The sequence below is a fragment of the Solanum verrucosum genome, unplaced genomic scaffold (assembly GCF_900185275.1).
Source record: "Solanum verrucosum unplaced genomic scaffold, falcon-dt-bn FXZP01000240.1, whole genome shotgun sequence".
Taxonomy (NCBI): Eukaryota; Viridiplantae; Streptophyta; class Magnoliopsida; order Solanales; family Solanaceae; genus Solanum; species Solanum verrucosum.
In genome coordinates, this window is record NW_026020448.1 from 1 (window position 1) to 72,089 (window position 72,089).

Here is a 72,089-nt window from a genome sequence, read left to right on the forward strand (position 1 = left end):
GATGTTGCCACTTGCTTGGGAAATAGTTGAAAAGGAGAACAGAAACTTATGGACCATGTTTGTCAAGTGCATAAGGGATGATCTAGGACTTGGAGATGGTTGAGGTCTCACCTTGATTACAAATATGCAGAAGGTATGTGAACTTATTGTTTAATTTACAATTTATATATGTAATTGTGACCTAATTATCATCTATTGCAGGGAATGTATGCAACAATTACAGAGGAATTACCTCAGTGTGAACATAGAATGTGTGTTAGGCACATATTAGCTAACTGGGCTAAGGATTGGATGGGTCTTCAAAGAAGACAACAATCTTGAGAGGTAGCAGGAGTACATTTTAGTCTCAATTAAGGAAAAATACAGAGAAAATGAAGTTGTTAGGTCCAGAAAAAATGATGGATGACTTAATATACTACAACATTAATTACTGGTGCAAAGTTTACTTCAATACTAAAGTGAAGTGTGAATTTGTAGACAACAACTCTGAGTGTTTTAATGCATGGATCTTGGCTGCTAGACACAAGACCATCATTACTATGCTTGAAGATATAAGAGTGAAGATGATGACAAGAATGACCAATTTAAGGGAGTTCCCAAGTACTTGGAAGTGTAATTTCTCTCCAATGGTTCTAAAGGTTTTAAAGGAGAACATTAGTAGGTCTATAGACTGTACCATCGAGTTTAATGGAGTTGTTGGATTTGAAGTGAAAGAAGGACTTTATCAACCCAAAGTGGATATTGCTAGGAGAACTTGTATTTGTAGAATGTGGCAGTTAAGGGGCATACAATATCCACATGATATGGCTGCATTATACTTTACGAAGTTTTCTCTTTATGACTATGTAGAAAACTGCTACAGTAAGGAAACTTACTTGAGGACTTATGCCAATGTTATTGAACCACTCACAAACATAGAGATGTGGCCCGTTTCTACAAACCCCACTATTTCACCACCAGAAATCACAAACATATATGGTAGGCTATCTAAGGCTAGAAGGAAAGAAGCTAGAGAAACTAAGAAATCTTGGAATCTTTCTAGGACTGGACTTGCAATGACCTGTAGTAAATGCCACGTCAGAAGCCATAACAAGAGAGGGTGTCCTCAAAGAGAAGGTGTTGAGTCATCAACAAGACTAAGTCTGGGCACCGGACCGGGATGTACCGGTACCAATCCGGTACCGTTCTGGTCCGATAGTCTATGGGACGGAACGGGACACCATGAACCGGTACTCGGGATGGGACGGAATCGAATATTCATTCCGGTAATCCCGGCACTGTTGATCCCGATAAATTTCGATTTCGGTCTGGTTCCGATACGATAATCCGGTTAATAATATTTTTTATTAATTAATTTATATTTTATAATTTATATATTAATAAATAAATAAATAAAAAGGCTGAAAAGCCTTTGAGTTTTGACTTTACTCCTTTGAAAGGAGACTTTCCCTCTGTCCCAGGCGGCCAGGTGGCAGTTTTTTCTGAAAAGATGTTTGCTGCCTGCCGACCTAGCCCCTTCCCACTGCCCCAAGTCCCTTTCCCTCCTAACGGCTCCATTTCAACGTCTCAATTCTCCAACTCCATTTCAACGACAATATTATTCAACACATAATTACAATTTCTAAAAACTATATATACTCCCTCTCTTTATATTTTTACAGTAACAATTAACAATTATTAATTTCTCTCAATTCTCAATCTTTCTCAAAGTTTTAAGTTTCAAGTTTCAAATTTCAATCATATTATTTTATAATTGTGAAGATTTGAATAGTCATTTGGTGAATTTTGGAGGAGGAATCATCTTCAAACTTCAAGTTTCGATATTAATTTTTCAATTTTCGGTTATAATCGTTTGTTCTTTACACAAACGCTTGGTAACTTCGTTCCACTCTCTAATCTTATATTTATTTTTTGTATTTATTATTTGTAAGTTTTTCTTATTATATTTTATTTGTTCTTGTTAAATTTCTTATTTTATAATTTATAATTTTATATCATGGAGTCTTCTAAAAAAAATGATAAAGGTAAAATAGGTGTTGTAGAAAAAGTAAAAAATATATGTATAAGAACTAATAAAGGCTCTAGTTCTTCTAAATTTAAAGTTCCTCTTGTTAGAATAAATATGAATGAATTTACGCATGTGAATGAAACTAGTTTTTCTCGTCCCGGTCCTATAGAATTTAATTTGGATAGTCCTATAATTCCCCATGAGCTTTATGAAAGACATTATGGTAATTATCAAGAAAATGAAGAAGTAGAAATTGATGAAGATGAAGATGAAGATGAAGAAGTAGATTTAGATGATACACCGACTAGTCTCGACCCCAATAGTACTGAAGTTCCACCTCAGGAGGACAATCCTCCGGTTGGAACTAATCGTCCTCCTATTATTCCAACTAGGGGTAAGACCAAGGTAGAACGTACTAGAAAATCACATGTGTGGAAATTTTGTTATTTGAATGATGAAAAAACTTTTAGTATATGTAATATTTATAAAAAACAATTTAAATATATATCTGGTGGGAGTGGAGGTTCAACGGGGGGATTAAAAAGACATTTGGTTCTAAAACATAAGAAAGAGTGGTTTGCATATTTATCTTCTCTTGGTGTTAATGAAGATTCTAGCGTTGGAGCATCGGTTAGAGGGTCAAATATGGTTCAAGGTGAATTAAATACTTCTAACCCAAGTGGTCCTCTTACACATCAAACCTATAATAAGGATCGTGATAGTGAAAATTTTGCTAAAATGGTTGTTGCTTGTGATTTACCTTTTAGTTTTGGAGAACATCCGAGTTTTATTGCATATATTCGTGATACATATAATCCTAGTTTTACTGGTTTATCAAGAGGCATGGTAAAAAGAGATATTTTTGAATTTCAAGAAAAACATTGTCAATTTTTGCGAGCCTATTTTGAAATAATGGATTGTAAAGTTGCTATTACCACTGATATGGGTCATAGTCCTAATGGTAATGATTATTAACTGTCACTGCGCATTGGATTGATTATAATTGAAATTTACAAAAAAGAATTATCGGTTATAAAATTTGTCAACAGAAAAAAACTGGGATGTATATTGCTATTACTGTGTTGGATATTTTAGATTTTTTTGGTCTTTGTAATAAAGTCATTAGTGTTACTTTAGATAATGCTTCTGCTCATTTAAATGCTATTAATATGCTAGAACCTAGACTTTGTCCTATTAGTAAATATGTTTTTCATGTTAGATGTGCTGCGCATATATTAAATTTGGTTGTTAGTGATGGTGTGAAATTATTTGAAAATAGTTGTGAAAAAATTGATAATGCTTGTTTTTTTATTTTTAATATGCATAGTAGTAGTAGAATTAATCGATTTAAAGAGTTTTGTAATGTATATCAACTTCCATTTAGAAAAGTTCCAAAGCATGTAAAAACTAGATGGAATTCCTTTTATGATATGCTTGAAGTTGCTTATGCATATAGAGAACCTATTACTATGCAATTTAATTCTCATAATGCTTATTCTGATTCAAAACTTAATGATAGTGATTGGGAAGAAGTAAATGAACTTAGAATACTTTTGAAATCATTTTATGATGCTACTAAATTTTTTTCTGGAATGTATTATCCTACTATTTCTGAAATTTTAATATATGTATGTGAGATTTCATCTCTCTTTGCTGAATATAAAACAAATGAATTATTTGCAAATGCTATTGAAGCTATGATTTCAAAATTTAAGAAATATTTTTTTCCTATCCCTCAAATTTATTTAACTGCAATTCTTTTCAACCCTAAATATAAAGAATATGGTGCAAAAGCTTTAGTTAAATGCATTTATCAAAAATTAGATATTCAGCCAGATGAAGAACCTGATTTGGAAACATGTCAAAATAGTATAAAATTACTTGCTAAAGAAATGTATGATAAATATTGTTCCTTAGACAATGTTGAAAATCTTCAAATGTCTATGTCTCAAGTAGGTGCCCATGGTAGAATGAAACATAAACTTGGTCTTGATTCTTCTAATAAATGTGAATTTGTTAAATATCTTGAACAAGGTTCAGATAATATTACAAACGAGGAAGGTATACCATAACTTCTGAACTGGTGGAGGGCTCATGGAACTCAATTTCCAAAACTTAGTAGGATGGTGAAGGACGTGCTTGCAATTCAAGGATCATCAGTAGCTTCGGAGGCCGCTTTCAGCGCAACAAGTTTTCAAATTGGAGACCACAGATAATTGTTAGCAGAAGACAGTTTGGAGATATCGGTGTTGTTTAGAGATTGGATAAATGCTGAGCGAAGAAATCTAGGACTTCCAAAGTTAAGTAGTCAATATGAACTTTTCATAGATTCAGTCATTGGATATGGTAGTTACGACGCTGGAACTTCAAGATCGTCAACGAGCTTTACCAAGACCAGTAGTTGATAACGGTCAATCTATAGCTGAGTTAGAAAATGGCTTTGTAGGACTATACCACTATTAGTATTGCATTCGAGGCTTAGTTGAAACAGAACCCTTCCTAGAAGGTGGCTGCGTAAATTAGGCACTCTACTAATAGTTGTAAATTGTAATACAAATTTGAATAAATTGGATTGATATCTTTTTTAATTTGTGTCATTGTTATATACTTTTTTTTATTTAATTTTTTAAAATTACAAACTTAAGTTATTTAAATTACAAGTTAATAAGTATAACTTATAACATATTAATATGTAATAACTTATAAACTTCAAAAGATTCAAATTCAAAACTTGAAAACTTAAGCTCAAATTTATTCTTTAAAAAAAACTTTATTAAACTTAAGTCTTAACTTACAAACTTAATAAGTAATAGTTAAAAAAAATATCTTTAAAATAAACTTTAGTAAAATTACATTATAAATTTCAAAACTATTAAAATTTAAACTTAGAAAACTAAAAAAGTATTCATATTTTCGTGTAAGTTGAAATTCAAAATAACTAAAAAAAATATTATTTTTTGAAATATGTGTCGTCCCGTCCTGTTCCGATTCCGTTCCAATCCGGTCCGGTTCGGTACCATCTCAATATATAGTGGGACGGGACGGGACGGGACGGGACGGGACCGAATATTCATCTCGGTAATCCCGGTCTGGTTCATCCCGGTACCGATCAACAAACCGGTCAACCGGTCCCGTTCCGGTCCGGTGGTTCCGGTCCGGTCCGGTGCCCAACCCTAAACAAGACATAGTGCACCATCACCTACTGCATCAGTTCAGGCAGGGGAAGAGGCAAACAAAAGGTAATATTTGAACTTGTTTTACTTTTTCTTAGTTTATAACTTACTTTTTTCTTTATATATATAGAAAACTCCATCAGCACCATCAGAAGGTGAACCTCCACTAAAAAGAGGAAGAGGAAGACAAAAAAAAACATCACCAGCAGCACCTAGTGCACCTCCCCTACCTACTACACCTATTGATTTTCCTGCATCCTCTTCTGCTACTCCTAATTATCATGCATAATCTTCAGTAACTGGTACTACTAAAAGAGAAAGAGGTAAGGGCAGGGAAAACACATTTCTAGAGAAAAGACCAAGAGTCATGGGAATGGGTGTGTTCCAACCTGCAAATGGCTTCAAAGTCACGAATGTGAGTCTTTGCTACATCTTAAACTATTTTGTTAATTTAAACATTTTAAATATTGAATTATATTCATAATTTTATTGTAGCCTGGCATGCCAAGTAGTAAGATCTACTCTACTAGTCAAGCAAAAGTGATAAGATCAACTGATATAACTGGTGACATTAGTTATACACCAAGTAATACAAGTAAGCTGAAATGGAATGGTAAAACAACAATCTCAACAAGCAAACTTCACGAGCTTAGAGAGAAGTAAAGAAAGAAGACAATGGGAAGTAGTTCAGATAATCCAAGTCAAAATAACTCTTCTTCACAGTCAAAATGTTGATATATTTAAGCACTTTTTAAGTTAGTCCAGTAGACATGTAAACTATTTTCATTAAGGGCCTACTATTTTGAGTTTTGTTTGTTGGTAAATTTTGCCTTATGTGAGTCCTTATGAATATGACTTTATCCTGGTATTTTCTGCCAAATTCTGCCTTATGTGAGGTCTTATGAATGAATGGTGATGTTGCATTATGCATGATGATGTTGTGTTCAAATGTGTTTAGAAATGTTGTTATGTTGTCTATTCAATTGTGTTGGCTATTCAGATGTGTTTATATATGGTGTTGTGTTGGTTCAATTGACTATTCATATGATGTTGTGTTGGTTATGTGTTTTAGAAATGGTGTTGTGTTGTCTATATTGAAGTATGAATGGATGACTAGGTTGTTGGTTGTTCAGTTTACAGATAAAGTGCAATTAATTTACACAAGCTTCAATTGACAACATAGATACACAATTTGTCACATACATTGACAATTCTGATGAACATAACAACAAGACACATCAAATACTACTTTGGAATAGATTGTTTGCTGATGAGCATAGCAACAACACAAATCAAAATACATAAAAAAATCTTCCTATCGAACCTATACCATTTCCACCTTCTATTGAGCCTCATCTCCAATAACAAATTAGAGTTACTCAAGTTGTCAATATGAACCTGTCTAATCCATAATTCTTGCTCCAACTCATTGATTTTGTTCACCAATCTTGAAAGGATAAAACTTGATCTTGGATCCACTTCTGCTTTGTCCCTTCGTCAATTTTTTTTACAATTTTTAGACAGAAAATAATCCAAAAATAGTACATTAGCATCAATTCAATATAAAGTGAAGCAAGAATACAAGGGAAAACACATACACCATAGCATGGGCAATACCAAAATCTTCTTCCCAGATTTAATTTCAACCAAGAAGTTTGCGAATTTAGCAAAATTCCATATTTGCATCTCACTACAGCGTTGAGCGTTGAGCGTTGAACATTGTGTCTGATTCATCCATACAAAGCTTATTCAAGTTTTCATTTGCCATTCTTAACGAATTTTGAGAAAATTCAAAATTCAAATTAGAGACCTTAAATAAGAAAGCAGAGAAGATTACAAACCCTAACTTCAAGATTTAAAGTAGACATGAACATAAATAACTAAACCCTACCTATTTTTGAAAGAAAATCATGAAATTTTTAGAAAAGAAACAAGGGTTAATGGTGGGGAAGAAGGAACAATTGTTTATTTAAGTTGGGGAAGATGACCGTTGGAGAAGTACAATCTTCTTACGCGCCTAGAGGAGGTGTTCACACCTCCTATGATAGATCAGCACTCAAGTGTGTAGTAAATAGAGAATAAAATGTTCAGGAGTGATAGGACACTCGTGAAATTGGAGTGTGTAGTTGGAATTTCGGGTATAGGTTGGGGGGGAGGGGCTTTAGACCATTTTCTCTATTAAAAATAATAAAATAATATATTTTTTCAAATTATAATATAATTTTAGAAAAATTATTCAATTGTAGACTCAAATCCAATTATCTTAGAAAAAATGGTGCTAGCTAATGAATGCACAACATAAAATAAAACACATGTTATAAAAAAATTGACTTTAGATTAATAAGAAAGCACAAACCAATTGGTGATCCCCTAAAGTTGGCATCAAATTTCACTTAGACACCTTAAATGGACGATATTTATTTTAGACACCTCATGTAGGCTTCTGCTGTGTCATTTGACACTTTTTGCTGACATGTCAAAGTCAGTGTGATACACTCAACAAAATCCCGTGAAAGACTTTATTTGGCCTTTTTATTTTATTTTCTCTTCTTCTTCATTTCTCAAGCCATCACCTCCCACAATTTTTTCAAGCTTAACTCCTTCAATGGAAGTCAAATTGTTTATTCAAATTCATTGTCAAGCCATTTTTTTTCATTGTATTGCTTTTCTAAATCTACCATCACCTCCCTCTACTTTTTTTTGCCGAAAAAAATGGACACCAACACCCAAATTTCATATTTCTTCTCTCTTTCTTTCTTCCTCTCCCTCTTTTCTTATCATAAAACAACACTAAAAAGAAAGAAAAATAATAAATATGAAAAATAAAAGAAAAGAATAAAGTTTTTAAAAAAGCACAAAAGAGATTTGTGTGTGTAATGAAAAAAGATGATGTTCGATCAAGTTACCATCACCGCTCTTCATCTTTTTTGCCGGAAATAATAAATATCAACACTCCTATTTATTTTTTCTTTCTTTTTCTCCTTCCCTCTTCCGGTCCTCCCTTCTCTTTTTCTCTCAAAACAAAATCAAAATAGAAAGATAAAAAAAAGTTGAAACAATTTTAAAAAGTAGATTAATAAAATAAAGAAAATTATTGGGTGTAGTGGAGAAGACAACTACCATCAGGGTGTGGGGGAGGGGGTTAAATTGATTTTTTTTTAGAATAACATTTTTATTTTATTTACTGAATAGTTTTTAAAATAATTTTAAACTTAAAATAACACGTGTAATCATTTAATTGATTGTTTGTCATGTCATCAACGAGTGTATTACATTCTCCTTCAGTTTATTGCTTATTATTAAAAACAATGTCAAAATGACACATCGGAACCCTACATGAGGTGTCTAAAATGAACATCGCCCAGTTAAGGTATCTAAATGATACGTGGTGCCAAATGATTAAGTTTCATTGCCCTTATTATTTGTTCTTTCAAAATCTTTTCTCATTCTTCACTGATTTATATAATGTCTCCAACAATATGCCTTTGTCTCATTAATCTATTTATCTTTTCTTTGCTTCAATCAAATACATCGGTGTCAAGTATTTTTATTTTCTTCTCTTTATCAAGAACCACTCTATTTTTCTTGTTTTATGTTTATTCTTTATCCAGATTATTTTGTTTTGTCCTCTTTATCCCGAGTCACTCTGTTTTTCATGTTAGTATTTGTGTTATTTTGGTAATTTTGTTTTCTTCTCTTTATCAAGAGTCAGATTGTTTTTCCTATTTTTTGTTTATTTCTTTATCCAAGTTATTTTGATTTGTTCCCTTTATCATGAGTCACTCTATTTTTCATGTTAATATTTTTATTATCTTTTGGTTGGTTTATTTCTTACTAATTGAGGTAGTGGAGGTTTCATGTGGATGGATATATCACTAAAGGTTTCTCGATATTGTTTTTTCCTGAAACAATCAAGGTCCCCTAAAGATCTCCAATAGTACTTAAATTTTCAATAATAATAGTATAGTGATATTTGTATTCCCTGCTGACTCTATCTATGACTTGATTTTAACAAGTTTGATTCATCAAAATTGTTCGTCCCTCGAACAACTTCATAGTAAGAGACCCCTTTATGAAATTGACCAATCAAATTTTGTATAGGAAGTCGCCTGCTTCTCTTTCAGTATTTCAGAAATCAAACCATGAAATAGTTGTGATTACTAATGCTACTACAACTGATGCAAGAACAAAAGTTAAAGCCCATATTTTGTTTCTTTTTCTTATGCTACAACATCTCGATTATATTTAGTATACTTCAGCTTCACTTCAAAGTTTCATATAAAATTGGATGGAGATGAGCTTAAATGGAGTCAAACAAGTTGGCTTTATCAAAATTGTTTGTGCACCCACCCATCTCAGTACTCAATTTGAAGGTCAACTTATTGGAAGGTGAACTCTCAGCTCTTACTTTCTCCAATCTCAATTGACTTGGTATAATCGACCTCTTGAGAATAAATTCTTCACTGAAAGCATTCCACAAAGCCTTTTTTATGCAGGCCATTAACTACAATCTGTCAGGCTTCTAACCATCTAAAAAGAAATATCTTGTCTAGACTAATGTCTTTACAAGCTCTGTCCGTCCTTTTAGTCTCCAATAACAGCCTAACCAATTTTTTAGGGACAATAAAAGTCCTTAAGGGTTGTAAGAAATTGTCACACTAATCCTCATCAAAAAAATTTATAATGAAACTTTGTCTGATAATAAAAACTTGATTTGGTCTAAATATTTTTAAAAAATCTCCAAATTTTAAGTCTGGGTGATTGTAATTCGCCGGACAGATTACCACATGGCTGATTAAACTTGGGAGGTAGATGTTCTAGACCTTTCTATGAATCAAATCACAAGCAAAATTTCAGGTTTGTTAGGGACTTTATAAAATTTATTTTAATAGGATATGTCTCATAATTTTATTTATAGAGGCTTTCCGGTCGAACTTACTTAACTGCGAAGACTTCCATCATAAGAGTCTATTGATCAGGTAGACATAAGTGCTTTAAAATTGCATGTGTTGGTTTAATGGCTGGTTAAACATGGGAAGGTAGATGTTCTAGACCTTTCTATGAATCAAATCACAAGCAAAAATTCAGGTTTGTTAGGGACTTTATAAAATTTATTTTAATAGGATTTGTCTCATAATTTTATTTATGGAGTCTTTCCGATCGAACTTACTTAACTGCGAAGACTTACATCATAAGAGTCTATTGATCAGGTAGACATAGTGCTTAAAAATTGCATGTGTTTGTTCAGTCAAATAATTCAACAGAAACGCTATCAGATTTATGAAAGAACTAATGAAAACTAAATTTTGAGTAGCTGTAGGATTATGAAGAATATCTTTAGAGCTTGGACCTAAGGTTGGTAATTTAGAGTCATTACCTAGAGTTAATTCCTCGATACTTTGATATTCATAGTGAATGCCAAAGTTATCTAGATCAGATGTTAACTGATGCGTGGTGCCACTATCTATCAACCTAATTTGAGTAGGTGAATGCTGGGTATTTTCTAGGTTGTCAGAAACTCGAGTGCTAGTAGATTTCTTGGGTGATGGGTAAACTCGTGCGATATAACCTTTACCTTCACACTTGTGATAATTATTGACATGCCAGAGGTTGAAGATAAAATGTAAATGGAACTTTGAGTATAGTGTGCTATGAGAGCTATGACATTAAGAGTCTCATCTCTTTAAAGACCTCTCTTCATTCAATAATAACCTATATAAAGCATCAAATCATATATCCTCTTGACACGATTCAAGTGATCTTGTAAAGACATGATAGGCTGGTCCCAATCTAGCAAGAACAAATTCAAATAAATCATCATTAGTAAACGGATGTTGCAATGTAGTCAACTTGTCCACAATTCCTTTTACCTTTTGCACTTAGGACTCAATACTAGTTTGTCTCTCTGCAATGTGTGTAGTGTTGTTTTCAACTCATGAATTTGAGGCTTCGAACCTGAAGCATAAGCAACAACTAGTTTGTTCCAAGCTATTTGAGCCGTCTCAAACCAGCTAGTTGGCGTAATATTCTTTCGAATATGGAAGCAATGATCCAACTTAGCACAAGTTGATCAACTCTTACCCAAATATGATAGTTTGAATTAGGTTGATATTAGACAGAAACTGCCCTGGAATCACCTGACTACCATCAATATAATGACCAAGTCCCTAACCTTGAACCATCGAAAGGAACTAAGTTTGCCACAATAAAAAAATTCGTAAGTTTAAGTGGTAACTAATGCGCAAGACTAGGGGACGGTAGAGTGGTGAGCATGGAGGTTTGTGTTCCAACGGTTATTTCCTGCAGGGAGGAACTTGGTGAGATGTTATCATCCACCATTGAAGTTGCTGCATAACTTCTATTTTCTTTCTGGTCGTGCGATTTAAAATAGGATTGTTTTAACCTCTTAAGACTCTGATATCATGAAATACTTTCTCTTTATGTGTATTATAAATATACTGCATAGTCATAGACCAAGCCATATACAGTTAATAACAATCCTACGCAAACTAAGCCACAAATAAACAAAATCTATTCGTATTACATAAGTAAGTGTTATCCTTGTTCAATTAGTATAGATATTTTTTAAGCTTCAATAAGATTTTAGTAGGATAAACATAGTCCCCCTTACATGTACTTTTTTCTTTTGAGTTGGATTTGGTTTTAAAAAAAAATTATAATCTCTTACATTTGTCCAACTCTAATGGGCAGGCATGGAAACTTTATAAATAGTTTCGTCTCACTCACCCTCTCTTTCTATTTAAAAAATTGCAAACACATCCACACTTTCACTGTGCGTGGTCAGTAAAACACATGACTAAAGCTAAACACAAAACCAAAAAAGAAGAGAAAGCAAAAGCGTCTGCACCTCCGTAGTCCTTTCCCCCTATATTTATGCAAATTGCAATGCCCCCTTCTAGAACGGCTATATTTACATTTTCATCTACTGCCATTAGGATTAACATTTTTGGCTTAGTAGCAAGCAATATATATGCTGCCATTTTTTTGAGCTTTAAGTTTAATTTCTTCTTTCACATTCTTTAAAAATGAGATTCCCAGTTGAAGAGATGGAGATCATTTTCAGATCGGGCTAAGCTACTACTAGTGGTATTATTTTGTTGCTTTCAATTTTTGAGTTCGTTTTCTTTCCTGCCACTAATTTGTTGATTTGTGTTCTACTATTTGTGTAGAATTCAATTAATTTTTGTGATTCTCTCTTCTGCACTAGTTCCTTTTGCTACTGACCTTAGAAAAATACAATGTAAGGTGAGAAGAAGGGAAATATGTATGTACCATTCTATATTATGGGGTTGAGAGTGGCAAAATTAGCTCATAAAATCATGATCCATCCACCCGTTTAGTTTTGGATGGGTTAATGACCTATTTATTTTATTAACTCACTTCATTTTGACTTGCTTAATTCAGCCCATTTAAAAATTTGAGTTCATATGTAGCCTAGATTGACCTATGGGAAACTTTGTGTAAACATTTTCAAAAACAACTTTTTATTTGAGTGTTATATATTGTCATTATAAGAAACAAGTTTTGTTAGGTACGCAACAAGTTATAAGAAAACAAACTAAAAAATTTAAAATTTAGTAAAAACTGGACGGATTAGGTTATGACCTTTTTTTTTTTTTAACCGTGGTTTTCGGGCATCGCTTTGCGAACCCGACTAGCTGTACCCACCGGGTCCCGCTGTTTCAAGGCGGGTCCACCACGGTTAGTTCCACGGGGCCCTGGAGACGCGGCTGGTTTGTAATGCCTCCAGTGGCCCTGCTGGGGCTCGAACCGGCGACCTGAAGGACTTTGTCCCAGGCCTTTACCAGCTGAGCTACCCCTCAGGGTTGATTAGGTTATGACCTGATCTTTTGCTCAACCTGTTTCACCCCAAGTAACTTCTGGGTGGGTCAGTTACTCAGTTATTTATTAACTCAGCCATTTTGACATCTGCTCAACTTGCCCATTTGACACTCCTAGTAGCGGTGTCCATTTTCTCTTAGTATTTGATTGTTAAATCACAAATGATTATAGCCATTTTCCTGCAGCTTCTTGAGTATTATCCCATTCTGTAGCGACTGGGGCTGTCGAAACTTTGTGAAATAATTAGGTGACTCAGGGTGATATGTTGGATGTATGTGATTCAATGGTTATTTTAACATTTCAACACGTACCTTCATGTGCAGTTCTAGTTTTCCTTGGTTGAGCACATGGAACTATTTTGTTGATGAGCGAAGATGATAATTGATTCTATGAACTGCCTACTTTGAAGGCATGTTGAATGATGTGAACCATCTCATTTAAAAGTTTTAATGATACAACATTTTGTTTATTTATTTGGGTCTGCAGCAGTTCATGTCCCCATTCTTGCTTTCTCTTTTGGTTGTTAAATTACATTATCACGTGGTGCAACTAAGAACTTAATTAATAATCTGAAATATGAAGATATTCCTAAATATATGTTATACATTTGTGTGTACATAAAGGATGAAAATGAACTTTTTTTTCCCGTAAAAGTACTCTTTTCTTATGTTGCCGTATTCAATGTGCTGGTTTTGTCAGTTACTGCTTAACAAGATACAACTTTTTGAAATGATGGCATGCTTCTAAGTAGAAACAATCCTAGTGGATTTTATTCACGTTTGTTAGTCATGTATGAATCAACTCTTATTGATATTTGCAGTTCTACGGAGCTTCTCATAGTGAGATACTTGTGATGATAAATAGCAATCAGAGATGAAAAGGACACCTGAATCAGGAAAACCACTAGCCGAGAACCGTATTGAGGCTGAGGTGACAAATATTCACCCAACCTTTAAAAAAGAGGTGGGAACTATATCCGATGTCCATGACTTTCTTGAGATGGACTTCACTGTTCCTCTTCAAACATGGAAAGGAAACCACTCATATCAGGAGCAAGAGGAACTTATGCCTAATGCTGGTACAATCAAGCGATGTGATGACTCACTTGAAGATAGTGGCTTTATGACATTCTATGGAGCAAGTCATCCTCCAGAACCTGTTGATACCGACCTAATGAAACCAGTCTATGTACCAATTGGTCCTAATAAAGTAGACGGTAAATGCCTATTGAAAAACATGTCTCTGAAGGGTTCTTCCCTGGATGATATTTCAATTGAGGTTCTTAACATGAAACCTAGTTCATTTCTTCTTTCACCTGCAGAGAGATGGGCTGAAAATCCAAATGATCTTGGTGTAGTATCCTCTCCATTTATGGTTCCTCGTCCATCTCAAAATATGTTAGCAAGGCTACCCCCTGATTCTGAAGAAAAAGAATGTCTTTGGGATGCATCATTATCACCAAGCAGCAATGTCAGTCCATATAGTAGCATTGATAGTGCTGGTATTGGCACAGCTATGAGCATTCCTAACAGCTGCACAAGAACATATAGGAGTGATCGGTTGCTGAGTGAAAGCTTGCTTATTATGGATGGAAACTGTGAGGGCACTAAACTGATTATTCAAGGGGATTCACTAGAAAGTGCTAAAACTAGCTTTAGCAGGGAAAGTGATAGCAGTGAACTTAGTGATGATAGTAACTGGAGTAACATTACCGGCAGTGCCAATAAGCCGCACAAAGGGAATGATCCCAGATGCAAGGCTATTCTTGCAATACGGGCACGTGATGGTATATTAGGCATGAGTCACTTTAGGTTAGTGAAAAGACTTGGCTGTGGTGACATTGGCACTGTTTATCTTTCAGAGCTAAATGGGACTTGCTGCGATTTTGCAATGAAAGTGATGGATAAGGCATCGCTTGCAAGTAGGAAAAAATTAACCCGTTCTCGGACAGAAAAAGAAATCCTTCAGCTGTTAGATCACCCATTCTTACCAACCTTGTATACTCATTTTGAAACTGACAGATTTTCATGTTTAGTCATGGAATATTGCCCAGGAGGAGATCTACATACTCTACGACAAAGACAGCCTGGGAAGCATTTTTCAGAGTACTCTGCAAGGTACAGTTCTTGTTCCATTCTTCTCTCTTATATGCAACAAAAGATAAAACCTCCTCTAAGCTTGTTTTTGATAAGCTCTTACACCTAAGTTCCAAACATAAGTGTAATCCTCCACTAGTTTGACATTCCTTGTATGGTATAAAGCCCATCTCTCTTGAAACAGAACTTGGTAATTTGTTAGGTATCTGCAATGGAAATAGTTATTCATCTTACTGGCTCATTGATTCACTCTTATCTATTGAAACTCCATAAGCTGGCAATACGCGTGCTTTACTGGGAAAGGACTGTTTTGACAGTTTGTTTCTCTAATTGCTTTGCGTGCTAGTACCGGTAGAGGAAGTTGATTGTTTCTTAATGATTATTACCCAATTTCTGTTTAGTGGCAAATGGTAAATGCTCATAATGTGTTAAGATCCTCAAGCTATGTATCATTTTGAGAAAATAGAGATTTTCTGAATATTTCATGATTTTAAGGCTCCTGCTTGTTCACAGCTCATGATGTCTTGTTCTCATAATAAGTACTTTTCTTTGTGTCTTCTGGTTCTTAGTTTTCATCCAAATATTATTCTTGGTTAGACATCCATATTTTTAATGAACAATTCAGAGATATTACCAAATATGAGAAAATTGTTCAGAAGTTTGCTAATTTCGTAGTGGTGCTTGACCAGTTGATATGTCTGATACTCAGACACTGTTGTGGCTTGGTTTCTATTTATGCCATGAAAATTGAGGCCTTAGTAAATAGTATATGCTGAGAGGGAATGCCTCATTTGGTTCAACTTTTCTCCTTGCTGGCAAAGAAAATATATCATTAAGTTAGATGTTTTATTATATTAGGATTTTTATAGTGAAGAAGTTCTTGATCCGTCTTTGCAATTTTTTGATCCTGTTCTTATTCATTTTTTTTTTGTTTTTCCTTAATAATTGTGGAGTCTGGGCCAGCTTGCAAGCACCTCGGCTAATTCCACGAGCTACCCGCTACCTTTCACTAATTCAAATATGGGTGATACAGAATACAAAGGCTTGGACTGATGTGAAGAAATCATCTTTTGTTTTTGATCTTATTATTTTTCATTTTCCTTTTTTCCTGTCACCAATTATTGACCAGAGAAGATGGATAATTATAACAACATATTATATGGGTAGGATCTGAAACTGGAACAATACCAAGAAAATTATAATGGATCCTATGCAAGAATGACACGTGTAAATCATTACATGATCTACATTTTATGAACTAGTTGGGATTGTTGGTGCACCTACATTTTTCTGATGTTTGCCTGGAGCATTTTGGTTTGTTCAGTATTTTTACATTAGGGTCAAAATTTAGAGAACCTCTTCAATTACAGAACTCCTAATTTGTCTTAAAAGACAAAATTCGTGAGTATTGGAAAGGTATGGGTCCAAATGGAGTGAAACAAATGTTGAGGAATTGTGTAGTCGACCTTAACTAGTTCTGTATAGATACATAGCTACTGTTGTATGGGCAGGATGTAAAGCTCAATCCAGGAATATGATTAGACGTTATATGCTAGCTGTGTTTTCCTTTTCTTTTGGTTTTAGTTGGGGCTTTGGAGAATCTTGGCCCTTTTGGTTTATCTTGAGCTGTGGAGTTCCTTAGTCAGAGTTTAATTAACCTGTTTATGCAACAGGTTTTATGCTGCAGAAGTTTTATTGGCTCTCGAATATCTTCACATGCTAGGTGTACTTTACCGAGACTTAAAGCCTGAAAATGTTCTAGTGCGTGATGATGGCCACATCATGCTTTCGGATTTTGATCTATCCCTGAAATGTTCAGTTTCACCTATGGTCATAAGGACATCATCTAATGATCCCTCTAAACGAGGAGCTGCATTATGTGTGCAGCCAGCCTGTATTGCTCCCACATCTACATGCATTCAGCCAACATGCTTCCTCCCCCGAATATTTTCTCAAAAGAGCAAAAAGATATCACAAAAGCCTCGAACTGAGCCTGGTTTTCCTGCTAATGCTATGCCTGAGCTAGTTGCAGAACCTACTGCAGCACGGTCAATGTCATTTGTTGGGACTCATGAATACTTAGCCCCTGAAATTATCAAGGGAGAAGGCCATGGCAATGCAGTTGATTGGTGGACATTTGGCATATTTCTGTATGAATTACTATATGGTAAAACCCCATTCAAGGGATCAGGAAACAGGGCAACTATTTTCAATGTAGTGGGACAACAGCTCAAGTTTCCAGATTCTCCTGCAACGAGTAATGCCAGCCGCAATCTCATTCAAGGATTGCTCATTAAAGAGCCTCAACACCGTCTCGGGGTGAAAAGAGGAGCAAGTGAGTTAAAGCAACACCCTTTCTTTGAAGGTGTTAATTGGGCACTGATTCGTTCCAGTACCCCACCTGAAGTGCCAAGACAGGTTAAAGTAGAGCTTCCACGCAAGTTTAAGCAAGTGAACCCTGTTGAAGTTTGCAGTAAAAGAAATGCAGGAACAAATGTGAACTCTGGGGGTAATAATTATCTTGACATTGAGTTCTTTTAGTCTAGGAATATATAATTATATAGGATTCTTGTCTACAATTTTATCAGCTTCCTTTAAGCAAACTCCATCCTAATAGTACTATAATATTCCCTTACCTTAATAGGACTACAATTTCTGTAGTTATTATATTTTACTATAAATACATAATTACCATAGTTATATTATCCCCTCAAGTTGGAGCATGAGAATCCCGAACACCCAACTTCTGAAATAAGTGTTCATACTGTGACTTGCCCAACACCTTCGTAAAAATATCAGCTAACTGGTTATGCATTGGAAAGTAGATCAGAGATACTACCAAATTGCAACTCAAACCCAACATAATTAAAATCCACTTCAATGTGTTCGGTTCGTTCATGAAAAGTCAAATTTTACGCAATATATAATTCCACTTAGCTGTCAGAATACATCCTAACTAGACGGTGCTACACGCCTAAACTAGTCAAAATACCCTTTAAGCATTTCATTTCCACATGGTCATCGCCGTCGCTGATATTCCACCTCTGCTGAAGAGCAGGACGCAATGAGTTGGTTTTTAGTATTCCAAGACACGAGTGTATTTTCAAGTGTAATGAACTACCTGATGAGAGATCTTCATGTTAGTAGGCATCGTGCCCGGTTTGAGTCGCATCATGCCTAGTTTGAGTCACATCATCCACAACTTCAACTCCTTTTCTCATTCTCCTTGCCAAGCTTTCTACGTGTGACATGAAGAAAATTATGATAATGTAACTGTCCTCCTAGTCGTGTTGTGAACTTTACCATTTTTAAACCTCTTCGATTGATAACTTGCGTGGATAGATGACACAATTTTTGAGGTGATCAAATGAGTTTAAGAGAAGATACTTAATTTTGTGAGTATAAGTGAGATATGCATAGCGATTCTTTATATCATGGCACCTTAGTTTTTTTTTAGACATGTTCAAGGATAAACGTTATTTTAACTGAGGGAGAATGTAATATTTCTATTTTTTAATGAAGAATTAGTTTGTGCTTAACCAAGATGTGCAGAATGAAAAAAAGAACAGAATGCAGATAAAGAAAAGAAAAGAAAGAGAGGAAAAGAGAAGAGAAAAATAAGAGTATTCATACACTATGAAGATAATGATTCTCACCTTTTCAATGAAATTTTTATGTAATTATGGGTAGATTTTTAGGATAGAAACATGAAGAAATTATGCTAAGTTAACAAAATATAGTCTTAGGGTTCTTAGAATAAAATCTTGATTTGGGGGGTCGAATATCGACCCATTTTAGCTGAAATTCGACATGCAAGTTTGTTATAAGGCTCATCCATATACCTTCTTGTAGCTATTTTTGCTTCAATTTAGCTCGAATTAGTTGGCTTTGCATTCCAGTCCATCCTATGAGTCTTTTCTTATTGTTTCGAGCCCAAAATGAAATTAATCATGTCTAATAGCTCATCACAACATATCATCAATAAACACAAGGATATTAATAAGATTATACTCAGAAAGTAGCTAAAATATTGTGTTTGAATCCGTAAATAAACCTAGATCAATATTCTATCCATCCGGATGCAACAAAGAGAATCGTAATTTGAGTTAGCACTACTGGTGGTGTAGAAGGAAGCTGTATATTGCAGAGTTTGTATCTATGTGCTTGAACTATCAACAGGTGGAGTATGAGGACCAGAGGCCAGGTGGTTTGACTTAGAAGTTATCCATTCCTGAGTAGAAATGAGAGCAAATAACAATGGACTTTAAGGTAGGCATTCCAAGTACTTTTTGAAGATTTGATATTGTTTGACTCATCATTGATAGATTGACAAAATCTTCTCACTTCATGCCAATTTAGACTACGTAAAGTTCAGAGAGATTGACTCAGATATACATTCGAGAGATTATCCATTTGGATGGGGTGTTGGTTCCCATCATTTCAGATAATGGTACTCAATTCACATCACATTTAAGTAGATTGATTTAAAAGAGTTGGGTACTTGAGTTGAGATTAGCATAAATTTTTGTCCGCATACTAATAGTCGGTCTGAGAGGACTATTTAGATTTTTGAGGGCATGCTTTAGGCATGTGTGATTGATTTCAGAGGTCAGTGGGACCGGTTTTTGGCTTTGGCAGAGTTTGCGTATAATGATTGCAACTATTCAATAATTTAGATGGCACCATTTGAAGCATTCTATGGTAGGAGGTATTAGTCTCTGATGGGTGAGTTTGATGATTTTGAGGTTCGACCTTGAGGCACCGACTTGCTATGTGATTTCATGGATAGAGTCATGGTAGAGTTTGGGTGATCTAGAAGAGCTTGGTACTACCCATAATAGGCATAAGAGTTGCGCCGATAGGCCAGTGTGTGCCTTAAAATTTATGGTTTGAGATCAAGTATTCATGCAGGTGTTTCCCATGAAGGGCATGATGAGGTTAGGGAGGAAAGGCAAGCTTAGACCTAGATTTATCAGACCTTTCGAGATTTTACGATGTATTGGAGAGGTGGTTTATGAGTTAGCCTTACCTTCAACTCTTTCGGATGTTCACCTTGTTTTCCATGATTTCATATTGAAACTGTATGAATTGAATGAGTCTCACTTGTTTCGATGGAATTCAGTTCATCTTGATAAGCCATATGCTTTTGAAGATGAGCCTTTGGCTATTCTAGACAAGAAGGTTAGGAAGTTGAAGTTATATTCCTTCGGTTAAGGTTCAATGGAGGCATCTTCCGATCGAGGAGGCTACTTGAGAGGCCGAGCTTGACATGCAGACTAAATGTCCTCACTTATTTAGCCTTCAGGTACTTCATTTTCTTTAGCTTTCGAGGACGAAAGTTCTTTTAGTTGTGGATTTTTTAATGACCCTCATGGTCATTTACTTGCTTTTGCATGTTTTTACTATTTTTTCCTTCCCATAACTTTTGTGATATATTTGTAGTTTTTTGGGATGGGTGGCTTGGTTCCCAAGGTGTTCGGGAGAGTTTTGGTTGAGTTTTCCCTAGTTTGGAGATGTTGTTTTGAAAGGGTTGACTTCAATCAATATTATCGGTAAATGGGCTTGGACGAGATTTCTTCATTGCCGTTGGCTCCAAAATATTTATTTTGGTCTAGTAGGACCTTTGGTTTGGGTCTTGAGGTCTGTAATTTGATTTTGCAGTGCTTGTTTTTTTGTTATTTTAGTTAAAGTGTTAGCTTTGGTCAATATTTCATCAAAAATAACTTAGGATGGTTGTTTCGTCAATTTTGTTGAGTTCAAAATATCGTTTGTAGTTGGGTCGCATGACAATTTGTGTTCCAGGACTCAAAATTAATCCTAAGGGTTTGTTCAAGGATTTCGTAAATTAGTTGAAGCTGTTCATGTAGATGGTCTTGTGGATCCACTCCAACGGAGATCTAGATTCACCAGTGAAAGCTGATGATGTCAGTGGCCGCTGCTGCTTCGGAGCTTAGGTGCTCAAGCGGGGGTGCACCTGCAGGATCGTGGCCGCTCTTGTAGATGGATGAAGTTAATGGCCCCCACTCCTGCGGGGACTTCTTCTCACCCGCGCCATTGCACCTGCGACGAATGTCCACCAAATAACAATTGCAAAGTGTTTTAAAGCTTCTTTATCTTTCATTTTCTAAGTCTTAGAAGACTTATTTCCTCCATTGTTGAAGCTCGGCTAGAGAGTATTTTCACCATTTCTTGATCATTTAAGTTTATTTTGAGGTAAAACTTCTCCCCATCTCATTTATTATTCGTCTAAGCTTTAAATTCACGTTTCATCTTTGAATTGGACCTTTCATTTCATGATTCTTTCATTCTTTAAATTGAGATTTTTGGACTATTTAAGGTTCAAAATTACTCTTGTCTTTGCTCAATTTTAAAGCATGGAATACTTAACCCGATGGGAGCATGATTGCGGATTAATCTGTTTCATCGATGGGTCTAAGGGTCAACTTTTGACATCTAAACTTCATTTTATCAATATGAGTATCGTTAGCCCCATATTGACTTGTAAAATGTGTTTTTGATAGAGTGACAATGATCCAAGGCTCTTCAAAATAAAAAATCTTCTGAGTGATGGTTCGTGTTTGGAGTTCGACTTTGAGATAGGTTACAACTTACCCTTTTTAGACTTATCTTGGTTATATTCTTTATTTTATAAATTCCATGATCATTAGGGTTGATTATAGGGTAAGATTAGGCTTCAATGATTCTTATATATGAATTGAACATTTTCGGGACTTTAGAATTGTGCTTTTCCCTTATGCCTTGATGAGTCGGGGATTTCAACTCATTTAGGGCTAAATATAAAGAGTTTTAGTGTCCTCAATGCCTATTTTATGCTGTAAACTGATGTTAAAGTGCTAATTTGCAGCTATGAAGGCAAAAGAGCAAGGCAAGGACATTACCGGGGGAAAATGAGCGGAAAAGCTAAAAAAGTAGAAGACAAGCAAGGCTGATGATCGCCAAGCCGAGTGTCAGCTCGCCAAAAGTTACAACAAGCCAGCCCAGGGACAAATTCAACTCGGCGATAGAAAGGACAATTTGGCAATTCACTGACTTGATCGGAGATGGAGACTTAGCTCGCCCAAAGTTACAAAATGATTAGTGAAAAGGCAAACTAAAAGGGCGATATGAAGGAAGACTTGGCGCATCGCCGAACAGGTCGGCGAGCCCGACCTGGATCACTTAAAGTCACAACAAAGGAGTGATGAAAAGTCAAGCCAAGAAGGCGATGGAAAGAGACATTTGGCGCATTGCCAACCTGGTCGACGATGCTCGACTTATTCCGCCAAATAGTCCTAAAGCTAAATATTTGGGAAAGTATAAATGCGATTTGTAAAATATGTAACAGAGTTTGGAGATCTCCCTTCCAATCTAATTCTGGGTTTTTGATCTAAGACACTCTAAACATTGTTTTTAGTCTTTGGAGTAGGAATTTAGAGTTGGGTTTTGATTTTGAACTGATTTTGAGCATTGTGAAGACCTGCAATTTGTTACCCAAACTGATGGAGAATATAATTGCTAACATTTTCTTGCCTTTTATAATGTTTGACTAAAACCCCCATTCTTGGGGGTGTGATTATGTGATTAAATGTTTCAATTAGCTTATGGGTGTTAATATTTACTGATTTAATTGTTGATTTGAATTGGGTTCAATTGATAGTTGAGTTTTAATTGATGAATTATAGTTGCAAATACAATTCTAGCTTAGTATTCTAGGCTTGCTTGAGAAGAGGTGTTAGAATTAAAATTATCAATTGATGATTGTAGTGATTGGGTTATTGTGGATTGAGCTTGAGAAAGTGGGTCTGAATTCGATCCTACCAATCTAGCTTGAGAGAGTTGATTAATTGAGGTTTTGGGATGTTTAGATTGTTGGGCTTGTCGAGGTTTGAGAGAACTCATTTGATTTGTAATAGTTGATTGAAAAATAGCTGTTACACTTAAAGCCTAGCCTACCCACTAAGATTCAACGACTTTTAGTAAATAATAATCACCCATATAGCGAAATTGGCATTGAATCGATCACATCCTCAAGGATCCCTCTCTACTTGATTACTCCCATGTTTTCGTAGCAGTTAATTGTTCACTCTAATCCCCCCAATTGACACTAGTTGTCAAACCCCTTCAATTTACTTTAATTGTTTCGATAATATCTGCTTCTACAAACGATTAGAACACTCCTTTCAATTTGTAATTGAATTCTCTATTGTATCACTCCTTGTGGGATTGACCCTAACTCTTCGTTGGGTTTATACTTGATTGCGACCACCTACACTTAGAATTGGATGAAGTGTAGTTGAGCGTTATCAAAAAATGGTGCCGCTGCTGGGGAGTGGTGTTTAGAATTCTTTTAGTGAAGTTTAGTTGTGAACTAATCTTGTTGTAGTTGAATCAACTTATTTTTGTTTGTCGTTGGCTGCTCTTGAACAAGTGATGGAATGAGTATTAACGAGAGCAATGCTAGACAACTTGGACACAATGATGACATCGATAACTTGCACGATGTCAATGAAGATCAGTTGGAAGTGCGGGTGCTATTCGGTTGCCTCCGGTTGTGGGTAATGTGGTATTTCATGTGACTAGCACTATGTTGCAACTGTTGCAAACGAAGGGTTTGCTTGGAGGTCTAGCTGAGGATCCTCATGACCACATTCGGAACTTTGTGGACGTGTATGGTCTGTTTTCTTTCAAGAACATCTCTCAGGAGTCAGTCGGACTTCGCTTGTTCCCTTTTTCTCTAATAGGGGAGGCAACAAAGTGGTTAGACGACCTACCAAGGGACTCAATCACTTCTTGGGAAGAGCTTATTGCTGCGTTCCCTCCCTTGAAGATGATGGCATTGAAAGATAATATTCAAAACTTCAAACGATTGGATGGTGAACCAATTCATGATACATGGTTGAGGTTCCAGAAGTTGTTGCTCCAATGTCTAACTCATGGACTCTTGGACAACGTGTTGTTACAACATTTCTACCGGAGTCTAGATTTAGTGAACAAAGGTGTGGCTGACCAGCTCGTTCAAAGAGGAATCATGCAACAATCGTTTGAAATAACATCTAATCTTCTTGATGGGATGACAAAGATTAACCATGCTTGGTACACTAGGGAAGATTAAGTGTCTCCTTTGAATTTCAGGATGACAAAGAAACAAATAGAAAAAAACCAAGAGCGGGATGAAAACATGGCAAAGATGATGTCCCTAATGGATTTATTGTCGAAGCATGTCATGGTAAGTGGTTCTAAGGCTGTGCATATCGTTGGAGTTAGTGTAGTGAACCTAGATGATGCACACTTTGAGGCTATGTATAGTGAGGAAGTGCATTTTCTGGCAAATCAAAGAGGAGGTTTCCGTTCGAACTATCCAAGGCCAGGCGGGAACCAAGGTTGGAATAGAGAGCGTGATGAAGGTTGGAGAGACCGTGATAGGAAATGACATGACCGTGGTACAAACTGGAGGGAGCGGGATGGCGACAAGGATCGCTATGTATCCCCCATGAGCGTCAAAAGCCAAAAGAGCAAATAGATGATCCTGGAAATTTCCGCATAGAAGATATGCTTGCGTGTATTCTCAACAAAGTGGAAGGATCAGACAAGGTTTTAAAGGAAATGAAAGATGACGTCTCTTCTCTGAACCAAACAGTTACTTCTCACTCGGTGTCCATTAAGCAGCTGGAAACACAGATGGGTCAAATCTTGTTCCATTTAAACCCAAGGTAAAAATGTGGTCTACCGAGTGATACCATGGTCAACCCAAAGAATGAACCTTGAAAGCGTGTCTTCGTCGTGCCACGACGTTAAATAAGGCACTTTTTGGGAGGCAACCCAAGTTTTTAGTTTTTACTATTTTTGTTTGAATAACGGGTGTTGGATGTGCAGGTTGAAAATTCGAAGTTTTGGGAAGATGAGCAATTAGCCGAGCCTAGGTTCTAGTCGGCAACTCGCCGAACAGGTTGGCGAGCCCAATCTAGACCACCATTTTGACCAATGTGTTGGATGGGATTCTGTAACATTCAGCGGACAAAAGAGTCACTCGGCGCATCGCCAAATGATCGGCGACATAAGTGGGTGTCGACGACTGACGTACGAATTGAAGGGTACTAAAGGCCTCAACCATTTTAAATTCAAAATCTTTGTTTTTAGTAGTTTCCAAATGCATGCTCGTATCCTTGTTGAATTAGCTGCGTCATCTTGATTGTTTGAATGATTTTTGTTAGAGTGTGCCATTATCGTATCTTGTTTATGCGGGTTTTAGCCTATAATTGTCGAATCTCGTGTGTTAACTCATTGAAATTATGGGTATATGTTGATTATATATTGGGTTTGGTGTGGGTGAAGTCTGAGTAACCCCAAATGCATCGATCGACTGATTTTGCCCAATGATAGAGTGGGTGACGTCATTCTTAAGGGCAAAAGACGTCGATTGGTCAATTTTGGAAAAATCGGGGGAAGTCTAAGTACCCCGAGGTAATTAGTGGTATGGGTCTAACCTTAATTGCATAGAATAGGTATTTAATTTAATTCTCGGGGGCTGTGGGTTAGAAATTGGAGGTCAGGGTCAAAACCTGGCACGAAGGACCTTAGCTCACCGAATGGTTCGACGGTTCACCCAATGACTCTTGGATCACCTTTTTATTCTCCAAATTTGATGAAATGTTTCTGTAACATTTAACGATATGCATGAACTCACCGAATTCACTCGCCGACTCGCCAAATGTTTGTTAAATCGTAACATTCAGTGAGCTACTTTTAGTTCACCGAATGGTGTTGGTGAATCTCCAAAAGGCCCTGGACTTCGCCGACTTGTGCTGAATTTTGAGCAATTTTATTCTGGAAAGTTCGCCAAACTACTCATCGAGTTTTCCTACACATTTTGAAATTTTGATAATTTTTAAAACTATTTCTAACGTATTGATTTATTCAACGTTGTTTTGTAGGTATGACCAGACCTAAGGTACCAGGAAGGAATCAACCACCCCGTAAGCAAGCACGGGGAATTGTGATAAATGAGGATGCTGTGCCCGCACGGGCTACTCAGGCTAGATTTCCTCCAACAGGGGGGAAAGGTACAAGAAAAGGCAAAGGGCCTGCTGAGCCAACTCTAGCGAAGACGAGTTCAGACAGTATGGGCATCTATGCCACCCACCTCGAGTAGTAAACAGGTACCCGGAGGTATGGAACACTATCAAGTTCCACAAATTTGAGATCTTTATCTGACCCCGAGGCTCATACATTCCTTCTTGGGTTCATGAATTCTATGTAGAGTACGGGAAGTTGGTGCCTAAGGGAAATAAGAAGGACAATTTGTTCGCACCGGTGGACCATGTAGTGGTGCGGGGAAGAAAGGTGAAGTGCAGCAACACCGATATAAATGAGGTGCTAGGGTGTACGATGAATGTAGTCCAATTCTTGGTGGATCGGATGCAGACGAATAACCTGGATGACTTGAAGGGTTGGTTTGCTCCTCTGATCATTGACATCACACCACCATGGATTGAGGCAAGAGTTCTGATAGAGAAGAAGGATTTGAATGTGGCTGCCAGGTTTTGGTTCGGGTTTATCAGCAGCTCTTTGATGCCCTCACAAAATGAGTCTATACTCAGGCAACCGAAGGCTGCATTGTTGGGAAGCATCATGGACTGGGATAGACTAAATCTCAGCCTGATTATCGAGCAGGAGATGGCCAAACAGAGTCAGACTTCTCTCCCGTTCCTGGTGTTGATCACAGAGATGTGCCGGCGTGGTCAGATGCCGTTAGTGGAGAAGACGGATGTGTAAGTAACTCCCACTTTCTCTACTGACATCCGGAGGATCGAGGCTGAGTACACTAGGGACGATGCTGAGAGGAAGAGAGCTGTGTTGGTGGACACTTCCCTGACTGTTGATGTAGAGACGCTTGATCCAGACATAGTCCCTTCTACTCAGGCCGGTATGCCTTCATAATCTCTGCCACTTCTAACTTTGTCCCTTATAGTTCTGCTGCTGCTCCTCCCTCTACTGCTGCTACTTCTCAGCCTCTATTGACCCAGGATATGGTGTTCAAGATGGGTCATCTCGCCCAATCTACTGATGTGCGTGCCTCCCGAGTAGAGGCTTCTGTTGCTGGGATGATTGAGACTTAAGAGGGCCATTGTTGTTGTATTAGCTCCTATCCGGGCTGATTTGAGAGAGAACCAGAACTGATTACTACCCATGGCTTCGTATTGGATGCCCTCACGGTGAGAGTGGAAGAATCTGAGCAGGGTAGAAGTCAATCTGATGATGTGATGGCCTTGAGAGATGATAATACTGGCCTGAGACGTGATGTGGATGAGCTCAAATCCACGGATTTGTCTATGTTCTTTGGCATGATGGACCTTCCCGAGGCCACGAACACATAGTTACAATCCATTTCTGAGATCCCTCCAGCTACTGTGACCGGATATGCTACTATGGCTGACGATGATGCCGAGTCAGATGCTCTCGAGACTGATGATGAGGATCTTGGTACATGAGATGTAGCAGTGTATGATGATATGGAGGACCTCGAGGGCGCGATGGTGCAGACAACTATGTGGGAGTCTCTTCGGGATACATATATGGTGGGCTCTAGTGGAGCAAATGATGGATCTGAGCCGGGCACTGATGCCCAGACCGAGGGAGTCACAGATATGCAGAGTTCACCTCAGGCTGAGCCTGACTGGGGGATTTTGACTCTCTTTCAACTTTATTTTTAGACTTTTTAGTTCATTCACATTTGAGGCAATTGCTAGTTTTGTTTGGCGGGATGAGGTATATTCATACCTGCCTCTTTTGGGCTGTTTTTATGGATAATTTTTTTTGTGAATACTTGTTGTGAATGCTTGATTTTGTTTGTGTCTATTGGTTTTTGATCCATTGGTTTTTAAGGTGAATGTTGGTTTTGACCCAAATTAAAAATTTGTCACCTCTTGATGTTTGTGAATGTGGCTGTTCTCTTGCAAATTTGAATGTCAGTTGTGATCAATACCGATGACTTGAATAGTGCTGTTGATTGAACGATATGTGTGTGCGATTCCAATGAGGCAAATTTGAGTTGCATAAATTATATGTGAACTCTTAGCATCTCACTGTGACTGGCCGGTTGTTGAAATGAAACTTGTGATAATCGTTGCACACGAGCTAAAATTTTACAGTCTTGTTTGATGATTATGTTTAATTCCATGTGTGGTGAGCTTATCTTGAAATGTGTGTGTGATAATACCTAGAACTTGCCCCGTTTGTCCAATCGACTAATGTAGGTGAATGATAGAGATGATCTTAGGCACAATTTGTGGAGAGTGAACCAAAATTGCTATTATACCACTTTGTGACCACCTTGTGAGAGTGTGAACCTTGCTTGGCACCGTTTGAGCCTATCCTTTCCTTTGGATGAAACTTAAGCACATTTGGCCTCTTTCCTTCCCACCTAAAATATTCATGAAGTATTGGTCCTTTTGAATAGCCAACTTAGGATAAAGGGTGTGGTAAAAAAGGGAGGAGAGTCTAGAAGTTTGAGAAATTTGCCCTTGAAGAATCATGTTGAAAAAAATGGAACCCCTCCATATAAAAAGAGAGAGAAGAAAAGCGAAAGAAGAAAAAAATATCAAAAAAGGAAAGAATTGTTGAAATAAAGTGTGTACAATGGATAAAAGAAATGGGGTATCCAATGAGTCATGCTTAAAAGAACATAGGGTGGATTGTGAAAATAAAAAAGAGTGAAAGAAAAGGAGAAAAAGTGAAATGCAGGCCATGCTTCATGAAGGTAGAAGTCACTAAGCCAAAATGATCATACCTTTACCCTCAGCCCCGTTACAAGCCTTGAAAGACCTTTGTGATCTTAATTGAGCTTAATGTCATGTTGATTGGAAAATACAGGCAAGCCTATGGGGAAAATCATACATGTGTTTATCTTTGAGAGTGTGAGAGTTGCTTTTATTTCCTAATTTTTGAAATTTTGATTATCTTTGTGTGAGCATGAAATCATTCTTGATGTGAGGGCATTCAAATGCTCTTGTTGAGCTTGAATTTGCATTTGAAGCAAGCATTGTGAGCTTGAGTTCTATTTGATGATGGATAATCAAAGTTTGAAACTTATAGTGCACAATTGAACATTGCATGGGTAGATTGAACCTCATGTTCATTCATGTTGAGTCTTGAGTAGCACTATTTGTAGACATCTTTGTTGAATTTATTGATCTTGTGTTTTACATTAGGACAAGCAAAAGTCTAAGTTGGGGGTGTTGATGAGTCGGGGATTTCGACTAATTTAGGGCTTCATATAGAGAGTTTTAGTGTCCTCAATTCCTATTTTATGCTCTAAACTGATGTTAAAGTGCTAATTTGCAGCTATGAAGGCAAAAGAGCAAGACAAGGACATTATTGGACAAAAAAGAGCGGAAAAGCTGAAAAAGTTGAAGACAAGCAAGGCTGATGATCGCCAAGACCACTCGGCGACTCGCCGAGTGGCTCTTTAGCTCACCAAAAGTTACAACAGGCCAGCCTAGGGACAAAGACAACTCGACGATAGAAAGGACAATTTGGCGATTCACCGACTGGATCGGCGATGGAGAATTAGCTCACCCAAAGGTCCAGAATGATTGGTGAAAAGGCAAACTAAAAAGGCAAGATGAAGGAAGACTTGGTACATCGGTGAACAGGTCGGCGAGCCTGACCTAGATCGCCTGAAGTCACATCAAGGGAGTGATGAAAAGTCAAGCCACGAATACGATGGAAAGGGACATTTTTACCAGGTTAGAGTGCCGAGGAAGTGTAGTATTGATTTTATTATGGAACTTGGGTTTTATGTAACAATGTGTTGTCACGCCCCAATCTAGGGGAGGCACGACTAACATTCGACACCTTATTCAAAAAAATTAGCCCATGAAACATACTAGCTGACTAAACTATGGGTCCAAAAATTTGGGAAACACAATATCTGAACTATTAAGACTGAACCATTAAGGTCACGACTTGAATAACAATAAGTCATAAATTAAGGTAGACAAGCCAAAGTAATGAAGTATTGGATGGTCGGCGAGGGCGTAATTGAAGAAATACATACATACATACACACACGTGCGCACGCACACACACACTCACAAACACAAACACACACACATATATGCACATACCAAACCTATGGTTTGGAGGCTATAAGCTGCAGAAAGAAACCCAAAATATTGTGTCCCCAATATCCTCTAAGAGTGTTATAAGCACTGGTCGGGACAAGGCCTCGACTATACCCAACATGTACAAAAAAATTAAACATCCTTTAATAGCTAAAGAAAAGGTGGATCTTACCAACTCATCGTTGAACCTTGAATACTAGTGGAGTGGTTGATCAGAATCCCTACCTGGACCTGCTCACATGAAACAAAAATGGAGCATCCCTATGCTTTGAGATGTCAGTACGAATAAAAATATACTAGTATGTAAGGAGAAAATTAGAATCGTAAATATCTATTATAAAAAAGGTACTAGAGATATCACCTAAAACTAAAACTCTTCATGGCGTACAATTGACCTCATAGTAATCAAATATATATGGTATGCTCGTGTAATCAAATGTCGTATATATATATATATATATATATATATATATGTAAAGTCATGTCATACCTAACTAAATGCTGGCAATGGTGGTCTGTTCTACTAGCTAACCGATATCATATTTGCCAACTTGTGGCCATATGTACCATATACATATTACATAGCTCGGAGTTAATGCATATAACATGCCATGATATGAACTCTGAATTCATTTAGTATGCCATAAGAACTTAGCCATTTTGGCTCTTTGGTACACTTATTCTCATAATCACTTTTGTGTAACTTGTAAAGGCGTAGTAGAACCTCACATGTTTTTTTATTAAACTTAAACACTTAAGATGAATTTAGAAAGGTAGCTTAAACCCGTAGATGTTCATAAATATCGTAAAGACGTTTAGTTAGTTTCTATACGTATTTCCGTAATAATTTGTAAAAGAGAGTATTTCAAAAAACCATGTTCTTTAGTAGTTTAAACATACAAGTTATATGTGAGTGTTTTGGAAATCGACGTGTTACTTTAAAGTTTATCAAAATATACTAGTGAAATGTGAAACACTGGATGCACTGCTGCTAGTTTAGTTGGCAACTCTAACTCATATGCCACTCTACCAATCCTTTTCAAGATCTTGTAAGGGCCTACATAACTCCTAAGATTACTGCTATAAAAAGAGTTACAAAGGTAAGAGTAGCCCTTGGATCTAACACTACAAAAGCATCTAAAGAAGGACTTGAAACGTACGAGTGATCAGATAAGGATAATCTTCCTGGTCCTGGTGAGCTTGGAGAGCATAAAGCCTGCCTTGGCGCTGACTGCCACCTGTACAAGATGACACACCCTGCTGAGTTGGGCGACCTGCCGGTACTGTTGGAGCTATAGATTGAGCCCTAGTATTGTTACCTTCTTGCCCCTTCTTGGAAGAAGGGCAATTCTTCACCCTATGACCAGACTGACCACAGCCAAAACATACTTCCTTGCCTGCAAGACACTTGCCTGTATGGTTCTTACCACACTTTGGACAAGTTGGGTAGGTCCTATTTTCTAACACACTTCCCTGACACTTAGAGCCTAGTGCCCTACTATTCTGATCTTGTCAAAACTGTGAGTGATTTTCACCACCCGATTTCTGCTGAGAGTAATCATAGTTCCTTGTTCTAGCTTTCTTGTTTACCTTAGCGATCTTCCTAAGCTTATCTCCTTCAACCTGCTGATTGTTCTGATTATTCATACTTTGAACCAAAAATTGAATAGCGTTCTGAAACTCTGCATTCGAAACTTCCTGATCTGGGACTAGAGGAACTGCGTTAGCATTCCTGGCATTTGCATTCCTAGCGTTAGCTCTACGGGGAGGCATGATTTCTGAAACGTAGAACGTCGAGTTAGAATAGAATTAGATCATACCTTACGCACAATAAGAGTAACGAGAAAATGAAGATTCTTCCTAAAACATTTCATAGCCTCCTTCTCATTAGATGTGGTGCACTTCACACCCATGAAAAAGACTCTACTTAATGCGGGTTTTCAGACATCCTAGGACTCTTAAACCTAGTGTTCTGATACCAAGTTTGTCACGCCCCGAGACTACCCTCGAGACGCCGACACGGGACCTAAGACCACAAGTAATCCCAAGATAACCCTACTGGCATGATCATGAGCATACTAAAGACAAGTTGAATAATAAACTAATGCGGAAGCTATAATCATAAATAAAATGAAAAAAAAGGGGAATACCCATATACTATAACTGAGATGAATGAAAACTGATGAGTTTAATACAAAGAAAATATTAACTCAATACTAAGTTGAATCTAACTATGTCTGAAAATAGCCTTTAACTGACTAGAAAGGCTGGGACATTCCCCTTCTAAGTCTAGCAAAACTGAAACTAAAGGACTAAAAATATTGAAAAGATAAACATGTCACTGGTCCTCGAAGAATAAGGACTCACTACTGATTCCGCTGAACTGGAGATCGAGAACCGATCTAAGCGTGATTTGGATGCTGAGAACTTGAACCTACATCACGAGAAGATGTAGCGCACGTATGCGTTAGTACATGAAAGGTACTGAGCATGCAAGATAGAATAAAGCTGAAATAAATATATAACTGAACGAGCAGTAAAGCGAGAGCATAATCTGAACATGATATAGTTACTGAATACTAAGCTAACTGAATTTAATGACCAAATTTATAACATGCTAAAACTGAATACTGACTGTACTGTAAATGAGGCCAATGCAATAGAATCTGAGTGAACTGTGGGAGCTACTAATAACCGACAATAAAACCACATGAGCTAAATGTGGAGTCCGATGTATACGCCCCATCGAGAGGACCCAATATACCCGGCCGAAGGTATAGAGGAATACTAGCGTGATCACTAACTGATATTGCCCACAGAAGGGACTTACACCTACGTGGCTCGTAGTTCTGGGACTATATGGGTACGCTGAGCCCTAGTCCAACTCGATATTATGCTACTCCCAATAGATTAAGTGGTTAACACATTATGACTGAGTTTCTGTATATAATGGATAGCTTAAAATTGAACATGCAATATGAGAATGCAACAATTAATCTGATAATGATGCATTCATAAACTGAGGCATGTATAACTGAATACATTATGACTGAAATACTGAATAGCTCAAAATACTGACATGTAGATACTCATACTTGAAAACTCCTTCTTAGAAAACAATTCAAAATCATATTATACTATGATCATTTATGACTTGGGAAGTCATACTGCATAAACATTGATGGTATATCTAGATACCATACTGTTCATACATTGATGACCTACTCGATTGTCATACTAATCATGTTTTAGAAGCTCTTTCTCAAAACTCATCTTAACTTTCTCAAAAACTCAGTTTAAAACTCAAGTGTTGTCTTGAAAAAAGCTTCTCAAGATTTATAACTCAAAATAGAGTTTATGCTAAAATATACTGGTAATGTATATATGAATAACTGAAATATCTGACCTAGCATGTGTAATTCAAGAACTAAAGAAATACATAGCTAGGGTTCTGAAATTCATGCAATAAACTGAGTACAAACATGATAATTTGATTTGGGACATATTCATAAGTAATTCATGATAATCTGCTGAAATTCTAGAAACCCTAGGTCTGTTCATAGTAAGAGAATCAAGAAACTAACTGAGTTCTAGGGACTTAATGGGCAAAAGGAACTCACTAGCGAAATCCCACATACCTGGTGACGAATTCCATGAAGAAATCCTTCGATTTCAGGGCTGGAACTAGAGGAAACTTGCTGCGTTCTTGACCTCTTTCTCTTCTTAGCATTCTAATTTTTCTAAGTTTTGAAGAATTATCTGACTTAGGTAAGTTCTAGTTATGTTTCTTGGCTTAAACTGACTAAAACCTCATAATTTAGGGTCTAAACGACGTAGCTTATGGGTCCAATGAAATAGGAAAAGACCAAAAGACCCTTGACTTAACTACTGTCGGAGTGATCGACGGACGGGACCTACAGACCGTAGGTCAATCTACGGTCCGTAGATTGGGGTCGTAGGTCAAGTCTGTCCGACAGGGCTTCACTAAAATGAGCATATCTTTTTAATCGGAGGTCAGATATTAGGAAACTCGCTGGCGTTGAAAAGAGGATTCAATTATCTATCATATCATAGGTTATGGGACACATAATTCCTTTTGTGCTGGGAGTTATGACCATTTGAAGTTAACCCAATCAACAATTTTCTTCTAACTGGCTGCGACCCTCACCTACGGTCATACCTACGGGCTGTTGACCTGACGATGGTCCATTCTGGTCATCCGTCATTTGCGTCAAAGGCTGGGTAAAGGGGTCCTTGATCCACGGACACAGACCCGTGGGTTTGTCCGTGGGTCAAGTCTTAACCGATTTTCTGAGCTAGGTTTAGGGAGGGGTTGCAGTGGTGAACCACGGACCACCAGCATAAGCCGTGGTTTGACCTACGGTCCGTGGATGGCAACCATGGGTTGCACATGCGACTTCTCAAAATCTGCATTTTTGGTCTATTTCAGATATGAGGTATTACACTTGAGTTCCTAGACCCTGCAATAATGTGTTATAAGCTGAGCCCGTCGATCAGATATAATAGACAATAGTACTCCATGAAGGCGCACAATATTCCAAATATAAATCCTGGCATAAGCCTCTTCAGAATATGTCATCTTGACTAGAAGGAAATGAACAAATTTTGTTAGCCCATCAACAGTTACCCAAATAGAATCATACCTTTGTGGTGTGCAAGGCATACCAGTGATGGAGTCCATATTTATAATGTTCAATTTCCATAACAAAAAATCGATGTATTGAGTTAGTCTTGTAGACCTATGATGTTCTTTTTTAACTTGCTAGCAATTGGGACATTGGGCTACCATCTCAGTGATATCTCTTTTCATGTCATTCTACCAATTGATATGTTGAAGGTTCTGATAGTTCTTCTTTGGTCTTGGGTAAGCTGCATATCTAGAATAATAGGCCTCAGAGAGAATCTTGGCATGAAGCTCTCCGGCTTTTGATACACATAAATGACCATGTTATCAAAAGACTCTATTCAACTCAAATAAAGGTTGCTGGTGCTGTTGAATCCTTTTCTGCAGTTTCATAAACTTTTGATCTTTGTGCTATTGCTCTTTCACTTCAGTAATAAAAGAAGATTCTATCGTATTTTGGATGACAATACCTCTATCCAATGCATTAACAAGCGTACCTATAAACTAGTTAGGTGGCATAGATCCTTGGCCATTTTGACCTTATCTGCTCCAACATGGCTTAGAATGCCCATGGAATTCCAACTAAGTGCATCAAAAACAACATAAGCTTTGTTGGGATGATATAAATATGTAGTCCTTTAAGAATTCCGGTGATCTCCTTTGTCAAAGGTGCAACTCCCTCTACTTAAATAAATAATGAAGGCTCTGGTGGACGGTGAAAATATAAATATGAACCATGTATAGATAATGTCACCAAATCTTTAGGGAAAAGACTAGAACAAACTCAAGATCATGAGTAGGGTAGTCCTGTTCATGTTTCCACAACTTCCTGGAGGTGTATGTGATATCTTACTATGTTACATAAGAACACAACGTAAGACAATTCTTATTTCAATATACAACATAACCCTTAGTGCCATCCAAAAGAGTCAAGATATGTGCCTTGTTAGGACTTTTGTTTATCTCTTGAAAACACTACTTGCATGCCAGTCCACTGAAACTTAGCTATCTTATGTGTCAGATTTGTCAGTGATATTGAGATAGAGAAGAATCCCTCCATAAACCTGCAGTAATACCCTACCAAGCCTAAAAAGCTATAAACTTCTGTTAGATTCAAGGATATCAACCAAGTCATCATTGCTTCAATCTTTTGGCCATTATGTAATAGTATGACCCAAAAAAACAATAGAAGTTAGCCAAAATTCATATTTAGAGAATTTAGCATATAACTTGTATTTTGAAGAGTTTGCAATATAACTCACAAGTGGTCCACATGCTTGACTTCCAACATTGAATATATCCATATGTCATCAATAATCACCATTGCAAATTCATCCAAGAATGGTTTGAAGAGTTGATCCATAATTTCGATAACAAATGTTGAGTTATTTGTAAGGATGGAAAAGTCTAAGGAATTCAAAATGACCATACCTCGTCCTAAAAGTTCTTTTGGGATAACAATATCCTGGATTTGCAACTGATATTAATCGAATTGCAAGTCGATCTTGGAAAAGCATTTGGCACCCTGTAACTGATCAAACAAGTCATCAATTTGTGGCAGAGGATATTTATTCTTGATAGTGACTTTATTTAGCTGCCTATAGTTAATACATATCTATAAGGAGCCATATTTCTTTTGAACAAATAGCACCAGAGCTCCCCAAGAGGATGTACTTGGCCTAAAAAAGCCTTTATCAAGCAAGTCCCTCATCTATTCCTTCAATTTTATCTCCATATAAGCCATTATGTAGGGAGGAATAGATATATGTTGTGTATCAAGAAGCAAATCTATAACAACATGAATTTCCCCTGCTAGTGAAATTCCTAAAAGCTCATAAGGGAATACCATAAAAAGTTCATTCATAATAGGAACTGACTAAAAAGTCCTCAGCTCCTTATATATATCCCTGGCATGATCATATGGTATATACAACCTTTAGCAATCAACTTTTGTGCCCTATGTATGAAATAAGCATACCCTTGGGCGTAGTTGCATTACTTTTCCATTTAGAGACTGGCTCACCAAAAAAATGAAATCTTACTTGCTTCACATGATAATCAATGTCACACCCCTTTTTCGCGCACGGCGGAAGAGTTTTTTTTCCAATTTAAGTGACGATATTGATTAAGGGATTATTTTGTTTTTTTCGGAGTCGCCACTTGGAATTGAGTTGTGGTGTTCCAAGTCACCTTTTTGAATCCCTAATCAATAGGAAATGACTCTTTAGTTTTGGTCTGTGAACCAAAAATTTGGGTAAGGAATTCTGTTGACCTAGGGGAAGGTATTAGGCATCCCTTGTGTCCTGTGGTTCTAGCACGGTCGCTTTTATTGACTTACTTATTTTTACTACTTTTGGATATATTGTGTCTACAGGCCATGGTTTACTTATTTATTATTATTATTTTTTATTTGTTAAATTTTTTTATTAGTCTGAACCTAGATGCGTAACCGCATTCTTGGTCTGGACATTTAGAGGCATAACTGCTTTCTCCTCTCGAGTACATCACACCTAATAATTTTTATTTACACCTCTTGGTTTAAATTAATGAAAGTTAATTATTAAAATAATTTGGCCAAGGTGCGTAACCGCATCCTTGAGTTTCTTAAGTATCTCAAAAAAGATGTGGAACCACATTCTTAACTGAGAGAAATTTAATTGCGTTTGTACTCGTCCAATATATAATAGATCCTAAGATATACCTATTGTTATGTTAAAACAGTCTAAAAGTAAATGACAACGTCAAAATGTTAAAGTAACCTAAAAACCTTTTCTATATTTTACTTATTACCTTCCCCCACATAAAACATTACATTTAATTAATTAAATCTCATCTTATTAACATAATAATATTTCCAATCGCTAACAAAACAAAGCATTGTTATTCAAGATATGTTTTTACTATTCTAATTATAAATAATATTTTTTTAATGAATGATAGGAAAATAATTAACAAATTAAGGTCATGCTTCAATTAATTATTAATGATACGTGTTGATATATCTTAATAACAAAAAAAATTATCTAAAAATAATTTGTTTTTGTAAGTTAGTAAACCCAAATCTGATATCCTCATTAATGAACCCGTAAAATTGTTCTTTAGAGAAAAATAAAAGTAAAAAAAACCATCTTTAGTATTTATGCTAAATTTAAACAAGCATTAGATCTATGACCTATAGAATACCAAGATTCTAAAACACTTTAAATGTTAAGATTAAATCGTATAAAAAAATGCATTTTTTGGTTAACAAACAATGATTTACTTAGTCCGTTTTTAAAGTATGATATCAACAAATAACTCGAAACTATGTGAAAATTAATTTACAACAATCCACGAGTCACATTCGGCTCGATAAAATAAAGCAAATAAAGAAAAATATTGATTCCTTGGTGAGCAAGAAGCAATTATACGTTATATCATATTTTAATCCAAATTCAACACTACAAATATTTACACGTATTTCAATATTATAATGGCAAAGCTAAACACACATGAAATTTGAATAAAATCCTAACACCGGAATTAAGTACTATATAATCATGAAAATCAAATTATAAAATAAATATTAAATAGTACCTCTTGCGAAAATCAACTCACAAAAAGAAAGCAATTCTAATTGGGAACCACGATCTCGAAATCACAAAAGCAAACCTCGAACTCAACCTTTGTTTGTGAGTAAAAGAAATATGTATAATAAAAGGACGAATACGTATATTGTGTGCGCGTGCCGACGAAAGTCTATTGCTGAAAAAAATCTTTTTCTTATGTTTTTCTGGTGGTCTGCGTGTGTGTAGTATTATGTAGGTTGTTTTGCGTGAGTGTTTCCCCTTTTTTTGTCTTTTGTTTGCTGCCCTTTTTTCCTTCTCCTCCCTTCTGATTGTCCAGGTCTCCGTATGTTGGTAAGTACCTGTATTAATATAGGGGTGTGTTGTTGTTTATAGGAATGTGTAGTACGTGTGTGGGGGTGTGTAATGGGTTGTGTGGTAGAAAATGGGGGAGGGAAGTGGGGTTTAAGGTGGGGTAGTGGGGTAAGTGTAGGTATATATAAATATAATTACTAACTCATTATTTTAAATTAATGCAAATTTAAGAAAAAATAAATAGCTAATTAAAAATATAATTAAGAAACACTAATTTATTTATTAAGTATACATTAAAAGAAAACATATATTTTTTGAACATTTTCTTCTTTTTTTTGAATAAATTGAAAATAAAACTTAACTTAAAACATGGCTCTATTTTTTGTGGTTTTCAAATAATTTTACACTAAACTTACTAAAATATGATAAAACCAAAATATTTAATTTAAATGTAAAAGAAATATTTAACCACTAAAATTTGTGTAAAATATCAAGTTCGGTAAAAAATTACGTGTCTACAATCAATATTAGCATAAAAAGCTACCAACTAATCCCTACTCATAATGAAATGAAGTATATCGTAGTCAACTTAACTAAATCAACGGTGGTTGGACAGTCATTAATGAACATTGTACAACGTTGATCGGCACAACTAGCTATAATAGAGTTACCAACCTGCGTAGATACTTCAAATATCTGTGGAAATACTATGTATCTCATGTCAAGCTTACCAGCAATAAATGGAGTGATTGATGAAAATGTAGATTAGGGATCTATCAATGCATAAACAACTTGAGAAAGTATCTTCCATATACATATATCAACATACGGGGATGCTTCTGAACATATCTTACTACACTCCATACATAGAGGAGTAGGCTGTCTCATCTAACCAAAATGCTCCCACCGAGGGCCCTTAAGCTAGCCTAAGCTTTGACTTGGTCCGAAATGACTATAATGATCAATCTGCTGGCCCTGCATATGTGACGGAACACTAACTTTTGGCTGAGGTGGATATAAATAGAGTGGGGGCATAAACTCACCATGTGCCTCCTTATAAGACCCATAGTATGGACCCACTTACTCTTCTCTCTGTCCTACGGGTATCTAAAATTTTGCAAGAACGGTCCTCTATAGTCAGAGCAAAAACTAGTATGCGAGAAATGTCTACATCATCTTGTAGAGATGCTACCCTATAGTCTCTTATAAGATGATCCCCCAAATCATCCACATAACGATGAACTCTGGCCCTCATGGTGCATAACTCGTCAAATAATTAAATCTATGGCTATAATCCTGCACGCTCATATATTCTTGCGTTAAACTGATAAACCGGTTAAGATGGGCCTCCCGACTTCCAGTGGCAAATAATGGGCTAGAAAGGCCTCATAGAAGTCCTCCCACTGTGCTGGCAGAGCATCATTTCCTTTGGATCTCTCCAATGCCTCATAGGGCGACTATATCACGTAGTTGAAAAAAGCCAACTCTATTCCTCGATGATAGAGGCTTGCATCATCCTCAATACTATGTACAAATGGTCTATAAATTCGTAGGAACTCTCAGTGGAGTTGGATCTCATAAGTTATGGAAGGGCTAGGTGAAAAAACTTTTGTACTTTTGAGTCTTTCTGCATGATATCTCTGAGCATCTGCTCTTGATTCTACCTGTCACTTATGAATAGCAACCATCCTAGTCAACAACTGAACTACCTCCCTTATCCCCTACTCCCTAATATCTGGTGGTGGAACAAAATGTGCTAGAGTCCCTACCCGCCTTATATACTAATGGAATTGGTGAGGCTAGGGGCACTGCATCTATTTAAGCTTCAACAAGTGCCTAGAAAGATGGTACTAGGGGTACTGGAGACTCACTGTGTGCCTCTAAGAGAACCCTATCTCTCTGACCAGGGGGAGAACGACTAGTACTTCCCCATATCTATACCTATCTCTCTTTGTGCAATCTCCTGAGCATAGGTACCCTATCAAATAAAAAACATAAACCATGATTTAGATTTCATATGTTCTTATAGCTTTGCTCTATAGAACGATCTATCAAATGAAAGAAATGTGACCATTCCTAAATGCCTTTTAGCCTCTTATAAGTTATAAGTGTGGAGTACAACACACTTATTTAACCAAGACTATACTAGACACGACTTATGGAATCCCTAGCATATACATTCTATGATACTAAGTTTGTCATGCCCCAAACTAAGGGAGGTGGAAATGAAACTCGATACCTTATTCGATCGAGTTAGCCACTGTAACATACTAGCTGACTAAACTATGGGACCAGAAGGTCAGACACCATAATATCTGATATACTAATCCTAGATCGGTAAGTTCATGACCTAAATGACAATAAGTCATATACACCAATGTAGAAAAGCCAAATTAATGAAGTACTCGCTGGACGACGAGTTTGTAACTGAAGACATAGATACATACATAAATATATACATGCCAAACATATGGGTTGGACACAAGAACTGCAAAAATAAACCTAGAATACTTTGTCTACAGTTGTCCTTAAGAGTGTCATAAGCATTGATTGATACCTAAGTACAAGAAATAAGTGGTTGTTAGTCATTTTTTGGGTTTCGCAAGGAAATTCTATGATCCATGGTTTGAACCACGAGCCATAGATAATTTCATAGATGAGATACACAGACAATGCTAAAAATTCTAATTTTCACAAGTTGAAATCATGATGTGTAAAACAACCACGAGCTATAGATTGGGTTCGTAGATGAAATACAAAGAGTACGCAAAAATGTATAATTTCTATGAGTGGCAATCACGAGCTAGTTAAAGTGTTCACAGGCAATAAAAGGTGATTATAGTTGAGACACTACAAGGGTGCAAAAAGCATGAGTTTCATGAGTTTAAACCACAAACCGTAATAGGATCTATGTAACGTAGTCATTAGTCATATAAAAGGACCTACAAATGGTCAATTCCTGACTTTCACGAGAGGGTTCCATGACCCGTGGAACCATTCATGACATATAATATGCATTCGTAAAAGCTGCCAAAGACTATTTTCCTATTTTTTTGGGATATGTTTTTATGTTAATAAATAATTTTCCTAGTTTTTATTTAACACTTTATGCTCATTTTATGGTTTAACACTTAAAAAAAAATTGTGTAATCGACTTTGTTCTTTAATTCTGAGAGAAATCACAACTTTGATTCTTGATTTGCAACTTTGAGTTATAATTCAAGATTTTGGGTTTCTACTATTCATCTTGTAAGTGTATGATTATAAATTATTCATTAATCCTTGATTTTTATTGTCCATTTTGGGTAGCTAAACTTTTAACTAGGGTTGTGAGAACCATGATAAATTAACAAACTCGACCAAATATTTTGTAATTTTTGATATGTGTGCAAGTGTATATTATTCTTCTATTAGAATTGATTGGTTTTTAATGATTGCAAATGCTAGAACTCGCATTATTCTTACTTGCTAGAATAAAGTGGTAACGAATGAGAAAATGGATAATATAACAAAGATTTGAGGCTATCTACCCTCATCTAATAGTTTGACCTTATCCAGGAATAGCTAATTTGTAATTAAAGGTGAGAGTTAGTAAAACAAACACCTATAAATGGACCAATTTGTGTGGTGATATTAATCTATTTGGGGGACCAACCACTTAGTTGAATTTAACTTCCCAATCTTGCATACTACACATCATAAAAAGTTATTAGTACATGGTCCTACTACTTAAAAACTCATTGAGATTAGCAAACCCTAGTTTTGTCTCTCATTGATTAATAACATGTTGACTTGATACTCTGTTACTTTTTGACTTTTGGATACACAAATATTACTTGTTATACCACTCCCCCCTTTTGGAATATACTACTAGAGCGCAAATAGTTACAATTGAAATGGGTCCAAATTATTTTCCACATGGGATCGATCCTAACCTTGATAGATTCTATATTTGAAAAACATACACTTTATACTTCTTTTTGAAGATGTAATTTGGGCGTATCAAAAATTCATGTCATACCCAACCAAATGCTAGCAATTTTGGTCTCTTCTAGTAGCTAACTGACATCATATTTGCCAAATTGTTGCCATCTGTACCATATACATATACTTGTGGGAAACAAAAGTATTTCAAAAAGCCACGTGCTTTAGCATTTTAAACATACAAGTTATATTTGAGAATTCTTAAAATTGACATGTTACTTTGATATTTTTCAAAATATACTTTAGCAAGGATGGAGGACTAGCCGGTTCCATATACTTAATGTTCTTTCATAATCTTTTTCACTCACACAACCCAAAGAAGAATAAGAGTTCATACATATGGACATATAACCAAGGAAGTTGACAAAATAACACACACACATGTATATATATATATATATCAAATACCTTATTTAATCAAACGAGTGAAATATCAACATAATGGAATAATGAAAATACTTCAATTGCGATCTCAATGCCTTGCACATAAGGTCTTTCTAACAGTAGAATAATAAAATATTGCATTTGAAATTTTAGAAATCTCCTAAAATTTGTGCCAAAAAGAAGGATGCAACTTAGCCTTAAAATGCTTTTCCAACGAATGTCCAAATGCCCGTAATTTTGTCATGGAAGTTGTTCCTTATGTACTAAGCTTCACAAACACTATATATAAACAGCGTATACGAACTTATAAACAGTTTAAAATTGAGCTTAACTTTGTAAATTTTACCTAGGATCATAACTTGACGAAACGTCCGTAGAACTTCATAAAAATGATCATGATGGAGTCCCAAGATGGTCACCTCAGCAATCCAAGTGCAAATCTTAAAGAACCTCAAAGAAATACCAAGTTCTATATTCTAAAACTAGCTTGGAATGCAGCTACTAGAAGGTTCCGATGATTGCCACACGTAGAGATCACATTTCTAGGTACAAGGGAAAACTTTATCAATAGTAATCACTAAAAACGCACCTTGATCACTCAAGAAATTTATTGGAACCCTCTCTCATGCTTTCTCTATGTTAAAAAATTGAATTGAAATGTAGTTATGTCTAAGGTAGAAGCTAATCAATAAGAATTGAGACAATGAGGAGAGGCGAAATAGAGATTTTTGAAATGTTGAAATGTTGCCTTATACTATTTTTAACCTAATCCAGTTTGTGACCCGGTTTCAACCTAGATAGTCCGTGGCAAATTACTCATCACTCTACTCCAATGCCGGTTTGATGTGAGGTTTGTGCATTGAAAACTAGACTCGTACCCTTCACTTTCATAGGTTGTGGCCCCTTACTTTGTGTTTGGGGATTATTACCTTAATTCATCTCCAAATATCCTCTCATACTAAATAATTAACCTAACACCTATGCACAATTTAGAATCATTTGGTACTACCCTTATAAACTTATAAAGAATGGTTCGTATCTTAGCTTAGAGACTTCTGGGGTGTTACAACTCCTCACCTGCCTCAAGAATGCTTTTTAGTGGATCCATAAGTTGAGTTACGCTCTATACTCCAGAAAAGTATAGGACGGTTCTAGCAACGTGGGTGAGATATTGTATCAGCACTGGGTGCATAGTAATGGTTGTCAGTTAGAGAAACTCCCCAAGAAAGTAAAGTATATTTATATATTTAAGTATTTTCTATCATTGCACATTTTATTGTAAAGCTTAATTGATTTTTACTTCATGTTCATACTTTGTTTCAGTCGAATTATTTTCAGTCTTTTAGTTAAGTTATCTGTTTCATTTAGCTTTTTATACATACCATACATTCTATGTGCTGATGTCATTCGACACTACATTGTTTCATGATGCAAATATAGGTTTTCAGTAGCATCAACATGCGTTTCGTTGAGATCACCCATTCGTTAGCTTTTGGTGAGGTCTCCTTGACTTTGGAGGACTCTGACTTTAATGCTTTAATAATATTGTTTTACATTTGTCGTGGGTCTTTTCTCGACACCTATCTTTAGATAGTAGAGTCTTTATCAACAAAAAAATTTAGAGAGTCATTCAATTTTCATTCTCACATGTTTTGACAAATTTTATTATTTATACTTAGTATTTTCAGAAAGTTTTGATATTTAGTTTATTTCTGTAAATGCTCATTAGTTTTAAGCTTCTGTATGCTTGTATTAGTCTTCCGCTAAGTAGTCATCCAGGCCAAGGGTTCACTTGGGGACTAGAAGTGGTTTCTAAGTGCCAGCATGTCTAAGGTATAAGTTGGGGTCTTGAAAATGATGACGTCATATAGCTGCCTCGCTTTGGAGAAGGAGCTACCTTTGTTGGAGACGAAGGACTTGGAGGAGTTCTCCTTCATCCATGAGCTCAAGGCAGGAGATCCTGCCTCATGATGGTGATTGCTGGGCATGCAATAAGACTTCCCTTCCCCCTTGGATACTTTTGATACTGTTTTTGGTTTACCCTGTTTCTGCATAAGACATTTATTTTTGCTTTCCTTGTTTTGGTAACACATGGATGTTGTATTTTGGGATGGTTTAATCGTCGTATTATGCTAGAATATTTTTGAAATGGATTTTTTTTGTTTTTCTACATTGATATGAATTGAACATGTGATAAAAGTTGGCTTGGGATGGTAAGGAAAAATAGGGGAAAAACAGAGTAGTCTCTGCCCTGCTATTACGGCTGACAGCCACTATCATGACAGTTTGCTATAGCTATATTTCCTCTATGGCGAGAAACCTTCTGCCATAAAGGGAGCGCTGTGGCGGCTTGGCTCTGCTATGAAGATCCGACTTGTTTTTTCCAGAAATTCAAAAGTTCAACAACATTTCCCCACTTCCTTATAGGAACAACTTCTTTAAACACCTTATCATTAACAATCCAACCCCAATACCGTCTTGAGACACAAGTGTCATAGTCAATTGATCTTAGGCATATTTATATGCCTAAGTTGTCAATATGGCCCATTAATTGATTAAATTGAAGAATGACCCTTAATTGTTAGCTCAATTTTTGGTGTAACTTGTGATGATTGTGTACTCACACATATGATTAGATGTTTCAGGAACTTTCGATGAAATTGGAGTTGGAGTGAAGAAAGAAGGAGAAAAAATGAGCAAGAAAACGACTAAGGCAAAAATCAGCAGTGCTGGGCGAGCTAAGAGGCGCGCCACGCCAGAGGATACCGGACTGGGGCATGTTTGGGGCACACTGCTGGGAGCGACGCATTTGGACTTCAAGAATGTAGGCGCCTCTGTGGCGTGATGGCAGGCGCAGCACGCCAAAGAAATGCTGACTTTTCTGGCTAAAAAAAACCATTAAATAGGATTCCTAATTGTTGTGGGATTTGACTCCAACTTTTCTAACTCTTATAAATAGACTCCTAGGGCTCCATTGTGGGGGGTGGACGTGTGATTTAGTGTGCGAGAGCAAGAATTCAAGTTTGTAATAGGTTTTAATCCTTTAACTCTTCTATTTTCCAGAAATTGCATGAACTATTGTATTTTCTTGTTTTCTAATAGCATGAGTAGCTAAACGCCCTAGTTCTAGGGCTGTAGCAACGAATTGATTTTTGATTATTTAAGGTTGTTGAATTAATTTTTGATTTTCAATACAAGTTACTTCTATATTTTTATTTTAGTATTTTATGCTTGCGCACCATAAGATAAATCTATTGTTTAATCTTAAAATCGGGAGATGAGAGGTTAGATAGACTAGAGAATATAGAGAGCTCGGTCCACCCATTAAATTGAGGTGATTAGTGTTCAGGAGTGACGCCCAGATGAACAACACCTTGCTTGGTTACGAAATAGGATGAAATATAAATGCTCGTCAGTTAGTTTATTTATCCCTACTCAACGATGTAGTTAGATATCTAACTGGGGTAGGCGACGGGAGGTGTATAACCCCGATGATATCATCAACCCTATATACCATTAACTTGATAACTGGAATTAGTTCTAAGCCAATAATCTGATACATGAGATTCTTTATATGCTGTAGCCCTGGAATTGCTTTTAACTTGCTTGAAACATTATATCAAATTCGTTCACAATTAGTTACTTTCAATTAGTGCATAATTATTAGTATATAAACAATAAATCATCAACTCTTGAAAAGGTTACTTTTACCTTTAGTTGTAGAATTAAGTGAATATAAGTTGATCATTACTCCCTTGGGAACGATAACTCATTTCTTTAAGAATCTATATTACTTGCGCGACCACGTACACTTGTGTGTATATTAGGGAGCAACAAGTTTTTGGCGCCGCCGTCGGGGACTTAGAAATTGATTTATATTCGATCTTCTTAAGTCTACAATTTGAATATTTAGGTATTAATTACTTGATCTTAGCTTGTTTATTGCAGGCACTTGATTTTCAGGTCTGGCTCAGAAGGGAGAACTTGTCGAACCTTACAAGGAACCCGAAAGAGTTTTACGCCAACGCAGAAAAATGAATCATGGACGACAAGGAGAATTGGGGTTAGGTCTTCTGGGAAACATTGATGATGATACTCGAGACAACTTGAATAACCCGTAAAACATGAACAACCGAAGGAACTTGAATAACCAAGGAGTACCGTCTGTCGTACCCGCAAGACCAGTTCGTGATGTGGCAGTCCCACTCATAGTCAATTTGTCATCTAGCATTAGGAAACCTCCACCGGGGGGTAGATTTGAACTAAAGCAGAGCATGGTACAGATCTTCCATTCTAATGGGCAATTCACTGGTCTCCCCCATGAGGATCCTCAAATCCATCTTAGGACCTTCATAGATATTACCAATACATACATCCCAATTGGAGTATCATCGGACTATGTGAGGCTGACTTTGTTACCATACTCATTGTTAGGAGCTGCAAGGCGTTGGTTAGATTCTGAGCCACCATACTTGATCACTACTTGGGATGATCTAGCAAAGAAATTCTTGAGTCAATTTTTTCCATCCAAGAAAACCGCTAAGCTGAGGGGTGAGATAATAAACTTTGTTCAAAAGCAAGGGGAGGACATGTACCGAGCATGAGCGCGTTTCAAACAAATGTTGGATGCTTGCCCACAGCACATTCAAACTAATGAGGTACTTGCTCACACTTTCTTTGAGGGTTTAGAATATAATGCTCGTGCTCTTTTTAATAGTGCAGCTGGTGAACAGGCCCTATCTAGAACAAGTGAAGAGTTCTTTGACTTACTCGATAAACTTTTTGAAGGGAACCAATGGTATGAGGGGGAAATGTCTAGAATCACAACCCAAAAAGCTGCAGGGATTTTAGATGTAGACCAAGCTACTGCCATAAATGCCAAATTAGATGCAATGCAACATAACATGGCCCTACATTTTAAACAGATGACTCTGAATCAGGCACCGGTAAACGTTGTACAACAGGCAGCCAATTGGTGTGAGGTATGTGGTAGTGGAACTCATGAAATCGAACAATGTGAGGCAAACCCGGATTTTGTAAACTATGTGGGTAATGCGCAAAGGGGTTGAGTGCAACAAAATTATGGTAATACTTACAACCCTAGTTGGAAGAACCGTCCCAACTTCTCATGGGGTGGTAACCAACACCAAAATCAGGCACAAGGGATTAACCAATACCGTTCTCAAGGGGCTGGGCAACAATACTACAATCCTAACCAAGGATCAAATCCTAGTGCACAAAAAAGGGGGATGACCAATGAAGAGCTACTCCAAAAGCTCATGACAGAAATAGGGACCAAATTAAATGCTAGAATAGATAAGTAGGATGAGAACTTTAGAAATATTCAAATGTCCCGAATGAGTTTAGAGAAACAAGTTGCGCAAATGGCTAATTCTTTGAACTTGCGTCCCCAAGGTGGGCTGCCCGATGATACTGAGCCCAACTCAAAGCAATTGCATGTGGTAAGTACTAGATGTGGGCTGCAATTAGAGGAACTAGCTCCAAAGAAGAGAGACACTGAGGTAAGTAACAAAGAAAAGAAGGTGGAAGAGGTACTCAAAAGTTCCAATGTTGAGGTACTCGTTCCTTAAAAAAAATTATCACCTCCATTTCCATAAAGTCTGAAAAAGCAGAATGAAAATGAATGCTTCGGTAAGTTTCTCTCTCTCCTTAAACAAGTTCACATTAATCTACCTTTGGTTGACATTTTGCAGGGTATCTCGAAGTATGCTAAATACGTGAAGGACATTGTGGCTAGCAAGAGCAGGCTCATGGAATATGAAACTGTAGCACTTAGTGAGAAGTGTAACTCAAGGATCCAAAACAGACTGCCCAAAAAGTTAAAAGATCCGGGTAGTTTTACTGTGCAGATTACAATTGGGTAAAGTGTTCTTGCCCGGGGGTTGTGTGATTTGGGGGCAAGTATAAATTTGATGCCCTTATCTTTGTATCAAAAGCTTGGGTTGGATAGTCCAAAATGAACCACTATTATTCTCCAACTCACTGATACATCCATTGCTAGGCTAGAGAGGGTGGTAGAAGATGTGTTAGTGCAAGTAGGTTCATTGATTTTTTCGATAGATTTTGTGGTCTTAGACTTTGAACCCGATTCTGAAGTTCCATTCATTTTGGGATGACCTTTCTTGGCCACGGGTAAGGAATTGATTGAGGCAGTAGCTGGTCAACTAACTATGAGGGCACATGATAAGGTTGAGGTATTTGATGTTTACCGTGCTTTAACATTATCTTCTATTTATGAAGAGTTGTCTGCTATTACTGTAGTTGATCGCATAGTAGAATCACAAGTAGTTGCTCGAAGATCCTTTAGAAAGAGTGTTAGTGGGTCATGAGATAGAGGGAGACACTGAAGCTCAAGAGATTGAATTATGCTTAATTCTAGCACTAGTAGACACTCATATGAATCAAGTGGAGTCACTAGATCGCGAGTTGGGCCCCCCACCAAAGCCATCAATAGAAGAAGCCCCTACGTTGGAACTAAAAAATCTGCCGGCTCACCTAAGGTATGCTTATTTGGGTACTAATGAAACTTTGCCTGTTATACTTTTTGCAGAATTGTCTGACTTACAGGTTGATGCGACATTGAGGATCTTAAAGCGGAGGCGAAAAGCAATTGGATGGCAGATGGCTGATATTCATGGGATTAGTTTGGCGTTATGCATGCACATAATTTATATGGAAGAGGATCACAAACCCAAAGCACAACATCAACGTTGACTGAATCCTGTGATGAAAGAAGTGGTAATAAAGGAAGTCATGAAGTGGCTAGATGCTGGAATTGTGTACCCAATCTCTGATAGTAAGTGTGTAAGTCCGGTACAATGTGTTCCCAAAAAGGGAGGTATGATAGTAGTAAGGAACGAAAAGAATGAGTTGATTCCTACTAGAACCGTGACCGGGTAGAGAATTTGCATGGATTACCAGAAACTAAATGATGCTACCTGAAAAGATCACTACCCCATTCCCTTCATTGATCAAATGCTTGACCGACTAGCAGGGCATGGGTATTATTGTTTCTTAGCTGGATATTCTGGTTACAACTAGATCTTGATTGCACCCGAGGATCAGGAAAAGACCACATTCACTTGTCCTTATGGCACATATGCTTTCAAGCGCATGCCATTCAGACTTTGCAATGCATCGGCGACTTTTCAAAGGTGTATGATGGCCATTTTTCATGATATGGTGGAAGACTTTGTTGAGGTGTTCATGGATGATTTTTCCGTCTTTGGAAAGTCTTTTGAGGTATGTCTCCGAAATCTTGATAAAGTACTTGCTAGATGTGAAGACACTAACTTAGTTCTAAACTGGGAGAAGTGTCATTTTTTGGTAAGAGAGGGGATAGTGTTGGGACACAAGGTGTCTAAATTTGGTTTGGAGGTTGATAAGTCTAAGGTAGAAAATATTGAGAAATTTCCCCTCCATTTCTGTAAAAGGTGTGCGTAGTTTTCTTGGTCATGCAAGTTTTTACAGGTGATTCATCAAGGATTTTTCCAAGATTTCCAGATCGATGTGTAGTCTTTTGGATAAGGAGGTGAAGTTTGACTTTGATGAGATGTGTTTGAAAGCTTTTGAGATGTTGAAGAGAAACTTAATTAAGGCTCCCATCTTAATTGGTCCTGATTGGGGATTACCATTTGAACTCATGTGTGATGCAAGTGACGTAGCAGTGGGTGCAATGTTGGGACAAAGAAAGAATAAAGTGTTCCACTCGATCTATTATGCAAGCAAGACCCTGGACTCTACACAATCTAATTACACAGTGACTGAGAAGGAGATGTTGGCTCTAGTGTTCTCCTTCGAGAAGTTCAGATCGTATTTGGTAGGTACTAAAGTGATTGTTTTTACTGACCATGTAGCTATTAGGTGCATATTCAACAAGAAGGATGCTAAACCAAGGCTGATTCGATGGATATTGCTTCTCCAAGAATTTGACCTTGAGATCAAAGATAGGAAAGGTACTGAGAATCAAATAGTAGATCACTTATCTAGGTTGGAGGATTTTTGACATGTGAATGAAAGTGAGCAAATCAGGGAAGAGTTTTTGGATGAACAATTGATGGAATTAGATATCTCTCAAGTGCCATGGTATGCAGACATTGTGAATTTGATAGTAAGTGGCAATTATCCTCCGGGTGCAACCACCCAACAAAAGAAAAAGCTCAATCATGATGCCAAGTTCTATATCTGGGATGCACCATTCTTGTTCAAGCAAGGTGTAGACCGGGTAGTGAGAAGGTGCATTCTAGAGTCTGAGGTTCACAAAGTGCTCGAATGTTGTCATGCTAGCCCATATGGAGGTCACCATGGAGGAGAGCACACTGCTCATAAGGGACTACAATCTGGTTTCTTTTGGCCCTCATTATTTAAATATTCTATTACTTTTGTGAAGGGTTGTGATAAATGCCAAAGATTGGGTACTATTTCAAGAAGACATGAGATGCCGCTAAGTAACATTTTGGAGGTGGAAATCTTTGATGTGTGTGGTATTGACTTCATGAGTCCATTCCCGCCATCTAGTGGAAACCAATACATTCTTGTGGTTGTGGATTATGTTAGTAAATGGGTTGAGGCGGTTGCAGTTCCTTCCAATGATTTAAGGGATGTGATAAAGTTCATAAAGAAGCACATCTTCACTCGCTTTGGCACTCCAAGGGAAATTATAAGTGATGGAGGTAAGCATTTCACTAACCACCTGTTAAGAATCTTCTTGCTTAGTATGGTATTCATCATAAGGTTGCTACAACTTACCATCCTCAAACGAATGGCCAAGTGGAGGTTTCAAATAGAGAGGTGAAGCAAATTTTGCAGTAAACGGTGAATGTGCAAAGGATAGATTGGTTTGAGAAATTAGATGATGCGTTGTGGTCATAAACGACTGCATATAAGACACCAATTGGGACTTCTCCCTATCACATAGTATTTGGGAAAGCATGTCACCTTCCGGCAGAATTAGAACATCAAACATATTGGGCAATCAAGAAACTGAACTTAGACCCCGAGCTAGCCGGTAAAAAGAGAGTGAATTAGCTGCATGAACTTGAGGAGTTAAGGCTCCATGCGTATGAGAATGCCAAGCTATACAAAGAAAAGACAAAGAGGTGGCATGACAAGCACATAGTAGCTCGTACCTTCAATTCGGGAGATAATGTACTACTCTTTAACTCTAAACTATGGTTATTCCCCGAAAAACTAAGGTCGAAGTGGAATGGTCCTTTTGAAGTGGTCAAAATGACACAACATGGGGTTGTTGAACTTAAAGGTAAGACTGGCCTTACGTTATTGATCAATGGGCAAAGGGTAAAACACTATTTCGGTGAGGATTCGGATCGTGATCGGGAAGCTCTTGAGCTAAATAATGAATGATCCAAGCTGCGTCATGCCGCGACGTTAAATCAAGCGCTACATGGGAGGCAACCCATGAACAATATGTAATAGATAGGTAGTTCGTCTTTGAATTCTTGAATTTTTTTTTTTAGCGTTGTTTCAATTCTTAGAATATAGGTTAGTTATAGCTAGATAGGATTTTCTTTCATAATTTGTAACTTAGTGTGTAATAGTACAAAAAAAAAGAAAAAAAAAAGAAATTTAGAGCCAGGCGCACTGGTTGGCGCACCGCGCCTGGCCTCGTACGTCTGGGGCACTTCTCAGGCGCGCTGAGAGGAGCGCCGCGCCAAGGCCCAACTGACTGGGGCATTTCTCAAGCGTGCTGAGAGGCGCGTCGCTCCAACGCCTAGATTTTTTTTAAATTTCCGTGTTTCGACCCGGATTTAACCCGACCCACCCCTTAAATCCCTAATTCTTTCATTCTTCTCCTCATTCTCTCATTTTAAACCGACCTATTCTCCCCCATTCTCTCACACTCTCTTCATCTTCTTCCTTCCTCACTCCCCAACTTCCTCCCTTAAAGCCCACTTTCCCCATTAAACTCCCACAAAAATCCTCTTCCTCACCCCCCCCCTCCCCCTAATTTTTTCTAACTTGTTCCCAATTTTTTTGTTTTTCTTTCTTTCTATTTTCTCTTCTTAGCAGGCGGTCATGGCTCCTAAGGCAAAGAACGTGGCGGTTTCCAAGAGAAGTAGAAAATGAGAAGCTTTCGGGTCTTCTAGTGGCCGGGAAGCGGTGCAAAAATTTGGTAAAAAGGCTGTGGAAAGGTATGGGTGGGAATGGTTCGAATGCCAAGAGATGCGAAGTATATGGGCGATGAATTTGTGAATGAGGTACGGTTACAGTCACAATTTTTTGACATATATTAGACTTTTAATGAGTTGGGTTTGAGGTTTTTATTTGAAAATCCGGGGGATTGCAATTTGACATTAGTGAGAGAATTTTATGCTAATTGGCTAACTGAAACAAAATATAAAACTGTGCCTCTTAGAGGGAAAGATGTCAAGTTTTCTGCCCGAATTCTAAATGGGTTGTTAGGAACCCCGAATTGTGACCCTGATATGTTTAATGACTTGAAGGATAAACCTCCTTATAGGGATATCTGACATACCTTGTGTGGGGTTGATTTGAATGCTAGGTGGGAGTGGAGTAAGGACACTGGGAGGCATAATAGCCTCCATTTTGCTAGCTTTAATCAGGTGGCTAGGGTGTGGCTAAAGATAGTGTGTAGTGTGTTGCTTCCTGCCAAACATCTGACTAAGGTGACAAGAGATAGGGTGGTATTAGTATATATGCTGATGAAGGGCATGCCTATTAATGTGTGGGCTATGTTGAGGCAGAGTATGATGAAATTTAGGAATACTATGAGGTGGAGGTGCTGTTACGGGGGATTGATCACCCGTTTTCTGAGGAGTGAGGGTATTGAAGAGGAAACGATAGACATGACTGTTGCTTATCACCCAGATCTGACGGGTAAGTTGGTTGATGTGACTCGAATAAAGGCATTAGACACATCCCGTGGACTAATTCTATCTGCCCAGAAGAGGCAAGCCCGTGATGATAGCGTCATGGCAAGGATGTTTGGTATGGTTGAGTTGCAGTTGCGGATTGGAGGCAATCCGATCACTGACGATGAAATGGAGACCTTGGCTGATCGTTATCCTTTGATCGACAGTGCAACCTTTCTGTGCAAGTCTGGTCCCGCTTTTTTGGAGCCTTTGGATGATGATGAGGCTACTGCTAATGAAGCGATGGATGATGATGAGGAGGGTTCTGCTGTAGATGGCGAGGCAAATGCCTTAATGTTGTTCGACGGTGGTGACGACGAGGCCTAGAGGTCCGACATAGTATTCCTAACCTTCTACTTTGTTAGTTGTGCACTGAGAACAATGCTTATCTTTAAAGTGTGGGGTGGGGTAATATTCTCTATTGTATATAGCTGTTTACTGCTTTATCGAGTCTAGTTGTTAGTTTCTAGTTTAATTTTTCTTTTGGGTTCCTCAGAGTTTGTTTTCGGTACTTTTACTGAGGATTGTCTCTTTGAACCGTATATGATTAGTTTATTGCTTTATTGAGTCTTAGAGTCGTCTTAGGAGTGACAGTTCCCAATGATAGATGGATGACGACCGTCTTAAGGGAAAGTTAGTCACATAGAGGAGTAGGATTGAAACACCAACCTTGGTCTTTTGAAGCTATTTCCGAATAAGTTATCCAAATGTCATGGGTAGTTATACTTGGAAAAACGCAATAGATGGTTGACCTTGTAATTAGCATGTGTTCTTAAGTTTGACTCGAAATAAAATGAAAATGGGCTTAATTGTGTAGTAATACTGTAATGCAACTTGTATGAGCATGTTAGTTGATATATCCTTATATGTGTCATAATGCCATGTGTGGTGAGAATTGATTGGTTCTTTCTAAACTTGATATCTAGAACTTGCCTTGTGTGTGTTGAATTAGTAGCTTGTATCATTTAGGGAATGTGATTGAGGCGTTTCTTTGAAATAGCCAATTCTTAACTTTAATTGTATGCCTGCCATTGAATTTATCCCTATTGAGCCCCATTGAGCTTTTAACCATGTTTATTGATAAACCACATGATAAGCCGAAACCCGTTGTTTGATACCAAGTCTTTTGATCCTATGAAAATCCTTAATGCACTATGTTAAGAAGAAGGGTTGGAAAATGTTGGTTGCTACATGGTGTGGGAAAGAAAATTCTATTTTGGCCCTGGTCCTTAGTGACAATGTGCACCTTGACTAAAATTGAGGGTGGATAATTTAGAACTATGCTCGAGACATTGGCCCTGATCCTATCAAGGATAATGTGTACCTTACTCGGATGTTAAAATCTGGAGTTTGAATGGCTAGTGCACAGGCATAAATAAAAATAAAAATAAAAATTTATATGATGAAAAAGAAATAAAGGGCAAATATGGAGAAACAAAGGGGGTATGTAGTCATGAAGTGTATACTAGGAGGAAGGAAAAGCTGTGAAGGAGATTGTTGGCAAAATAATAACAAGTGCATTAGGGAGTTGTAGTCACTAAAATGATTCCCAAATATTCCATCCCTACCTTAAGCCGACATTACAACCAAATGAAAGTCCTCTTGATTCCTTGAGAAGTATAATGCGAAAGTAAGAACACACTATGGGCAAGCTTATGGTATGTTGAGGAAAGTTAGAATTTTTTTTGTGAGAGTGAATTGATTGTTTGAAAAAAATGGGCCCAAAAGTCTAAATAGGGGGTGCAAAATTCCCCATCTCATTGGGGGCGGAAAACGAATCGACATCTCGATGTTTTGAAATTGTTTGAGTGAAAGGCTTTACTAAACATAAATAAGTGAGGGCATTCATGGCATGTGTAGGATTATCTAATTGATGTGTGGTATGCGTTTGCATTAGCCCGGAAAAATAACAAAAGAGTCATTCTTTGAGCATGTGTTGTACTTGGTGTAAACGTTATGAATTGTTGCATCCAATGTGAACTACAAGATCATGATTAAAAAATGTTTGGTTGATTTTAAGGTGGGTTGATAAGTCCAAGGGTTATGAAAAAGAGTTGATAAGTTTGAAGATTGTTTGAGGACAAACAAAAGTCTAAGTGTGGGGTGGTGATCTTAGGCATATTTATATGCCTAAGTTGTCAATATGGCCCATGAATTGATTAAATTGAAGAATGATCTTTAATTGTTAGCTTGATTTTTGGTGTAACTTGTGATGATTGTGTACTCACACATATGATTAGATGTTTCAGGAACTCTCGATGAAATTGGAGTTGGAGCAAAGAAAGAAGGAGAAAAAATGAGCAAGAAAATGACCAATGCAAAAATCTGCAGTGCTGGGAGCGCTGAGAGGCGCGCCGCGCCAGAGGATGCCGGACTGGGGCATGTTTGGAGAGCGCTGCTGGGAGCGACACGCCAGGACCTCAAGAATGCAGGCGCTTATGTGGCGCGATGGCAGGCACGACACACCAAGGAAATGCCGACTTTTCCAGCTAAAAAAAATCATTAAATAGGATTCCTAATTGTAGTGGGATTTGACTCCAACTTTTCTAACTCTTATAAATAGACTCCTAGGGCTCCATTGTGAGGGTGGACGTTTGATTTAGTGTGCGAGAGCAAGAATTCAAGTTTGTAATAGGTTTTAATCCTTTAACTCTTCTATTTTCCAGAAATTGCATGAACTATTGTATTTTCTTGTTTTCTAATAGCATGAGTAGCTAAACACCCTAGTTCTGGGGCTGTAGCTACGAATTGATTTTTGATTATTTGAGATTGTTGAATTAATTTTCGGTTGTCAATACAAGTTACTTCTATATTCTTGTTTTAGTATTTTATGCTTGCGCACCATAGGATAAATCTATTGTCTAATCTTAAAATCGGGAGAGGAGAGGTTAGATAGACCAGAGAATATAGAGAGCTCGATCCACCCATTAAATTGAGGTGATTAGTGTTCAGGAGTGACTCCCAGACGAACACCTTGCGTAGTTACGAAATAGGATGAAATATAAATGCTCGCCAGTTTGTCTATTTATCCCCGCTCAACGATGTAGTTGGATAGCTAACTGGGGTAGGCGACGATAGTCGTATAACCCGCATCATATTATCAACCCTATAAACCAACAACTTGATAACTGAAATTAGTTCTAAGCCAATAATATGATACATGATATTCTTTATATGCTGCAGCCCTGGAATTGCTTTTAACTTGCTTGAAACATTATATCAAAGTCGTTCACAATTAGTTACTTTCAATTAGTGAATAATTATTAGTAGATAAACAATAAATCATCAACTCTTGAAAATGTTACATTTTACCTTTAGTTGTAGAATTAAGTGAATATAAGTTGATCATAAGTCCCTTGGGAATGATAACTCGTTTCTTTAAGAATCTATATTACTTGCGCGACCACGTACACTTTAGTGTATATTGGGGAGCAATATCAATCAAATCTCAAACTCACTCTAGACTCTAGGATCTTACCCAACAACACAAAATTAGGCACTTAACCACAATATCACGAATGACATTAGAAACTTGAGAACACATATCGTATAATCACATTCTGCTATCGTACTAGATTATCCCTTCCCATGGTTCCCAACCATTACTAATTTTCCCAAAACAAGAGTTTCCCCATAGTCGTAATCAATTCTTTTTCCCTACCATCTTTTCTAATGACAAGCCCTTGCCAATTTTAAAATAATCCCAAGATCATGCCTAGACATGTAAATACAAAATTTTCTTCATGGCCAAAAAATCTCATCGTGTCATGGATGACCACAAATTTACCATCCATGCATTCACTTGACCTATAATCCAGATACCTATTGGAAGCTTCTGGTTCCAATTTTTCCTTGTTTATGTCCCGTCAGCAACAACAATGGCATCCATATTATCTTATCGAGATACCAATTGGACTCAACCCATACCACAAGCGATAGACCGCACAAAAAAGGTGAATAAATAAGAGAAATCTCTAGAATGCTTCATAGCCCCCTAAAGATTAAATAAGGAAGTCAATACACCAATCTTCAAGACTCTATTCGACATTTGCTATTGTAACTAGGAGATCGGTAACCTCAGCTCTGATACCAAGTTATCACGACCTAATCTACCGGGCTGTGGAAACACCTATTCTTATACTTAGATAGGAGAATCTTTATTACCTAATTTAAAAAAAACAGGCAATGCAAAAATCAACAAGTATTGCGAAGCTCCTTCAATACCTTATGGATTTATGAAAACATCAACTTTAATGAAAACCTATTTAAAAATGTCCAAAAATCCCCCATAAGAAACTAGTCTAAACAGGTGTGAAAGCTTCTAAAAGAGTACATGTTATAATTGATAATAAGACACAACTCCCATCATAAATAAGGAAAAATAGAAGTTGTCGGAGATTATCGTCGTCTTCACCTCACTGACTTTACAACCAGACTATATCAAGTGACATATCACGAGTAGTATCAGTACAAACTTATATTGGCAGGCATCATTAGCGACCCGAAATTACCATATTATATAAAGTAGACATTTAAAAAGCAACATACAATATGAAATTTACACCACCCAAGTCTATTATCCACATGTTTCTACCCTCCCAGGTACAATGCCCATAAACCAATGCTCTTTGATCCCATGCCTCCCTATTATACCACTATAATATCAAATCATAGCCTAACTTTTCTACCACATAGATATTCATGAATACAAGGCCACCACTAACCCTATCAACCAACCTACTACTCTCTTGCAAGTTCTCATGCCAACTACCTCGACGTTAAGGATCAATACCTAAAACTAGTGCCTTAGACCAACTCATCCATCCAGACTCACATTCCCATCAACATATAAGTTCTAAAAACACTAGACAACTATAACTAGTCCAAGTACTCAAACCATGCACTATACCCTCGGTCATCTACCTAACATAGTAATCACAATTTCAATTACCAAGAGATATACCATTAAAATCACAAGCTTAACATAGCTCGGACTTTTAATCCTTACCCTGACTAACCGTAACATGAAACATGGACTGCATGATGACATATAATCCATACCTATGACCAAGTCACCTTTCAAGTAACCCGGACCACTTAAGGATCCAACATACATACATCACATTATCAAAAGGTAAACCATGTTCACTCAATGAAACCACAAATGCACATACCCAATTCTCTCAATGAACCCACACATAAATTGTTAGTGTACCAGCGTGGTACCTGATTCTACCAGAGTAAGTAATTATACTAAGCTTGGTATCCGAGCCAATTATTAGTAATTACACCAGGCATGGTATTTGAGACAACCATTGTTAGTAATTATACCAAGTGTGATATCCAAACAAACCATTGGTAATCCTATATCGGCTTGGTACCCGAGCCTATCTGTAATCACAGACAATCATGCAAAATCACAAACCCAATAACAATAACACTTGAAACTACAAGTAAAGTAAACAGGTTCATTGGATGAGATTATCAACATGATTTCACTACCTATCCTCTCCTATGGTTTCAAAAACATGCATTACACAAGTGATGCTAATAAGCTTCAAACATACATATATACATATATTGGACAATACAGACCATTTTAATATAACAATGTCCCTTCGCTGAACCCCATGAATACACATTTGTTCCCCTTGATTACAACAAGTCTTAGAAATGCCTATAACCCATAAGTTTTGTAATAATTAACCTTACAATTACCACCAAACCGCCCAAACATGAAACTCAAGGTTACTAATCATAACTAGATAACACCTCTTAGTAATAATATAATGCCTTGCTTTAACAACAACTTATAACCATCTAGATTTCGTGCCCCAAGGCCTATGCTTGTAATCTTCGAACATATACAAGATATAATGTAGTAAAATAGATCTAACTATATATTTTAAGTAAGCCCAGCCTACCTTGAAAGGAATCCATGGATGAAAACTATCATACCTTGAATCCAAATTCTAGCCTTCAATGGAAGAATTGGAACCTTAGCTTGAAACCCTAGGTTGAGTCTTCTTATTTTTCTTCAAGTTCTAGAGAGAGAACATTTGGAGAGGAATTTGGTTTTCTTTTGGGAATTTGGAAGAATGAATTAAATGGAGTGAATTTGGGGGTTAAACGGCTTATATATGGGTCCTACACATAGGCAAAACGACGTAGTATATGAACCAATTAATTAGGAAAAGACCTAACTAACCCTGAAATTAACTGCCAGCTGACCAACCAAAGACCCTAGTCAACGGAACGTGGTCTGACCCACGACCCGTCCTGGTGGACCGTTGTTTGTATAAGAGAGTTGGGATTTGGGGCCTTCGAATCACAGGCCACGACCTCAACCACAGATAGTGGTCTGACCTACGGTCCGTAGGTCTGGCCGTAGTTCTTCGCCTCAATTAGTTTTGTAGGTAGCCAACCCACGGACCCACCTACGGTCCGTGGTTCAACCTATGGGCCGTGGTTGGCCTCCATGGCTGGCACCTGTAGTTTTCCCAAAATCTGGTTCATTTCCCTTTTTCGGATATGGGGTGTTACAATATCTCCCCCTTGGGACCATTCGTCCTACAATGAGATTTAAACTGGTTCTAAGAGAGTAGGAGAGGAACTAACAACCCAACCTAACAATGCAATGCATACAACCTAGGAGGAACTATCGACTCCAAGCTAGGACGTTCTCAAAACATTATAAGAGGGGTGACACCAACTCTAACAACCCATTATGCATGCAATGCACATAAATTAGGAGGAAACATCAACTCCAAGCTCATCATACTCAAATGCATCAAAAAGGAAGTAGGAACTACATCTAACAACCCAATATGCATGAAATTTCAAAATTTCTCATGTTGAAGGAGGAACTACCTTCTCCAAGATAAAAGCATGCTCAACACAATCTCATGGAGCTCATATGCAATTCACTCTCAAAAAGCATATCTAAAGCATGTTCGTCAATTCATCTCATGAAGTCTATAGGCAACTCATACTCAATGCACAACAACATGAGGAAAATAAATCATATGAATCATTTCTTTCAAACTTCAGCTTTTTCATGAACATGCATAAATATGGAAATCATGGAAACACATAGAACACACATGACTCCAAAACAAATATCAACCACGAGGAACTCATTACCTCAAGCTAGAGCAGGAGTAGAAGGAAAAAATGAGGATATCGGGACATCATATCAGCCTCGGCTTCCCAAGTAGCACCCTCAACTAAATGATTCCTCCACAACACTTTTACAGAAGCAACTTCCTTATTTCTCAACTTCTTGACTTGCTGGTGTAAAATCTCAACCGAAACTTCCTCATATGAGAGACTTTCATTAACTCCCAAACCATCCAAGGGAACTATAGATGTCGGATCTTCAATAAATTTCTTCAACATAGAGACATGGAAAATGGGATGCACTGATGCCAATTCATTTGGAAAATCTAACTCATAAGCAACCTTACCAACACGCCTCAAAATCTGATATGGGCCTACATATCAGGGACTAAGCTTCACCCTCTTACCAAACCTCATTACACCCTTCATGGGTGAAATTTTCAAGTAAACCCAATCATGAACATCAAACTCAAGATCGATTCTTCTCACATCAGCATATGACTTTTCCCGACTTTGAGCTGTTTTCAATCTTTCTCTAATGAGTCAAACTTTTTCAATGGCCTCATGTACCAACTCGAGAACTATAAAGGAAAATTCACCACCTCAAACCAACCTATGTGAGATCCACACCTCCTACCATAAAGAAACCTCAAATGGAGCTATATCAATACTCGAGTGATAGCTATTATTATAAGCAAACTCAATCAATGGCAAATGGTCATCCAAATTATCCCTTACAATAAATCACACAAGCTCTTAACATATCTTCCAAAGTTTGGATGGTACGCTTCGCGTGCCCATCGGTTTAGGGGTGAAAGGCCGTGTTAAGCTTAACACGAGTACCTAGCCATTTTTGGAATGACTTCCAAAACTGAGAAGTGAATTAGGTACCACAATTGGAAATAATGGACAAAGGCACTCCATGTAACTTTACTATTTCTCTTATGTACAATTTGGCATAATCCTCCACCGAATAGGAAACCTTGATGGGAATGAAGTGAACCAATTTCGTTATCCAATCCACAATAACCCAAATCGAGTCATGTTGCCACCGGGTGCGAGGCAAACCAACAATAAAGTCCATATTCACATCTTCCCACTTCCAAGTAGGAATACCAATATCTTGGGATAGACCTACCGGTCTCTGATGCTCAACCTTTACTTGTTGGCAATTTGGACACTTAGCCACAAATCCCACTCCTCATCCCATTCCACCGATAGACCTCTCGCAAATCACAGTACATCTTTGTGGCTCCCGGGTGAATAGAATACCCTGAACTATGAGCTTTTGTCAAAATCTGTTCCCTCAAATCATCAATATTTGGAACACATAAACGACCTTGATATCTAAGCACACCATCTCCCCCTTAGGAGAAAGCCTCAACAAATTTCATAAGCACCGCCTCTTTCAATTATACTAAAATTGGATCAAGACCTTGCTTGGCTTTCACATCCTCCACAAAAGATGATTCTGAACCATTATGAACCATAATACCGCCCTTGGTGGAGTCCACTAATTGAACACCTAATCGAGCCAATCTACGAACATCTCGAACCAAGTCTTTCTTTTCTTCCTCAATATGGGGAACACTTCCCATAGATAACTGACTAAGAACATCCGCCACCACATTTGCTTTACCGGGGTGATAGAGAACACTCATATCGTAATCCTTCAATAACTCAAGCCACCTGCTTTGGCGAAGATTTAAATCTTTTTGGTTAAACATATTGCAAACTCTTATGGTCGGTAAATACATCAACATGAACACCATACAAGTAATGACTCAAAATCTTTAAGGAAAATACGACTGTCGCTAATTCAAGGTCATGGGTAGGATAATTCATCTCATGAATCTTAAGTTGCCTTGAAGCAAAGGCAATAACTTTTCCATTTTGCATAATCACACGTCCTAACCCAATTCTTGAGGCATCACAATAAACCACAAAACCATCCGTTCCTTCCGGTAAGGTCAACACCGGAGTGGAAGTAAGTCTATCTTTCAATTCTTGGAAACTCTTCTCACAAGCTTCAGACCATATGAACTTAGATTTCTATTGAGTCAAAGGTATCAAAGGAGATGCAATTGAAGAGAACTCCTCAACAAACCTTCTACAATAAACGGCCAAACCCAAGAAGCTTCTAATATTCGAAGGAGTTCGAGGTCTAGGCCAACTCTTGACCACATCTATCTTAATAGTATCTACCTCAATACCCTTGCTTGAAACAATTTGTCCAAGGAAAGCTACAAACCTTAACCAAAATTCACATTTACTAAATATAACAAAGAATTATTGGTCCTTGATAATTTGCAACACAATCCTCAAATGATCAATATGCTCATTCTCACTTCTTGAATAGATCAATATATCATCAATGAACACAATTACGAACATATCAAGGTATTGTCTAAACACTATATTCATCAAATCCATAAACGCCACTGGAGAATTAGTCAACCCAAATGACATTACCAAAAACTCATAATGACCATCGAGTTCGAAAAGCCATCTTCGGAGTGTCATCTTCCTTCACCCTCAATTGTTGATAACCCGATCGGAGATCAATTTTAGAGAAATAACTTGCCCCTTGAAGTTGGTCAAACAAATCATCTATTCTTGGAAGAGGATACTTATTTTTAATGGTCACCTTGTTCAACTGATGATAGTCAATACACATACGAAGAGACCCATCTTTCTTTCTAACAAATAAAACCGGAGCGTCCCATGGAGAGATACTCAATCAAATGAAACTCTTATCCAACAAGTCTTTCAATTGTTCTTTCAACTCCTTAAGTTCTTCCAGAGCCATTCTATAAGGAGGAATAGAAATAGGTTGCGTATATGGGAGAAGGTCAATACCGCAGTCTATTTCCCTTTAGGGACAAACACCGGGAAAATTATCTGGGAATACTTCCAGAAACTCATTTACAACGTGGACTGACTCGAGATAAGGGGTTTCAAAATCCATATCCCTCACCCTAACTAGATGATAAATACAACCCTTAGAAATCATTTTTCTCGTTTTAAGGTAAGAGATAAACTGGCCCTTAGGCATAGAATTCCCCCCATCCACTCTAGGATAGGTTCATTTGGAAACTGAAACTTGACCACACGAGTTCTACAATCAATAGAAGCATAACAATAGCACAACCAATCTATACCAAAAATAACACCAAAGTCTAACATATCAAGCTCTACCAAGTCAACAAGAGTAACCCTATGGGACAAGAAAATGGGGTATCTTCTATAGACCCTCTTAGCCAACACAGAATCACCAATAGGAGTAGAGACAGAAAAAAGGTTCTAATTACACATCGGGGAGCACATCAAACCTCATCGTCACATATGGCGTCACAAAGGACAAGGTAGCATTGGGATCAAGCAAATCATATACAACTATTTCGAAAAATTTTAACATACCAGTGACCACGTCTGGAGAACTCTCTTGTTCACCTCGAGTTTGGAGAGCATATAAGCGGTTTTACTTAGAAGCATTGGAGTTCGAACCACTAGGAGGCGCTTGCCTTCCCTTTCTTTTGACACAAGCATTGGGCAATCCATCATTTTGTAACCACTCTTTCCACAACTAAAGCAACCATCCGTGCAGGCTAGATACCTACCCTCATGCTCCTTACCACACTTAGCACAAGTAGACATAGGCAATGAAGAACCACTACCATTAACTCCTTGAGGCATAGGGTTAGACACCCTGTCTTTGTTGAACTTAGGAGGAGCATTGGAGGAAACTTGACCGGAAAACCTTTGTCGAAATCTAGGACGACCTTGCCCATCGGAGCTTGCATGTGATAAGTTACCATCACCGGTCTTAGCCCTTTTTACCTCCCTAGACTTTTCCTTGAGTTTCTCTTCCTCAATTTTTTGTGCATGCACCATGAGACGAGAGATGTCTATATCATGAATGAGCATAGTGGTTTGGCACTCTTTAACCACCATTTTGGACACACCCGAAACGAACTTACTCATCCTACCCCTTGAATTAGCAACCATTGTTGGAGCATACCTAGACAATTGTGTGAACTTTAGAGAATATTCCTTCACACTCATACTCCCTTATCGAAGGTTAATGAACTCATGCACTTTAGCTTCCCTCATCTCAAGGGGAAAGAACATATAAAGAAAAGCACTCTTAAACTTCTCCTAATCTAGAGGACTCACATCTTCCGATCTCCCTTCTTTCCATTGGTTAAGCCAAGTTTGAGAAACACCTTTGAATTGATAAGCGGCCAACTCCACTTTCTCTACCCGTGTCACTCCCATGATCATCAAAATCTTATAGACCTCATCGATAAACTCTTGAGGATCTTCCTCCACTTTAGACCCATAGAACTCTGGAGGGTTCATCCCTGTGAAGTGCCTCACCCTTGAAGCCTCCATACTCATATTCGGGATGACATGAAACGCAACCTCTCTATTGGATTGGGCCGTCATGGCTTGAGCCAACACTTGAAAAGTAGACCTAAACTTCGCATTAGAAACACGCTCAGCCAAAGGATCGACCGAAACTTAAGGAGCTTAGGGAGGAGCTTCTTGTTCCACATTCTCCCTCACATTTCTTCTAGCATAAGCTCTTCGGGTAGCCATATCCTGAAAAACATAGGATAAGGATTAGGAAAGAGACTTTCTAGAGTTAAACTCTATCGCACGACTTAAGAGTAATGATAGAAGTGAAGTTTCCTAATCATCTTGTAGACTTTCATTCATAAATGTGGAACACTTCACACAGATGCACAAGAATCTACTAGACGTGGCTTATGAGGCATACTAGGACCATTCTAAATCTTGTGCTCTGATTAAAAAGTTTTTCATGACCCAGGGGTACCCCTAAGATGTAACGTGGCGTATAGAACCCCGAAGGACTCCATACAAGACACTTAGCTCTCATAACCTAAGAAATAGAACAATAAGAGTAAAACAATAGTCCAAGTCCAAAACATTTTATAAAATGAAAAGCGAAAATCTAGACTCTTGTCTCAACATAGCCATATGATACAGTAGAATGAAATTGGGCCTAGCCCATATATCATGTTCAAAAGGGAAATACATAAAATAAACTAAAATAATAACTCCGTCCTTGAAGCATGAGGACTACCCAAAGCTCGGGAAAATCACGAACTCAACTACTAGTCATGAGACTCGAAAACCTGTCTATCGGACCCTACATTTGGGAAAAATGTAGGCAAGAGTATGTGTTAGTACAAAATAATGTACCAAATACAATAGCCATGCATAAAAAAATTAAATCATGCTAAAAGGGACATTTCATTTCATGACATACAATTGACCAAGCTAAAACATCATATAAAAGTTATAAAACATAAGTCATAAATCATGGTCAATGCAAGCTAACATCATCTTTAAATCCTTTGAACACATGTGAGATAATTTTTGAGTAACCTTAGTTCATTATTAATGTGGGGAATTAGCCTTAAACTACATAGAGACCATTTGAGCTATGACATGATCACCCGGTGTCTCCCACACCGAAAAGGGTTGTTCTACTTGCCTAAGGTAGAACCATGAACTTTTACTTAAGTGGATCCACTAGCTAATCAACCTATGGGGGCACATAGTTATGGGATAAGGTGATTGCTACTAGAAACCCGACTACTAGCGGGAGAGCTTCCATCTCATGAGACTTCTTCTAGAAACCTATCCTCTACTAACGGTAGAGCTTCCATCTCAATGTCAATATCCACTAGGTGCTAAGCATAAATCCCACGGAATTGTATTTTCTTACTTATTCTCATTATCCATGGAAAGGCATGTCATTTTGCCAATCCAAGCTAGTTCATTAGGATAGCTCTTATTCATCGATTCAATTAGGTGAGAAATCCTTTCAACCTAAGAATTCTTTCTATTTAAGAAAACCTTTCACATCATGCTAGTATGTGTTTATGAGAATGCCCTTTCACAACATAACATCATCATTGGTACTTTACTCTCAAAGCACTATTAAAACATGCATAATTCCATAATCACCCTTTAAGGAAAAACCCTCAATCATCAACATTTAGATTACAAGGGTTAGATATGGATTTCATCATAAACTCATGCAATTCTCATTACATGCTTAATTTCAGAAAACTCTTCCTTTAAAATCAAAATCCCACAACATATAGTTCATAACTTGAAAACATAGGGATTACATGGGTTCATAAGGGAAACCATCATAAAACCATTGCAATTCATCAATTGATGCTTAAAAGATCATAATCCAATTAATTAAATCAATAATGATAAAAACTCATTCTAATTGAACATAACCATAACTCAATTGGAGAATTCTACCTTTTGAAATAGAGAATTTAGGAACTCCTTGGATGAAAGGAATCCATGGATGAAAACTATCATATCTTGAATCAAAATGCTAGCCTTCAATGGAAGAATTGGAACCTTTGCTTGAAACCCTAGGTTGAATCTTCTTTTTTTTTCTTCAAGTTATAGAGAGAATATTTGGAGAGGAATTTGGTTTTCTTTTGGGAATTTGGAAGAATGAATTAAATGGGGTGAATTTTGGATTTAAAAGGCTTATATAGGGGTCCTAAACATAGGCAAAACGACATAGTATAGGAACTAATTAATTAGGAAAAGACCCAACTAACCTTGAAAATAACTGCCACCTAACCAACCACGGTCCTCAATCGATAGATAGTGGTCTGACCCACTGCCCATCTTGGTAGACCGTCATTGGGATGAGAGAGTTGGGATTTTACGCCTTCTAACAACGGACTACAACCACGGACCATGGTATGACCTAGATTGGTAGGTCTAGCTGTAGTTCTTGGCCTCAATTCACTTGGTAGGGTGGCCAACCCACGGACCCACCTACGGTCCGTGGTTCAACCCACGAGCCGTGGTTGGCCTCCATGTCTGACACCTGCACTTTTCTCAAAATCTGTTTCATTTCCCTTTTTCGAATACGGGGTGTTATATAAATCTTAAAATTTGAAATACTTTTCAAAAATAATTTGAAATATTTTTGCTTGGAGGAGGTGGGGAGGTGGGGGATGGTTTGGAAGTAGGGGTCTGTTCTGGGGGTAGGGGTAAAGAATTATTTGAAAATTTAAACATATGAAAATTTTAAAAAAATAATTTTTTTTGGATGTGGGGGGAGGGGTACGAGGTATAGGGTAGGGTAAGAAAAAAAATATTGAAGGATGAAGTAGAGTTTTGGAAAATGTCCTTAATTTTTGAATGAAAGTCATTTTCCTTAACTCTGAGAAAAATGAGTTGATTTGAAAAACATTTTAGCCGACAAACACGAGAAAATTGGAAAACATTTTCCAGAGAAATGTTTTTGTAACACCTCGGATTATGGGAAAGGACTTTTGGGCTGCAGTTCCGTTCAACGGGCCATAGATGGAAACCGTAAGAAGAGGTAAAATAATTTTTCAAAATCAAGTCCAGTACCCTTTTTTACGGTTCACCAAGATAGGCCGTCAATCTTTGTACGAGCCATAGATAGGTCTCGTAGGTAGGTCCCAGACTTAGTGATATTTTAAGGGGTCAAAGTTGGTTTCTACTATTGGTGTCTATGGACCATAGAAAGACCTACGAGCTGTAGATAGGGTCCGTCGAAACTTGGTCCAAAAATTAAGGGTTCTAAACTTTTTGGCAGTTATTTTAAGGGGCTTTTGAGTCTTTTCCCTAATTTTTTAAAATCAAAACTAAGTCATTTTGTCTTCTACCTGAGCCTTAGATAAAGCCTTTAGGTCCTAAAACTACCCATTTCAAGCCTATTCTCCTAATTTCCCAATATGTAATGAAATTAATCCTCCCTAAATTCTCTCAAGACTAAGAAAGGAGAAGAGGCTAGGGTTAACTCAAATTCATAAATCCTCCATTCTTTTTGGGCTTCTAGCATCGAGGTATGTGGGTATTCACCCGTGGAGTCCATTCTTTCATTGGTTCCCATGGTTTTCAATGCCTGAATGTCAAATTCAATTGATCAAATTAGGGTTTCAATTCAATCCTTGTGGGTTTCATTCAATTATGTTTTATTATTGTTGATTAAGTCTTCTAATGCATGATCAAAGTTAATACATGATATTTAGTTGAAATTATATTGACCGATGCCTAAAATTATGATTCTTAACAATGAACCTATGATGAACCCATGAATCTACGAACTATGAATTTATGAAGATATGCATGTCTTTATGAAATTATTATAAATGATTTTGAGATTCTTTGAAAGGAAAGTATCAATGTAATTGTGAAAGGTTTTCTCACATGCTATTATGATCATGATTGTGAAAGGTATTTCTCATTTATGTATTCACATTGGTGAAAGTTGGTTTTCTCATCTATGTTGAATTATAATTAAAGAGTTATTCTATGTTTTGATCTTGTAAGATGTGGATTGGTATTGATCATTGTCTTTCCTATGTTATATTGATATTTGACTTTTATCTATTCAATTGAGATTTAGACTTAGCACCGAGAGGGCTTTGAGGTGGAGGCTCAATTAGGGTAGTCTTTAGTAGAAACCTCTAGTCCCAAACTACGTGCCCCCATAGGATATATCTTAAATGACCTGGCTAGTGGATCTACTTTAGAAAAAGATGATATGTACATATTCTACCTTGGCAAGTAGATTCCCCTTCTTTCGGTATGAGGTATATACTGAATTCCATGATATATGTCTCATGGTCTTATTATCGGTTAAAGATAATATCACACAAAATGACTATGTTTCTTCAAAGTTTTCTTATGTCATTTATGTTAATGTATTTGACCATATTTCATGATTCACATGTCATTTCTCCTTTAAGTCTTTAAATGTTCAAAGAATGATCATGTATGCATGTTTTAATTCATTCATGCTATTATGTCTATTTTATACATATTACTCTATACTTAGTACATTATATGTACTAATGCATACTTGTGCCTACATTGTTTCACTTATGTAGGGTCCGACGCTCCTACCTCCCATACTCGAGGCTAGTTGGTTTCATTGGTTTCCTGATTGGTGAGTCCTCATGTTCCGAGCCCCAAGATACTTTTGTAGCTGTATGTCATTTCACTTTTCTGACTTTTTATGTGATGTATGGGTTACGTCCCACTCACTTTCGTTATGATGTATTAGATGGGTTATTGAGACTTATGATAGACTTCCGCTTGTCAAAGCTCTTTGAAATTTAAAATGTTATCTTTTGAATTCATTAATTTCTATCATATTGTATGATGTATTCTAAGTGACTTTTGTAGAGCCTTTCGGGGTCCTATACACCATCTTACGCCTAGGGTATACTTTGGTTCGTGACAAACTTGGTAATAAGAGAACTAGGCTTAGAAATATCCTATGATGTCTCTTAAGCCACTTCAAGTAGAGTCTTGTTCATGAGTGTGAAGAGCGCCATATTTTTGAATAGGAAGCTATAAGACGTTTAGGAAATTCCACTTCTTTCATCATTCTAATGTCGTGCGATAGAGTATAACTCTATATGTCTCTCTCGTTGTCTTGACCCAAGGGTACCTTCTAGATGTAACATGGAATATAAAACCCCGAAAGACTCCATACAAGCCACTTAGTCCTCATAACATAAGAAATGGAACAATAAGAGTAAAACAATTTTTGAAGTCTGAAAAGTTTTTATAAAGAAAAGCAGAAGTCTAGACACTTTGTCTCATCATAGCCATCTATTACAATCGAATGAAATTGGGCCTAGCCCATATATCATATCCAAAAGAGAAATACATGAAAGAAACCGAATATAATAAAACTCCGCCCTTGAAGCATGAGGACTCACCAAGGCTCGAAATATATCTCAAGTCAACTTCTAGCCACGAAACTGAGAACCCTGAATATCGGCCCAACATTTGGTAAAAATGTAGGCAAGAGTATGTGTTAGTACAAAACAATATACCAAGTATGATAGCCATTAATAAAACATTTAAAATATGCTATAAGGGGCATTTCATTTCATGACATGCAATTTAACAAGATAAAACATCATATGAAAGAGTTGGAAAACATATGCTATAACATCATAGTCAATGCAAGTGAACATCATCTTTAAAACCTTTGAAGTCATATGCCATACTTCTTGAAGTATTCCTAGTTCATTATTAATCTTGTTGTGGGAATTATCCTTAACCGACAAGAGACCATGTGAGCTATAACATGATCCCCCGGTGTTTCCTACACCAAAAAGGGTTGTTCTACTTGCCTAAGGTAGAACCATGAACTCTTAGCTTAAGTGGATCCACTAACTAAATAACCTATAGGGGCACATAGTTTAAGGGATACATAGATTGCTACTAGAAACCTGGACTCCACTACGTGAGGGCTTCTATCTCATGAGAATACATTGGAAACCCAGACTCTACTACGTGAAAGTTTTCTTTGGAAGCCTAGACTCTACTATGTGAGAACTTCCATCTCACTACAATATCTACTCGGTTCTAAGCATAAATCCCACAGAGTAGTTATTAAGTTTTGACTTAACTCATGTCTCATGGAAAGATGTCTCTTGGACAACCAATCCAAATTAGTTCATTAGGATAGTGCTTTAGACCATGCGTGAGAAAACCTTTCACCATCCATGATCAATTTTAATCTTAGATTCAATTAGGTGAGAAAGCCTTTCAACCTTAGAATATTCATTATGTGAGAAAACCTTTCACATCATGCTAGTATGTGTTATATGAGATTATTCTTTCAACAACACAACAACAACATCATCATTGATATTTTACTCTCAAAGCATCATTAAATCATTTTTCATAGATTTCATAGAAAATGCATAATTCCATAATTTACCTCCTTGAGGTCAAAACCCACTTATAATCATAAACTCTTAGAATAAATGGGTTCGATATGGATTTCATCATAAATTCATGTAAAACTAGTAATACATGCTCAATTTCATAAAAGTCTTCTTTGAAGATCAAAA

At 37.2% G+C, this 72,089-nt stretch overlaps 2 protein-coding genes across 2 annotated transcripts; both read left to right on the forward strand.

Moving 5' to 3' along the window:
- The first annotated feature begins 371 nt into the window (after positions 1 to 371).
- LOC125808580 (uncharacterized) lies at positions 372 to 1,325 on the forward strand. The gene has a single exon (XM_049488256.1). The coding sequence runs from the start codon at positions 372 to 374 to the stop codon at positions 1,323 to 1,325; it is 954 nt and encodes a 317-aa protein (XP_049344213.1).
- A 10,662-nt stretch (positions 1,326 to 11,987) lies between these two features.
- Positions 11,988 to 17,781, forward strand: LOC125808579 (serine/threonine-protein kinase D6PK-like). Its single transcript, XM_049488255.1, has 3 exons — positions 11,988 to 12,288; positions 13,865 to 15,161; positions 16,814 to 17,781. Exons 2-3 carry the CDS (start codon positions 13,918 to 13,920, stop codon positions 17,679 to 17,681), a joined length of 2,112 nt encoding a protein of 703 aa, XP_049344212.1. The 5' UTR covers positions 11,988 to 12,288; positions 13,865 to 13,917; the 3' UTR covers positions 17,682 to 17,781.
- The last annotated feature ends 54,308 nt before the right edge of the window (positions 17,782 to 72,089 follow it).

Excerpts from the sequence above, each read along its gene's own strand:
- LOC125808580 (XM_049488256.1), top strand. The coding sequence starts at position 372 with ATGAAGTTGTTAGGTCCAGAAAAAATGATGGATGACTTAATATACTAC.
- LOC125808579 (XM_049488255.1), top strand. The coding sequence starts at position 13,918 with ATGAAAAGGACACCTGAATCAGGAAAACCACTAGCCGAGAACCGTATT. Across the intron at positions 15,162-16,813 it reads TTTTCAGAGTACTCTGCAAG|GTTTTATGCTGCAGAAGTTT; the intron begins GTACAGTTCTTG and ends TTTATGCAACAG.